General features: G+C 33.9%; 2 protein-coding genes across 8 annotated transcripts; both read right to left on the reverse strand.

Annotated features, from left to right (window-relative positions):
- Positions 1–11,568: 11,568 nt before the first annotated feature.
- On the reverse strand, positions 11,569–18,532 carry LOC122277605 (secretory carrier-associated membrane protein-like). Its single transcript, XM_043087676.1, has 13 exons — positions 18,167–18,532; positions 17,218–17,280; positions 16,002–16,121; positions 15,843–15,905; positions 14,862–14,895; positions 14,444–14,566; positions 13,631–13,693; positions 13,430–13,523; positions 12,981–13,026; positions 12,820–12,887; positions 12,218–12,266; positions 12,013–12,078; positions 11,569–11,897 (listed from the first exon to the last, which is right to left on the reverse strand). Exons 1-13 carry the CDS (start codon positions 18,227–18,229, stop codon positions 11,811–11,813), a joined length of 939 nt encoding a protein of 312 aa, XP_042943610.1. The 5' UTR covers positions 18,230–18,532; the 3' UTR covers positions 11,569–11,810.
- A 7,122-nt stretch (positions 18,533–25,654) lies between these two features.
- LOC122277603 lies at positions 25,655–40,990 on the reverse strand. 7 transcript variants are annotated; one of them, XM_043087669.1, is made up of 16 exons: positions 40,836–40,990; positions 39,799–39,907; positions 39,560–39,667; positions 39,061–39,096; positions 38,706–38,816; positions 38,418–38,501; positions 38,214–38,332; positions 37,510–37,611; positions 36,761–36,877; positions 36,614–36,679; positions 35,561–35,627; positions 31,794–31,847; positions 30,517–30,612; positions 26,438–26,464; positions 26,192–26,310; positions 25,655–25,925 (listed from the first exon to the last, which is right to left on the reverse strand). In XM_043087669.1, exons 2-16 carry the CDS (start codon positions 39,856–39,858, stop codon positions 25,811–25,813), a joined length of 1,281 nt encoding a protein of 426 aa, XP_042943603.1. In that variant the 5' UTR covers positions 39,859–39,907; positions 40,836–40,990; the 3' UTR covers positions 25,655–25,810. The 7 variants fall into 7 exon arrangements, with proteins under 7 accessions (XP_042943603.1, XP_042943607.1, XP_042943605.1 ...); XM_043087673.1 differs by having other exon boundaries at positions 26,275–26,310; positions 40,836–40,989; XM_043087671.1 differs by lacking the exon at positions 40,836–40,990 and adding an exon at positions 40,766–40,788.
- Positions 40,991–72,089: the final 31,099 nt, after the last annotated feature.

The following is a 72,089-nucleotide window of genomic DNA, read 5'->3' on the forward strand; positions in this document are numbered from 1 at the left end:
TTAAAGACATGTCGAATGGATAATGAACTTGTTTAACTATTAATGTTATGAAAGTTATCTTTGGATTTAGTTATTATGGTACAACTTATGACTTAACAAAGAAATAATTCCGTTGCGATTATTACATATTACTAGAGGCATGCTAAGTGCATTGCATACTATCTATCATGAATGTGGGTATGCAACCTTGTATGGCATGTCCTGACACTTCAATCTCTATCAAATCCCAAGTGGAGGTTGGGGGTGTCATAAGGTGATATTAGAGCAATATGTCTCTAGGTAAACCCACAAGTCCTTAGGAACTAGTACCAAAATATAAGATTAGAATAGTAGAGTTTTTGCATAGGCTTGAATTATAGAAGTGCTGAGTTGGATTCCCAATATAATACACATTAGCCCGTGTATCTCAAGAAGGAACACGTGGATGGAGGAAACACCATGGCAAAGGCTATCTGTCTACTGAAGGAAGTGATGAGATATCAACAACAGCATCAAGTCCAAGGGCATTGATGGAACAACCATGAGCGAAACCCAGAGGTTGGCCCTACAAGACGTTTCTCATATATCAACACCCAAATTTCATGGGCATAAAAGGGCCTATGAGAGAGTAGATAATTGGCTTGTTGATCTAGATCAAACATTTAAAATCTATGAATGCATGGAAGACCAAAAGGTATTATACACCAAGTATCTACTACAAGGAGAAGCTAGTATTTGGTAGGACACCCGAAGACAATTACTGGCAAGAGAACTGAGGAATTTAGTTGCTTTAACTTGGGTAAGGTTTAGGGAGGAGTTCGATAACCGATTCTTTTCAGAATCGGTTAAGTAGCAGAAGGTACAAGAATTTGGATTATTGGTGCAAGGAAACATGACAATCAAGCTAGTTATCCAATTTATGGAATTAGGAATGTTTGCACCCAATATGATTTCTACAGAGAAGCTACATGCTCAGAAGTTCCAAGGGGCTTGCAGCCAAGGATCCAAACCAAGTTGCCTACTTCCAAATCAACAAATACCAGGAGCTGGTCAATGTGGAAGCAATTGCAGAGGCTGAACAAAAGTGCTTAACTACCCAAATCAACCCAGAGAGGAAGAAAAATTTTTTATATATTGTGGGCAGAAGTTCAAAGAAGAAGATGGTGTTTGCCTGAGTGGATAAGGGAAAAGGCATCATGATCAAAAAATATATGTCGAACATACTCCCATTCTGTGGAAAGTGCGACAAGAACCATGGGGGCGAGTGCAGATACGCCATAGGGGTCTGTTTCAAGCCATATGATCAAAGGCTACCCCAATGCTACTCAGGGAACTGGAGCTGCTCTCAACATAGACAAAAAACCCAGGCCGCAGTCCCAAGTACTAGCTCGAGTGTACACAGTCACTCCTGGAGATATGGATGTTGACGATCTAGAAACTGAAGAAGCTGGAGTTATCAACGGTATTTCTTTTCTAAGACCCCTATATTGTTAAGCTTAGCTTCGATTCATAGAATTGTGGTTAATAGTAGTGTTGCCCTATTGTAGATGGTAGGTAATATCAAGATGTTGAAATTCACAGCTTGTGCACTATTTGATTCTAGCATTTCACAGTCTTTTTTCTCTGTAGCATCTGCACAAATATGTAGTTTGCAAATCAAGGCACTACCCCATAACGTAGTAGTGATGATTCTTGATGAAAGTACTGTTGCCTGTACTCAAGTAGTTAAGGAATGCCCTGTAGAGGTGGAAGGAAAAATACTGAATGCTGATTTGATGGTATTTTGTCTGATGGGATTTGACTTAATATTGGGGATGGATTGGTTGTTCAATCACTACGCTAAGATAGATTGTCAGAAGAGGGAAGGGTGCTTAACCATCTAATGATGATAGGGTTAGTTATGCAGGAAGGTTGGCCAGAGCCAACCCTCCTATAATATCAGCTTTGCAAGCTAGGAAATGCATTGTGGAGGGTACATATCGGCATTGTTTAGCGATGGTAGTTGGAAAGTCTATGGGAAATGAAAAAGTTCAAGGAATAGTCATGGTAGAAGACTTTCTTGAAGATTTTGCATTACCGCTTTATAGAGAGATTGAATTTGGAATAGAGTTAGAGCTTGCAACTGCTCTGAACCACATGGCACCATATCGCACGGCTCTTGTGGAATTGAAGGAAGAAAAGGCATAGATAGAATAACTATTAGAGAAGGGGTTTATCCGTTCGAGTTCTTTGCCCTAGGGTGCATCTATATTATTCACCAAGAAACAGGATGGCTCGATGAGGATATGTATTGACTATATGGAATTGAACAAGGTGACAAAAAAGAACAAGTATATGTTATCTTAAATCAACAACCTATTAGATCAACTACAAGGAGCATCATTATTTTCTTAGATGGATCTACGATCAAGATATCATCAATTGAAGGTCAAAGAGTAGGATGTACCAAAGACTACTTTCAAGACAAGGTACGGCCACTACAAGCGTCTAGTTATGCCCTTTGGGTTAACCAATACTCCTATGACATTTACGAATATGATGAATAGAGCATTCAAACTATACGTGGATAGCTTTGTTGTTGTATTCATAGATGATATTCTAACCTATTCAAAGAGCGACGAAGAACATCGAATGCACATTGATTTGGCATTGACAAAACTTAAAGATCAAGAGTCGTACACCAAACTCAGTAAATGCAAGTTCTGGCTCAGAGAAGTGAAATTATCAGGACACGTGATATCCAATGAACGAGTAGTTGTCAATCCAATAAGATAGAGGAGGTGATGAGTTGGCAGAGACCGATCAATGTACACAAGATTCAAAGTTTCTTAGGACTAGCCAATTACTACAGGAGGTTTGTTGAAGGCTTGTCCAAACTATCTACACCACTTACTGCCCTAACCAAGAGGTTCATTGAGGGCTTCTCCAGGCTTCCCCATAGTCAATACCTTATTCTTGGGAAAAATGCTTGGCAACAAGGCAAGTCTTGTATTGTTACATTGAATCTACACGTGTCTTAATTTTGTATATCCACTTGCATCCAATAGCAAATTTTCCAGGAGGCAAATCCATTAGGTCCCAAGTATGAGTGCAAAAGAGAATCTAAACTAGTTTCACGATAAGTGCAAGGTTCATGAAGAGCAGCAAGAGCATAAAAACAATGATAATCCTAGAGATGTTCAAGAGGTGCTCTTACCAAATAGAATGATGAGGTTCAAATGCCTAGGAGGGCTTTGGGACATGTGGTGCAATTAGAGGATCATAAATCTCATCAGGCATATCAAGAAGAGTCATAGAGAAACTATCTAAGGAGCTAGACGACTTTGTAATGAAACTAGGGACTAAATCTATGAAAATATTAGTGAAAATGGGAGAATAAAGCAAAGGTGAAGAAGAGAAACAAGAAAGATTAGTAAAGATTCTATGTTTCAATAATGTCACATGATAAGAAACACAAAGACATCTAGTAATGAGATCATAACAGCGATAAGCCTTTTGGTGCATTCATGTGGAGGCAAGGTGACAAAACAAGCACGCCCAAAAACATAGAATAAAGAGTCATCAGGGATTTTACCATAAAGAAGCTCAAAATGTGTTTTATTGTGAATAGTTTGTGAGGGAACTCAGTTGATACTGTATACAATAGTGAGAGCAACTTCACCCCCACAATCGTCCAAGAACAAAGGCAAATACACGATGAGTACATATAGTGTCTAAGGTGTGTCTATATTTCCTTTCGACATGTCTATTCTGCTGAGAAGTATAAGGACAGGAGTGCTGGGAGATGGTCCAATGTTGAGATAAATAGGCAAGAAAATATTTTTCATTATAATCCACAGCATTGTTTGAACGTAAAATTTTTATGAAATAAGATAACTTAGTTTGGATCATTTTGTGAAATGTTTGATAAATATTTGCAAGTTTAGATTGATGCTACAAGAGATATATCCAAAAATAACAAGAATAATTATCTACAAAAATAACGAAATAATGAGAACCCCCTTATTCAAGATAGGGGCAAGTCCCCAAATATCAAAATGAATTAGATCAAAATGTCATGAACCAAGGAAGCAAAAGAAGTTGAGTCACTATTATTAAATGTCAAATTTGTTTGTTTGCCAAGATGATAAGAGACATAATCAAAATACTTAATATCAACAAATCCTAAATGACCTTGAAAAGATAAAAGTTGAACACGTAGTAAGGAGGCATGAACCAAGGGGGAGTGCCATAAGCTAGAGGAAGTAGCGGAAGCAAAAGAGAAGTTTGTATGCAAGTTGGATTTGCAAAGATGTAATCTCAAAAAGACGTTCAACTTTACATCCTGTCCCAAGAGGCCAACCCTTGATGATCCTGCACAACAATACCATCATTGTCTAAAAATAGTCTAAGGCCTAGTTCACAAAGTTAACCAATGGAAAGAAGATTTAGGGATAGTTTTGAAACTAAGTATGCATCATCAACAGATAAGAAATAAAGAAGAGGATGAGATAGATCCAATGTGAGTGACAGACATGTAAGAACCATTAGTAGCACAATTGACAGGATTAGGAGAAATGGCAATTTTGTAGGAAAACAAGATAGGGTCTGATGTCATATGGTTACAACCTGCAAAGTTGATGAACCACAAAGACTAACCTGATGCGACAGACAGTGCAGTAGAGGGTCGAGAGAAAACCTGATGAATTAGTGCCTCAACATCAGTTACAATGAGAGCATGAGGGTGAGATGGAGTCTCAAGAGTAGACTTAGATGTAGACACAACAGATGGAGCAACCAAGGCATCCTATTGAGTGGAAGCCCATTGCTTTTGGTATTGTAACTTGTGGTGTTCATTGATGGAATGACCAGTCCTTTTACAGTACTTGCAGACAACTGACTTGGAGGGAACTTGTGCAGGATAGGAAATAGAAAAAGTCTTGGGAGAACCTGTAGAAGCACTTGCCATAACCATACTTGAATAGTGCATTTTCATGGTGGAATGACGGTTTTTTTCAAATATGGACTTAGAACAGCAGCCTTTAGAGTTGGAATAGGTGTGCGATGCAAAAGGGAAGCCCGAGTTAGCTCATAATCCTTATGAAGTGTCATCATAAAATGCATAAATTATCAACGATCACATTATGCTACAAGAAAGCATAATTCTTGGTGCATTTCATGAAGTTTAGTCTCAAGTTAGAACTCCAAGGAGAAGCATCATAAGTGTAGTTGTATCGACGTGCTGGGAGATCCCAAGCAACTTTTGCAATACTAAGCTTTGGAAGCAGACTATGAATAGAAGGAACTAAAGTGATGATAAACCAAGAGAGTATCTTATAGTGCATACTATTAAAATCTTTAAGGCGTGAAGCAAAATGATCTTTTGTCTCACCATCTTTAGGCTTAGATGGAGATATTTTGCCAGACACATATCCCCACAATCAACATCCTCATAGAAAAACCCACATATGGCCAGACACATATCCCCACAATCAACATCCTCATAGAAAAACCTACATATGTTTGGCCCAGATATTGTAGTTTGGCCCAGATATTGTAGTTTGGCCCATTCAAAACAAGATCAATCGAAGGAAACATATTGTTCAAATTAGAAGAACTTTGAGCCATTGAGATTAGTCCAATGCAAAAATAGATCAAAAATATGAATCAATGCAAAAAATTGAGTAGGGGCACCTGGTCAATGGTCAATGGCTGACGCATCTTTGGTGACGTGGCACTAGGGCTGACATGGTGGCACATGTCGTGTTTATGTCTATCATGTGTGGTGCAATGTGTCGATGTGTGGATGTCATCCAAAAACTTTGTTTGACACATGCGAAATCCTCTGGAGTTGGTTTTGGCCTCATTGAACTAGTTGGCAGCTGTTCTATCAGAATATGTTGTTAAAAATTGGAAAAAGTAAATATCGGTGGCTAACCGTGGTGTTGAGGGCCAAATGTTTTGGTGGGTCGTGGCGGCGAGTGTAGTTTCATATTGGGTCAGTTCTTTCGCATATCAGATGATTTGTACCTTGTAAACTTGATTCTAAAATTTGATTTCAAAACGAGTAGTGATGAAGGTTGAAAAGCACCGAGTGGCAACAGTAAAAAGCCAAAAAAATTACTCAAAGAGTCAACAAGGAATCTGGGGCTCTGATGCCATAAAGAAAATAAGTAAAATAGAATTTGAAATAAATTTCTATTATTTTTTTAATCAGTATTATGTATAGTGAGAGGGCATATCTATAGAGAAGAAGGCCAAGTGAAATAAGGAAGTATTCTAATCAAAGTAATGTACATCAATATAATATAGGTAGTATTCTACTCAAAATAATATACATCAACATGTAGTATGCCCACCATCGAGAATGACATAGTTAGAGAAACAATGTTCATACCCTCATTCCTCTCCTTCTCTCCTCCTCTTTTTTCTTTTTTTCTCCTCTTCTACACATAATGCCCATACCCATGACCATTTCTAGCTATGGGTCTATAAAAAGAGACTAATGGCTAGTCCATGGGTCAAATGATTTCTTTCTTATATTTTGCTTCCAATTTTTTTAGATCTTTGTATTGTTTTAGTTGGATTTGTGTATATTGTTTTGGATCAATAAACTTGAGATTTGGATTTGAAGGTTTGGGTTATTGATATTTTGATTTGGGATTTGGAAATATGAAGGGTGAAGGCCTGACGGTCGGCTAGGAAATCCATCTGCCTGTATGGCAAAGTTAGATGGTCTAGAGCTTAAAGTAGGGTTGGGACCAAGGTGGAAAATGGCCACCCCACCTAGGTGAGGCGAGGGTCCTAAAGCGCACTGTCTCCCGTATAAAGTAGGTAGCATCCTTAATCTTCATGCTTCATTTTTATGATTTTATTTTACTATGTTGAGAAAGATGTTGCTTTTCTTACGTTGCATCTCATCGTTTTAATATCAAGAAATTTGTTTCTAGAGGTCTTGCTTGCATGGGCTCCCAGTTGGCCTTCTACTAAGTCTTCTCATTTCTGCTTCGAGCTAACAAAGGCTCTTAGTGAGCCTTCTAATTAGACTCAACTAAGGTATTGAGCTCAGACACATTTCCTCTAAAAAGCTAAAATGTCGCTCTTGATTTGTAATCATAGAGCGCTTTTGCCTCTGTATGTGTAACACCTAGGCCCAGGCCTACAGAAAAAATCCATCCCATTCGTGAGTTTTCATTGCTAATAACTCCATCCTGGTTCCACACTGCTGACGTTGGTGAGTTTTATTGGCTGCATCAGTTTATATTTGACTTTTCTCTTAGTGAATTACTCTCGAACACGCATTGCCCTCTCTCTAACCCTCAAGTTCTCACTCACGCAAACACACTCTCTCTTTTTATTTTGAATTGTGATGCACCAGAGACATCCTCTCACTGCCAAGGTATGTTTCAGTTGATTCACCATGTTCGATAGTTTCCCTTTCTGTCGTGTATTAGCCACTGTTAATAATTAGTGTTAACCTCACTGTTTTGAATCACATGGCATTGAAATTAGTCATAGATAGCCTCCTGATTATCGAATTCATCATATCAACCATACAAAATTTGAGTAAGGTAATCCAAGCATTCGTATCGTATTTGTACTATTAATTAAGTGATTTGAACATTGGTACCTATTGGAAGTTTGCACTATCTCTATTTGCATGGTGAAAATAATACAATTGTGATTTCTTGGTTGGGTCGAAGTGAGGACAGTCTTTGATTTGTGGCGTTGGGGCGGAGGAGACTTGACATGTGTGGTTATGTGGGTTGAGTCATGTTGTTGTTTAGGTTGATGTGTGGTTGTGTGGGGTTGACATGTTGCTGTTTGATTGTTGGACATGTCAGGCAAATGTAGATTGGCTATTAAAAGTAAAGGGTAGGTGTTTTTGAACGTGTGATTTTTTGGCCGATGTACATAATGAATGTTGAAGTGAATCTGAGGAGGATGGGCTAAAGTACTGGTATATGGTTTGTTGGAAGTTATGTTCTACCATGATTAGGAACTGAAACATTATGATGGAATTGTGTGTGCTGAAATATAGTTTGGAAATTATGGGATTTTGTAAGTTGGATTGAATTTGTACTTGAGTAGATTATTAACATGATAGTGAATCTTTCTTTCTTGGTTAGATTGTGATATTACTAGAACTCGAGTACAAGACTTAGGTAATTCTCTACAAGAGTCAAGTAAGCTGTGTTCCTATGTTAGACTTGCCTAAATGGATTGAGATTGATTTTATGAAAAAACTTGCATATTTTGTTATGGAACATTGGAAACAACCTCAACCATTTTTTCTACATAACTCACTATTTTTTAATAAGAAAAGAAAAAAGAAATTGTCATGACTAGTGTAGACATGAGTATTTTTAGCACTCTATTTATCAACTGTATAAAAAAAACGAATGTGAAAATTGAAAATTTTTATACATGATTATATGAATATGATATGTATTTTTTCAATGTTCTGTTATGAAATGTTGAATTTGAAAACCTCTGGCATGACATTATATTTCTTCTTTTGTCTTGACCTTATCACAGGTGTAAAATTGTGGCCTTTCTTTGTATTGGTACCAACATCTCTATTTCTGGTGTACCCACTTTGAAAATAAAATAGTTTTCTGAGTAGTCTTTTCTGTGTGCACACTCGGGGCTTCAAGAATAATAAGGAGAAGATTTCACATTCTATTTCTACTCGGTTGGCCATTAGGGTTTGCATAACCCTATCACAAAGGTTAAACATAGAATAAATTCTGTTATGATGTTCAATTATGTTTATTCCAAAGGATTTTGCATATTTTATTACTGTAAATAAATATTTTTGAGGTTCACTCTAATAATTTGATGATCTTTTTTGTTCTGCATTCTGTACTGGTTCATGTTTATATACTAGTATATATTCACTACTTAATAAATTATTGATAACTCACCCAATCAGTTTTAATATTTTTAGATGATTTTGATGATTCAGCTGGGGATCAATAATAGAATGTGTGGGCGAGACTAGTTGTGTATCGTGGGATACGTACAATAGGAGTATTGGAGAGTCTTATTTTGAGAACTTTATCATTTTTCTTAAGTTGGTGTTGTTAGAACTTGCTGATTTTATTAGACTTTGAGGAGCCTATATTATTATAAAATGTGTTTTGAGGATTACATAGATGCTATTTTTGTGGAAGTATGTACAATTTTAAAGGAGTTTTACAAGTTAGGCAGTTGTTTTCCTTGAGATTTTTGGTCTATAAATGTACTATTTAGCTGTGATTTTTTAACTGACAAAAATAACTCCTTAACCCTCCAAATACGGAATGTGACAGTATGGCTAGACCCCTGCTTGCAAATATACAGTAGAGGTAGGGCTGTTCATCCGGGTTCCGACCCGGGAACCCGGGTATACCCAAACCGGAACCCGGATTTGAAATCCGGGCCTGAACCCCGGACCGGGTTAATCCGGGTCAGATTTGGGCCGGAACCCGGATGAACCCGGGTTTGGTAAAACCCGGATTCCGGGTTCCGGATTGAACCCATTTTTTTTTTAGGCTTTAAAAGCATAATTTTTTGGTGGTAGTGATTGTAACCAAGCCCTGCAAACATCAAACAGAAGATAATAAATCCTAATACTGCAATTGTAAACATGGGTGTTCTATTCATCTTTGCATTTTTGTAAAGTATTCTGTCAATGACTTCATAAATTAAAAATCCTAGAGATCAGCCATATGAGCTACGCTAGCTGATAGTAGTGCACCAAAAATCTCGAGATGAATATTGCACTGTGATGTTGCCACCAAACTTGAAGTCCATACAGTAAAAAGAGAACCCTCCAACATCAGAGAGCAAGTGGGCTACATCTGTGATAACTGCAAGGCTGTTGGATTTCACACCACCAAAAACCTCTACTACCATCGCTAGGATATAGAAAATTATGAGTCCACCCTGTTTTATCACTGACTTTGGTCCTTGTTCTGAATGAAAGATGTCGAGGACTCGAGGGTTCCTGCAGATCAGCTCCTCTCAAATTCTTGTTCAAACAATCATGTTTTTGTAAATACGGTAGTTGGGGATGGTGCATGTTATTGTTTGAGACTATTGTGCAGTGTTGTAAAGGTCAATCAGAACAAAATTCACTAAACCATATATAACACCAGAAATCAATTCGAGACAAAACCAATTTCAAGCAAACATTTTCTCCTTATCAAAATATGGCACCAAAATCTACACAAAAAAGAGACCCAGTTCACCAGATCTACACAAAACAGAACAAAATTAGCACACCCATAAAAACCCCATCTGACAGGTTCTAAACCAAAACAAAACGGAGAACAAAACAAACAAATCCCAAAAGCTCCATTTAAAGGTAGAGATTGAACAACACTTGAAGTAAACAAAAAAAAGATTAAAAAAAAAAAAATCAAGCATAGGTTCGGTAACCCCCTTTTGCACTTGTGGTGGCTGAGGTGTTCAAAATATGAGACGAAACCCATCATCAACTGAGACGAAACCCTCGCGCTTAAGCCATCATCAACTGAGACGAAACCCACAAACTCGGAAACAATCAAACTGCAGAGGAACCGAGGGACCTGGGTTTCGGTGTGAGATAGAGAGAGATAGAACACTTCGCACAGATGAACGAGAGAGAGAGGGGTGGGTTTCGGTGTGAGATAGAGAGAGACAGACCTGGGTTGAGAGAGAGAGAGAGAGAGAGAGAGAGAGAGAGAGAGAGAGCGGCGAAGAAGACGGGTTAGGTTTTTTTTCTTTCCAATTTATACAAACCCGGTTACACCGAGTTACTAATACGGAACCCTGGTTTGAAACCCGGGTCCGGACCGGATAAATCCGGTCTGTCCAATGCGGGTTCCAGCCCGGATAAAATCCGGGCCGAAACCCATAACCGGAACCCCGGTTATCCGGGTTCCGGGCCAATCCAGCCCGTATGAACAGTCCTACCGTAGAGGTGTCGTCCATTTATAGGATGATGGTTAGGACTTCAAATGGTCAAACCTCTACTGTTGAATGGGGCCTTGAGAAGATGTTATCCAGCCCACGCAAAATAGCTCTAAACACAGATAATAGATGTATGAATTTCTTGTTCATTTTTATGGGCAGATAGATAGATATGAATTTCAACTTAAATTACATATGTGAGAGAAAAAAATGGAAAGGGTAATCATAAAGCAAGAAAAGCAACTCACTGCTGTGCAAAATTAATTGTTCTTAAAAGTTAAACCTATCAACATGGCATGCGCATGCATCCCTTTGGCCACAGTTGGGGAATTGTTGGCAATGGCTTCCCAAAATGTTATTTAGAGAGAGTTCTTTCAAGGTCCTTATCAAAGTGGTTTCAATTATCAAATTGAATTTCCATCTCATACCAATATCATGCTGAACTAGTGAACTGTCCAAGAAAATAGACAAAAAAAAATTAGAAGTAAGGAAGAAAAAAAAAAAAAAGAGCAACAAAGAAATGGTAGGGTCAAGGCATGGGGAGGGGATCGCCCTGTTTAACCAGGTTGACAATCATTGCTACTCCAGTTTAAACACCCACTTAGGACTGATCTCATTTCTGCATGCCGATTTATAAACTGAATTGAGAATGACAGGTGGGGTAGAAGTACATAGGATCAACTTAAATACAGAAGTGATTGTAGCTCGTTTTTTATCATAGTCCTCTCAACGAAACTCCAGTAAACCACATGAACAAATGGTAGCACTCAGATCAATGCTATTAAAAAAAAAGAGTGAAAAGGTGTAGGAAACAGCAAACTCGAGCGATTTGTCTCTCTATCTACATTTTATGTGACTAAGTCCATATACAATCTAGGTTCATACGTGCAGTCGCCGTCTCGACTTTAGCCACTTCATAGTGCTGCCCTCGCAGCTCCCCTTGCAGCCTCTCGCTTCATCTCAGCAGCTTTTCCACTACCTCGGAAATACATGTAAACTTGCTGAAAACAAAATAAGAGAATAAGAATACGTCAGATCAAAACAAAGAACAGAAGTAAGGGCTGCAAGGTAAGTGTGCATTTGTTTTTCTGATTTTAGGACAGGAGAAACTTTGACCTGAAGAACCCAGATGCTGACTAATGTTTCAAGACAGAATAATCCAGATCCAATGAAGTACATGATCTACAATTAAAAAAGACAGCATGATCAAGGTTCAGAATTATGAATATAATAAATAGATGACCACAATTTAATAACCAATGCGATACTTTCGAATTAACTTTTATTCCATAATAATAAAGTTCGGTACAAGCATCCTTACCCCAGCGAAAGCATGCTTGTCCACAACATCAATCGCAGACAGAATGCCCCTGTTCCAATGCACCCAACAACCAACCATTAGCAGTACAAGAGGGCAACTATTCATTGTTTTAGATAAATAATCTTTCACTGCATACGCAAGTCTCCATCACCATTAACTTGTTGATGATGAGGAACCCTGGAGACCGTACAACTACAACATGCCTTTTACCCGGTTAAACCTTGGAACCGTGTAACGCACCCACATGATACAGATCAAGTAAATCATCAGCTTTCACTAATGGAACATGGGCCCTATAAATTGTTGGCACCCAAGGGCTTGAACCCTAGAACTGGGGGGAGCATACCCCAAAAGACCAAGGCCCTAGCCAACCCCAAGGACTTTTCACTGCATGTCTCCATCGACATTAACTAAGGCAACAACCAACCATTTTTTTTAACTTTTCTAATTCGAAAGATGATATAGGGAAATAAATAAATAAATAAGTGAAAAGGCCCATTGGAAATGTGATTAAACACCAGATATCTTGTAGTATTCCCACTTCAAACAAAAGAAGCCTAGCAACGTTCTAAAGAGAACTTCGAATTTTGAAAAGAACATACGTGAAAGATTTTCCTTTGAAAAATATAGGAGGACCAATTGCAGCTACGATGCAGAAGCCAATGTGGACCTGTGAGCAGATGAAAACAGAACAAGTCAAATTCGGTATCTTTCAATCCTCAAATTGGATAGAAAAACTAAGGAAGAAATGTAAGAATTTTACTGCGTAAAAAATGAAAAACCATCCATAGCTGATGGCCCTTTCGGTCCTGCAAGAGAAATAAAAGAGAGACTTCAAGCATACTCAGAAAACCAACAGTTATACAGCTTGAAATTACATGTGTATTTTCACTCCAATTATTCGTTCTGGTTAGCATTGGTAAATGGGCAAATGCACAGCATAACATTCTCTGTCAGAACAACACGTCCAAGTTGATCCAAGAGAAGATGTACACCTTACAGTCACATATATACACTTCTGTTGATTATTCCAAACGTCCATAAGAATCTCAAATTTCTACCTATCTAATCAGAAGAGTTGTTTATGAAGATAATCACAGACTATTGTTAAGGCTCCTTTGTTGAAGTCTCACATGTCCAGGCTTCATGGAAAGATTTCTCATCCTTATAAACATATGGAGACAAGATTAGGGCATCATGTGTAATAAGTACCTAAAAGCACGGTAAAGAGGCCGATACCACAACACATAGGCTCCTGGTACCCCAGCTAGGAAGTAGATAATGGCTAGGAACCAAATTTTCACACCTACAACCAAAAACAATGTAAGATGAAGATTTGCCACATTTAAGGACTTAAATCAATATGAAGTGTCCCCCATATCCAGGACACGGAGCATATTTCTGGTCTCTCACCTTCTCCCTGAATCCACGCTGCACTAACAGCAATGACATTCCAAGTAAGGCATAGAACCAATCCTGCATGGTATAACCATCCATCACTAGCATCAATCACCTTCAGTGGCTTAGATCAAAATGCATTGTTTATCATAGCACGCACTAAAAATTACTTCATCTCACATAGAAACCAGAACTGGATTCTGTCATAAAAGCACAATTTTAGATCAAAACTGTGGAATCAAAGCCCCTTGGAATCATTATAAAGAGCAGGAACATCTCCCTTGCAAACAATGTGGAATCACATTCACTACCTTCCTATACTCAATTCAGGAGGTTCCCAAGGGACTATTTTATTTTATCTCAAATATTCTTCACCCCTTCCAATATTATACCAACAGATACAATTGGCATAAAAATCCCCAACTATATGATTCAAATTACCTCGGGATGGGAAAAAAAAAAAAAAAAAAGGAGCAATCCCAAATAAAACAAAACATACCAGTGGGACCAGTTGAATTAACAAAACAAAACATACCAGTGGTACCCGTTGAATTAATAAAACAAAACATCCCCCCCCCCCCCCCCCAAAAAAAAAAAAAAACAAAGCTTCCCACCCTTCATATTTTCTTCCTAAAACGAGAAGTTTCCCCCATCCTTTTTTCTTTTTTTTTTTTTTTATGAGGAAAAAATTTTCCCTCATCTATCATAAAAGGGTTGATGTAAACAGTGATTAATACATAAGACCACTGATCATAGACGGTAGCATCCTGAGTGACATCCTATTAGTGTCAAAGATATAAACATAAAACCAGGAAAATTCTGACATACCTAAGAATGTTGAAAATGCAGTATACTGCAGTTTTTGCAGATGGATTGGAATTTCATTTGCAACATCATGATGGATAATTGGAAAAAAAGAAGGCCAATTCTTCTCTTCAAGAACAATTCCAGCTGCAGTCAAAAAGGGAAAAATGAAACTATGAATTTTATGAGACAACTTCGCAATTAAAAGAACTGGCGCAAAGTATATTGGACAATTAAACAGCCAACTTGATAATATAGATATATCAATAAAGTGAGATGGTACACTCAATATGGCATATTGCATTAAAATGCAAACTGGCTTTGATAGTGGATATTCCATCTTAAACGAGAGAAAACTAATAAATAGGTAAATCAGAAAGCAAGGGCCCACTGCCAGGGCCAAAAGTACAAAATTTAAATATAAACAGGCAGAGTAAATTACCTCGTGCAGCAGCATCTTCTTTCCGTTTTACCTCCTGCATTGAAAAGCTGATTGGTGAAATTCATGAATCATGGAGATGACTCAAATTAACTTAAAAAACATTGAATCAATAAGCAAAATGGCCATAATTGTGCAATGAAATTAACAGAAAAACAATACCTTCAGACCTTTACAGAAGATGTAAGAGGAAAAAATTAGACCAACAGAGGCAATCTTATTTTTGGTTGGTTTGAAAAATCTTCAAGCTCTAATATCCATGTTAAGTTATAATTTTTTAGGAAGTAATCATGTTAGAGATGGACACCAAACAATTTCCACGTGTTAGTCACATAAATTTAGTCATTATATATTATTTAAAGGAGAAAACTCACTTTGCACTTTTCAACTACCAAGCATTTTACACTTTGCACAACAAACTACCAAGCAACACTTGCATCTTATAACTACCAAAAGCTTACAAAAAGCACCGTTGTCCAATATTAGCAGTCAAGTTGGACAAGAAATAGATGAGGTGGTACAATCTTGACAGTTGAAGTTTAATGGAGGGTGCACGTTGCAGCTTTTCGGTAGTTCAATAGTGCAATGTATCAATTTTAGTAGTTTGGAGTGCAAAGTATAAAACATCTAGCAGTGGAGGGTGCAAAGCATATTTTGCTGTCATTTAAATAAGAGCTAACACTTTGAGAGAAAATATCTGTTGATCCATATAAAACAGCCAACCATGGTTTTTAATCCTATCAATGTGTAACTGGATTGCCTTCAATGACTCGTGAATGCTAGTGTATTCCTGCTTAGTTGACTTAATCTCAATATGGTGTCATAAATTGTAATTCCAAATGAGCAAAGCATAAGTGCATCAAATTAAAAATAAACAGACAAGCCTTGCCAGCTACAATGTTAAAAATTAAGAATGACACTAGTTAGGTCTACAGTTCTTCAGTAATAGGAGAATTCAGAATTTGGATTCCATCAAATCTAGACCTGCTCACGCCTTCTCAATTCAGCCTCCTTAGCTTGGAGTTCCTTCTCTTTCTTTTGCAAATCCTAAATTTGAAACAGATTATATAAAGAAAAGTCAATATCAGTTCTTTAACCCTAAAAAGTAAAACAGAAAAAACATGGACTCAGGTATTCAATGACCTTAAAATTCCGTCCCCCTGTAGCTGTGTCAATGGGTATATCAATTGTCGCATCATAGCCATAGTTGAAACCGGCAGGTTCAGGCGGCAGAGGTGAAAGTCTAGAGTTTGTTGCAGGATTCTGAAAATGTAGCAAGTACAATGATATGTAGTAAGAGTTCAAGGAGGAAGAAAGTATTTTTTTGGGTCCTTTTTATCCTTTTAATTGATTCCAAAATCACCACATAATATAAACAAAATATGATCCTTTACACAGCAGTGCCTTTGGATATCTCCTCCTATAAATTGTACCCAGCCCTTGTCTCCCCCTCCAATTAAAGAGGGTTCAAACTCAGGCCTAGTGTTTACAAACAAATAAGCTAACCATCTACACTAGGCAGCACCACCATTTTGAAAAGATAATACCTTTGAAAGAGAATAACAAATACATAAAGAAAGGAAAAAATAAAGCAGCACTCGGATGAAGTTTCTCCACAGTTCATGACGTATAATGATCTAATATAGAAAACAATACAACAATGCTCATTCCAGTCACTATAAAAGTTCTGGAGAAACTGTTACATAACAAAGAAGTGGTTGGGGCTAAACTCCTCACTTAAACTTGCAAAAATGACACAGTAGTGTAAAACCATCAGTAATCCTCTTGCTAATTTTCATTCTAAGGATGCTGCCACCTGAAACCTATGGAAAATGATGCTCATGCTGAAGGAAAAGGATGCTATTGTAGAACAATATCACCTATGGCCATGGCTTTGAATCACTAGAAGTGGAGATACGTGTATTCAAGTACCATGCCTGTGATTATTAGAATTGTGGAAACGCAAGTTACAAGAATCCATTTGTGTAGACTTACCGCAGCATTAATGCTTTGATATTTCAATCTTATTAGTTTTTATTGATATTCAAACAAAAACTTTCAGCAAACAGAGCAAAAGATTGTGCTAACAAAAGAATGACAAACGGTAAAAGAGAAAACTTCATCCAGAGTCTAATCTTCAATTAAGCATCACACTAATATTAGTACAAAATGAAAAAGTCCAAATTCCATATGCTAAATCAATTATCTAGACACACACACACACCCCCACACAGAGACACACACACACACACACACACATATGTATGTGTGTGTGTGTACAACAATGTCAATAAATTGTCAACTTGAAAGAGGGAGAAAAAAGCTTTCGTGAAAGTTAAAAATAAGAAAAACCGCTTACTGTGGTGTAAAATGCACCTCCACCATAGTTTGGCTGTCCAGCCTTTCCCCTAACTGCTGGATCCTGTTGTAAAAATTGTAGTGATAAGAAGTTGCAATAAGAGAATGTTGAAAACATATATCAACAATATTTTCCAAAAGCAGAGAATTTATGCCATTAAAATTCCATGGAGGCAGGATGTAAACATTCATGACAATTAAAAACATTTTTCTCTTTAAATTAATAAGGACAATATAAACCATTACTTCAGACACTACATAACATGTCCAAATCATCTAATCAGGATACTTAGGACATTTCAGAGAATGAAAGCAGAATAAACATTCAAATTTTATAGTTATTCACCTTAAGGAAAATTAAAATTGAATAATACTACAAATCATGTTTTAGATGAAACATATATCAATTAAAATTGAATATTCCAACTGATGACTTAACATTGTGTTTCAGACGAAAAGGGATCGTTCATCTTAGAATCAAACCAAGAAACCAATTATTAATACATCTGATATAAAATACTCCAGATTGAGTATATAGGGGTGGTGAATGGGATCCCGCATAGATTGAGTATATTGCTTGTTTTCAACGAAACAATACCAAAACATCACGACTTAAGGTCAAACAACCAAAGGTAGCTAAGGGAGGAGAATATAAAGCAATTCAGGAAAAAATTCAATCTAACAATATGAACCAGAAACAATAAAAATTAACCAAAATTAACTTCACTTCCTACATCAACCATAAAGTCAACCAAATTAACAACTAACCAAAGCTCCCATGAAAAACTATTAAGTTCAGAAATTCTCCTACTACAAAGTGTTCATAATCACTTTCTACGTTCAACACCGCGAAAACAAGGCAAAATCACTCAAAAGGAAAATCAAAGTTGAATTTTCGAAGAAAACAAGGAAGACTACAGAGATAACATATTAAGCAGATAAATACTCACAGAAAAGGGATTGACTTCTTCTTCTTCTTCGTCGAAAGGGTTTTTATCGTAACGGCCGGCCATGGAAATAGCAGGAGCAGAGAGCAGTCTTCACAGAGAAAAAGCTCACAAAGACGTGTCTTCGGAAACTGTATAGGGAATGAACAAAAATCCTACAGAGAAGGGAAAGCGAAAGCAAAGGAGAAGAAGAATGAAGACACTGAGGAGGAAGAGGAGGAGGAGAAGAAGAAGAAGAACTTCTGCAGAGGAGAAAAGTAGAGGGTGGAGGCCTGGAGGGACTTGTCTTCTTCGGTCAGCTGATAGCCTGTTCACAATGTTTGGTAAGGAAATTAGAGGAAATAAAAATGGAAAATGACAGACATATGCATGTAAAAATATGGTAATGGCATGGACTTTTTAAGTCTGCGTTTAGGGATGATTTTAAATAATTTAAATTAATTTATAAATAGTAATATTTTATAATTCTCATTAAAATTTATTTAAATGTACGATAAAGATTAAGAGATGTGTAATTTTTTATAAAAAAAATTAAAAAAATAATAAATCTCATAAATTATTAATTTAAGATAAATTAAAATAAATTAGATACCCAAATATAGCTTAAGAAAAAATGATATTTGGACCATGATTTCACAAGAAGTGCATGAAACCGTGTCTGATATGGACACCTCATAATACCTCAGTAGTTTGACCGTTTGGGGGTTTTTAAAGAATATTTTTTAGAAGTTTCTAAAAAGTCATAGCACTCCTTTTGAATTATCGACAGTTCAGTTTCTTTGCATTTCTACAGGAAAGGATGTCATTTTAATGAAAGTAATGTTAATGTCATTTTATTCAAAGTATATTTGAATGTTAATTAATTTAATGTTTCTTAAAGGGAAATGGTTGTTGTCCCGGGTCCCCATATTTTTTAGTAATTATAGAAGTATTTTTTAATAATATTATAATTTTTAAATATTTAATAGTATAAAATATGAATAAAAGAAATTTTAAAAACCAAATGACGTTATCGGTACCCATCTTCGAGCTAGGCCTTCACAAGATGTAGCACCACTCTTTCTTAAATGAAGAGTTATGCTACATACAGTTGTAGAATTGTAAACGTCGTATAAGCTTTAAAAAAAAGTGGAGTCCAGGATTAAAAAGTTAATTTTTTTTTATGATTAAAAAGAATGGGGTCTACGATTAATTTATTTTTTTCAAAATAACTGCACGTCGCTTGCACAACCACGACTGCAAATATCATTTCTCTTAAATGAATAGCTATTAAAAAGTCAAAATATCACATCACCACCTTTGGTGTAAAAATGATAATAAAATTCAAGATAAAAGAACAATAATTATCTTTTTCTCAAAATTTAAGGGAACGCTTGAATAATGAAATAATACAAAAATTTTGTATATAGTAATAAAATAATTTGTAAATAGTAATAAATTATTTATTAAATTTTGAAAAAAGAGATAAAAAATAAATAAATAATATTTTAAAATTAAAGTATTGTTAAAATATTATTTTTTAAATATTATTTTTATTTTAAAATTTAAAACCATTGAATTATTTTTTATTATTTATTTCGTATTTTGAAAATTTTATAATAATTAGTTTGAAAGTGTATGTATTTAAATGATATTTAAAAAGAAATTGAGTTAAGATGAGACGTGATGTATTAAAAAAAGAAAATACATTAGCTACCAGGGGATTACCTAAAAATAAACCTAAAAACTAATGTGACTTGATGTGGTAAATCAGATTGTAAAGTTATTTTTATTACAAAGCAAATCTAATAAATTCCATGAAATCATATTAATTTATAAATTTATTTTATATAATTTCTTTTTATCTATACAAATTCTCATTAAAAAAAGCTAATATTAAGAAAATGTTAATATTGTAATGAAAAATAATTATATGAAAATCGAAGTAGAGAGAGAATAAAATGGTTTTGGACCAATAATACGAAAGAAAAGTTGTTAGGTTTTTTTTTTTTTTTTCCTATTCCAAGGAAGAAGCGTACGGAGAATTCTAGGGATGGATGGCGTACTTGATTGAATACCACGTTGGATTTGAATTTTCGATGCATTGGACCAACAAACAGTAATTGGCTTCCAGAAGTTGTCAACAAATGAAAACAGATTTTCTTGTCCCAAAACCTCGGTGTCTTCATCAGTCGGCTGCTTTTTCAACTCCCATGAACATCTTGTGTCTCTTGCCTTTGCCCACTTACCATTAGGACTGTTCATACGGGCCGGATTAAATCCGGCCCGGCCCGAAACCCGGATAACCGGGATTCCGGTTATGGGTTTCGGCCCGGATAAAATCCGGGCTGGAACCCGCATTGGACAGACCGGATTTATCCGGTCCGGACCCGGGTTCTGTATTAGTAACCCGGTGTAACCGGGTTTGTATAAATTGGAAAGAAAAAAAACCTAACCCGTCTTCTCCGCCGCTCTCTCTCTCTCTCTCTCTCGAAACCCAGGTCTCTCTCTCTCTCTCTATCTCACACCGAAACCCACCCCTCTCTCTCTCTCGTTCATCTGTGCGAAGTGTTCTATCTCTCTCTATCTCACACCGAAACCCAGGTCCCTCGATTCCTCTGCAGTTTGATTGTTTCCGAGTTTGTGGGTTTCGTCTCAGTTGATGATGGCTTAAGCGCAAGGGTTTCGTCTCAGTTGATGATGGGTTTCGTCTCATATTTTGAACACCTCAGCCACCACAAGTGCAAAAGGGGGTTACCGAACCTATGCTTGATTTTTTTTTTTTTAATCTTTTTTTTGTTTACTTCAAGTGTTGTTCAATCTCTACCTCTAAATGGAGCTTTTGGGATTTGTTTGTTTTGTTCTCCGTTTTGTTTTGGTTTAGAACCTGTCAGATGGGGTTTTTATGGGTGTGCTAATTTTGTTCTGTTTTGTGTAGATCTAGTGAACTGGGTCTCTTTTTTGTGTAGATTTTGGTGCCATATTTTGATAAGGAGAAAATGTTTGCTTGAAATTGGTTTTGTCTCGAATTGATTTCTAGTATTATATATGGTTTAGTGAATTTTGTTCTGATTAACCTTTACAACACTGCACAGTAGTCTCAAACAATAACATGCACCATCCCCAACTACCGTATTTACAAAAACATGATTGTTTGAACAAGAATTTAAGAGGAGCTGATCTGCAGGAACCCTCGAGTCCTCGACATCTTTCATTCAGAACAATGACCAAAGTCAGTGATAAAACAGGGTGGACTCATAATTTTCTATATCCTAGCGATGGTAGTAGAGGTTTTTGGTGGTGTGAAATCCAACAGCCTTGCAGTTATCACAGATGCAGCCCACTTGCTCTCTGATGTTGGAGGGTTCTCTTTTTACTGTATGGACTTCAAGTTTGGTGGCAACATCACAGTGCAATATTCATCTCGAGATTTTTGGTGCACTACTATCAGCTAGCGTAGCTCATATGGCTGATCTCTAGGATTTTTAATTTATGAAGTCATTGACAGAATACTTTACAAAAATGCAAAGATGAATAGAACACCCATGTTTACAATTGCAGTATTAGGATTTATTATCTTCTGTCTGATGTTTGCAGGGCTTGGTTACAATCACTACCACCAAAAAATTATGCTTTTAAAGCTTCAAAAAAAATATGGGTTCAATCCGGGTTTTACCAAACCCGGGTTCATCCGGGTTCCGGCCCAAATCTGACCCGGATTAACCCGGTCCAGGTTCCGGCCCGGATTTCAAATCCGGGTTCCGATTTGGGTATACCCGGGTTCCCGGGTCGGAACCCGGATGAACAGCCCTACTTACCATAACTAGTTGGGAGGCGTGTTGGTTGCAGGGTTTTTAATGTAATTTTAAATGAAAAAAATATTAGAATAATGCTACCATATGAAATCACAATATGTGTCACGTGACTTATTAAAAAAATTTAAAAATATATATTTAAAAAAAAAAAAACACCGAAAAACATAAAAAGATGAAAATTAAAATCCTAGATTCCCTATAGTATTTTATGTTTGTGTTTTAAATTTTTATATTAAGGCATGTGGCGCTACATTGTAATATCACGCCAATGAGACAAAGAATCGTTATTCCAAAAATAATATTTTTTATTTTAAAATTATTAATAATTTTCATTTTAATTATAAAAGATTGACACTTTACATTTAGTGTTAAAATTGCGATGAATGAAAAATAGATTGATCGCGTGACATGATGACCTTGATCATCCTTTTTAATGGAAGATGAGAAATTTGATTTCTTTTTTTTTTTTTCTATAATTTCAAGGACAGCGTATTAGTGTTGATAATTTGAGAATTCAATGTATATCTCTTCCAGTTGTGAAAATATATATGTTAAGATTAAAAATAGAGAAGCCGACAGAAAATCTGTCATATGTTGTATAGGGATTTCCAAGGCTTTTTATATTCAGTTTTAGGTCAAACTTCTGATATAATTAGGTTGGTAATTCATGTTTATGAGTAGGGGTGAGGAAAAAAAATAAAAATAAAACCGGTAAACCAAACTAGACCAAACCAAATCAGTGGGTTTGGTCCGATATCGAGTTTGGTTCGAGTCGATACTGGTTTTATTTTTTTCAAAACTAGTCAAAATCGATCTTATTTCAATTTCTTTTTTTTTTTTAACGCCGGATCAAACCGGTTTATATACATATGTATATATTTTTTAATTTTTTATATCGTATAAAATATTTTTAATAGTTTTTAAATTATATATAATATAGATTTTAAATCTTAATATTATATTAATTAGTAATTTATCATATAATACAAAATTATTTTATATATACAATTATATATAAAATAATTATGTATTATATGATAAATTACTAATTAATATAATATTAAATTTTAAAATCCTATATCACTATAGTCTATTATATTAATAGTTATACTAATACTATATCAATATATATTATATTATACTATAATATATCACTATATTATACTATAATATATCACTATACTCTATAATACAATTATAATATATATTATAATACATTATTACTATATTATTATATACTATAATGTATTATGTTATATATACTATCTAATATATTGAAAAAATGGAAAAAATCGGACTAGAACAGTAAAATCGAAAGTACCAGTTTAGGAGGTGTAATCGGTGCGATTTTGATTCTTCAAATCTCAAAATTGGTATACACCGATTCGGTTCTAAAGTATACTCGTTACACCCCTGTTTACGAGTCATATTTATGTTAGGTCATGTAATGAGTATTAAACTACATGACTCATATATATAACTAGTGAATGTGACGACTCGCTTAATTCATTTAATAATTAGTTTTTATTTGGTTAACTGGACACGACATATTTATCTCGTTTCAAGTACTTTAACTTGTTTTATATAAATGGTTGAATTGACCCATATATTTATTTTTTTAATTTGATTAATATAATTTTATATATAATACAATGATAATTATATAAACCATTCACAAATAAAACTGGATTTAAAACAAAATATTTTATTATCAATACTCAAACCAGTAATTAGGGGTGAGCAGTGGGTGCCCGCCACTCTCTACACCACCCTATTCACCCCCTACCTGGGTGGGGCGGGGGATCAGCTCTGCACAGATGAGGGGCGCCCCCTACCCATATGAAAGGTGCATCGCGGAGGCGGGACTAGGGCGGATTACAAGGAAAAATTCCCCACCCCTGCCCATGCGGGGGCAAAGAGCGGGGAAGGGGTGGCCTCGCCCCCGTAGCGGGTAGCACCCTTACTGGTAATATATGAGAAAAATTAATATTTTCTCAGAATAAAATTACATGTTAACAAAAAAAAGTTTAGTTTGAGATATTAAGTAATCAAATACTAATATGAATACTATATCCCAACAATAAAAAAGACATATAAAACTAAGTATTTATAAACTTAAAAATAGAATTTATTCATGTTATATGGGTTGATTGCATGTAACCTATAATTTACATGTTTATTAATCGCGTTCTATCGTGGCAATCCATTTTGATCCAAAATCATTTATATCAGATTCAAATTTGTATCGGGTTCATGGGTCGTGTCATATAATGTCATTCCTAATTATAATAATTATATTTTTTCATAATATATATTATATTAATAATCAAAAACCTTATAAATATAATTTAAGATACAAACAATATTACTTATAAGGTCATGTATAAATATATATATATTATATATATAGTAATGATACATACAATTGTGGATTGCATAAATGTTGTGAAATCATTTTGAAAAAGAGTAAGGTTTACTGTTCAAAAATTAATTTATTTCCATGTGACTCCCATAGTTATTTACTTCTTTCAAAGTGATTACAAGGCGCTTACATACTCACGACTGTAAATATCATTTCTTATATATATATATATATTTTATGTATGTATGTATATAAGAATAAGAAAAACTTCAAAATTCCCTTGAAAGAAAAAGAAGAAAGGCTACACAGTATAAATGTATAATAATTGGAGCCCTGGCATCCACCCCAAAGCCGGGGGGGGGGGGGGGGGGACTAATTAATGCATGTTTGGAATTATGGTGAAAAATATAATTTATAACTTTAAGATTTATAACTTGTAACTTGAGGAATAAATTCTATTATTAAAAAATTATTTATTATTTAGTATATGTTTAAAAAACTTCTAAACACATTACATTACGTTTGTTTAGAAACAAATTAAAGAAATATTTTTTAATATAGATATGACGATTATTTAAATTTTTAAAAATTATGATCATATCATTAAAAATATAAAAGGTATAATTATCTTAGAGTTGTACAAGTATTTTCATCGATTAACAATCTTTTTAAAACTCAAATTAAGTTCTGTATTATTTGAAAAAACACGTTTGTTTGAGATTAAAATTATTTTAATATGTACCACAGGCAACCAAATTTTTCTATGAAATATTTTTTGAAGCTATTTAAACACTTTTTAAAATTCATACTGCAACAACCTCAAACAGATCCTTAGATTATCACTCATAAGTTTGGAACATAGTTTTTTTTTCAAAAATAAGAAAAGAAAAATAAACTAAATCAATGGGTTTTTGTAACAAGTACTGCAGTTAATAATACAGTCATGATTGTGTAGCAAACGCCATAAACTCCTATAAAAAATAATAATAAAATTAAATCCACTATTAGATCCACAATTAAATTTTTTTTTTAAAGGACAAAAATAGCTCCAAACGGCCTGCCCTATACGTACTTGAGTAGGAAAAGTTAACAAATGCGCCAACGTCGGTCCGGTTCGGGTCGAATTTTATTATACATATTGGATGGAGGACACCGGGCCGTACAAAAATCAAACAGTTATAACATATTGGAGCCACCATCTCCAAAATGACTCATTGTCCATCCATGAGGAGGGGAATGGTATGTCTTCTATTACACCGAAAAGGTTAAGTCCCATTAAAATGAGGAAACAAAAAAAGTATACAAAGGCCAAAATCTGGATTCTAAGAACAAATATTGTGGTCAATCAAATAATGAAAAAAATAACATCTACATCAACTAAATTATGAAGTATATATAGAAGGAGAGTTGGTGTCTGTAGGTGAGGTTAAACTACCATATCCAAACATCTTGGTAAAATTACAAGCTAGACAAATCGGTTTTGTTGTTTTCTTATTCTGTATGTTTTCCCTCTTTTAAATGGATCAACCCAGTTCTTGTCCTTCTCAACCGCTTGATTCCAACGCTCTTTGAATGTCTGAAGCTCCCATGTCGATTGCCTCCTAATCTGTTTAATCCATCGTGATTGTAAAAACCATCAAGTTCATCGAAATATCGTGGAAAAAGAAACGCTGCTTGATGCCATATAGTCAACAAAATCTATATGCCATCCCTATGCTTTCTGAACAATAAGAGACTTTCCAGGCTTCAGGCTTGTACAGAATTAGATATCTCATTGAAAACATAATAAGAAAACTAGTTACATAAAAAGTTTAAGACAATCTTTGCATAATTCTAGTCATGTCTAGGGCAAATATTACTCGGTCGTAATACCTTCTAAAGTTCGAGTTCATTATATTGAAACCATGTCTCGCATTCTTTGTTCTAGCTACATTTTTTTTTCTTAAAACTCTCACCTCGGTTCGCACATCAAATGCTGAAGCACCATGTTTCTGAAAATCGAGAAGAAAAATTAACAAACAAATGGTAAATTTAAGCCTAAGGTCAGGCCAACAAAAAATGCCTAATCTATGCATGAAGGGAACCATAATCTAGTGTTTGAAAGGAAATGAAGCTTACCTTAGCCAAGTCTTCAGGGTTCGAGAGCTGCAACAAAAATTTAGTGAGCATAACAATTTACAGAGGGAAATAAAACATATTCTCAACCATTAAACCTACTCAATTATTGGAAATAGATTGATATGAAAAATTAATTGAAAGATCATACCACCTTGATACTTTCATTTACTGTTAAACCTTCAAGTAATAAGCAGTGGACCTAACAGATTAATCTACCACTTATCAAGCATAGAAAAACCGCTTCTACAAGACAGTTTTTGAGGGATCACATCGCCATAGTTTTGATACGAGCAAACCTCAGAAGTTGCCAAAATCTTTGCTCTTTGTACTTACCTGGAAGAGTGCTTATCACCAGCCAACAAGGCTATTGAGCCTAGCCAAGTGATCTGACTCAACATAGATGCTGTCTCTTCTTCCTTTATTTTTTTGTTTGGATAATGAACATACATGCTGTCTTATTAACGTCATAATGAGAAAGGAGGTTAGCTAACACCTGTGCGCTATGGTTTTCATAATCTCAGTAAATACATTATTATCCTCGTAATGTTTTTTTTCTTTACAAGTAATAATATTATATATATATATATCAATATGAGTAACCAAGTACACTAGACGTATGCAAGAAAAACACCTAGCCCATACAAGAGAGCCCCTAATGACCCATAAGGGCGATGAAAACCTATCCAAAATACACCAAGCCCGAATTGGAAAACTATCGTTACACCTCCCCGACCCCATCCCTTAGACTCCATAAAACTAATCCTCTACCCGAACATCCCACTACGAGAATGTCTTCACAAATCCCTCCCTTTAGCCTTCCCTCGACTTGAGCTACCTCCCTTAGCACTGTAGTTGATTGCCCATGAAAGATTCTCTAACTCCCTGCTTTTCTTAAACTTAGATTTGGTTTCAAGCGAGTGGCTCACCTCGATTGCAATGAGTAGTGCTTTAAATTGGTCTTCATATTCTCCCTGTTTTCCATATGAAAGTCCCAGGGTTTGAAGAAACCCGTTATCTTTATTCAGAATCCAATCCGATGTTGAACCTACTATATCGTTAATCAGAGGAAGAGAAACTAGGGGAACGACATTATCCCCAACCTTAGTACCAGACTGCACTCTCGACTCTAAACCTTCCCCCACATGAGGCCCCAATGACAAATCGATAATTTCCTTCCCGCCAAATGGTTGCTCGACAACTATATGATTGTTGTCCCCTCCATCTGTTACCATTACAGGTTCCTCCCCTCCATCAACATTGCATGTATTTGCTCCACCCCTCTACGATCCTTGTCGTGCCAATTTGTCTGACCCTACTACTTCCTCAAGAAGGGAAGAACTACCTTTGGTTACCCCATTTGCATCTTTTAAAAGAGACTTGACTGTTTCTTCCAAAATAATCAAGACTTGGAGGGACCCCCGTCATCAACTACAAAACCCTAGACAGAAGGACCAACTTCATCTGCAACTGGTGCCTGAGACCCTACACCTCCCTCAAAAGAGAAAAATAGTGACACTGGCATGAACAAAGATGCCAGCGTCCAATGACCCTATCATTGACACACCCTTTGCTTGCACACTTGTACCCACGACTAGGTCCAGCCTCTTATCTACTTTAGTCATTAGATCTCTTACATAATCCATAACTCCCTTTAATTGAGATTTGACATCCCACAAGAGCCCCTCCAACTCTCCCAATGTCACCTATGGTCTTTCGTCTCCTACAAGTGCCTTGCCCTTTCTTTCTACCGCTGAGCTGATCTCGGCCTGACTACCTCCTAGTGACCTCAACACCATTGCGTACAAAGCACCTTTGATTGAGGAAGGTCTTCCCACTGATTTTCCATCAACAAACTCCCTACTTTGAGTAGTAGTTTTGGATTCCGTGACACTTAGAATGAACTGCAGAAAGTCTTTCCATCCAATGCCATTTGCACCCTCCAGAATCACCAACAAACCTTTCCTCCTTCCATTTTGGAATCCTCATAATGTCTGGCGAACACAAATTTAGAGCAATCAAATTCAATTAGATTCTACAAAAAACAGTTAAAGAATGGGGCACAAGTAAGGAATAACCCTATTGGCACTCCACTTTAAGCTTCTCACTCCCCTTTGTATTTATAAAATATATCATTTAAAATCTTTCTTAAGAAGCTAGAAGTGGAGCATCAATAGCACCACCTAGCTAATAAATAGTACATATCTCTATTTGGATTAACACATTATACTTACATGCAAGTCTACAAAGATAGAAAGGGAAGAGCTAAAAACTTAAGTTTATGGAGGCCACACGTAAACTAGTATGGATCATATATTTACACCATATACGTGTGTGTGTGTGTGTGTAGGCACATGCCTAACATATTCAAATCTCCGATTAAATGTAACTTTAATTATTTTCTTTGTAGAAATCAAATTGTTCTGCATGAGATGAAGATAAACCAGTTGACACTCCAAATCCACATCCCATGCATTTATAATGGTCCACATAATCTCAATATGAAGTGAAAGAAGTTGCATTGTACGTAGTGTATATAGTACCACCCTACAAAATTTAAGTTTTTTTTTAATAAGTAAAAATAATGGCAAGCAAAGATACTCTTTTTACAAGAGAGATGTACATCTATGAATTCATAAGAGAGATGTACATCATGTGTATGTTTAATATGTTTATATCCATGAATATATGAGTAGATGCATACCTACAGGCACCTGATTACCTGCACATGTCCCTATACATATGTAAATATTTCCATTCCAGCTGCAGGTAGTATTTTTTAGTCTATTTATTTTGTTTAAAAAATTTAAGTGGAATGGTATTATAAATCTGTTTGATTTTGCACCCCAGAGATTACTCAGGACTTTGTTACAAACACCCAGTGCCAATAAAAAAATAAAGAAAAAAGACCTGTTTGATTCTCTCACAGTTTTTTTACAAGTGATTTTGACACATTTTGGATGATTCTTACAAGTGAAGCAAATAAAGTTAGTTCTCACGGCAAGGACAAGGTATTCTTGGTCATCAACTATCACACGCCACTAACTTATTTAGCAGCAATAGCCAATCACAAGATCAAGCCCTTCAAGATATGGAAACGGTGCTTGCATGGAAGCTAATTAACCAATGCAGTCCCATGTTGAGCTGATTGTAGACAATGCATAGTATTTCAATCTTTTATCAAGAAAATCAACAGCATTTTTTAAGTCAATTGCAAAAGGAAAGCCTCTTGAACAGAAAAGTCCTTTGAGAACACTTTCCATTTCTGGAGACCTCACTTACTCGGGCAAACTAAAGAAAGGAATGAACCTCAAGAATTATGTTCCATGCAGAGTCTGGACAATTGACCCTTCATCACAAGGTCCATATGAGTTCCAGACTTTGTGAGACTAAATTACAAATGGTTAGCCAGATTTTGACCAGGTGCCATTTTAGAGCAGTACTGAGATCGAAGAGTATGATTTTGGATTGGATAAACTGGCTAAAAAAGAAACCATGTAGTCTATCCCCATTACTTGACAAGGATACATAAAGCTGGTGCCAATTCAATAGGTATAAGGCCAAGTTGAGTTCAGTTGAATGCTTTCATTTGGACATCTATATGGATATTTTAAAGCCTAATTGACAACATAAATGAAAGCAACGAAAAGTTGGTATTCAAGAGAAAAAGATAGGAAATCCAGAGAAAATGGAGAAGCCAAATCAAACAATTAATCTTGGTTACCAAGTTTAGGCAATAAGAACAACAAACAAGATAAGTTTGACTTCATGCCAAGCAAATTGTCTGGACAAAAGCTAGGCAAACAAGTACCATATTGAATAGATAACCCACAGAACATATAAAAAAGGTAGGCATAAATGTAATTAATTACATTTCCTAAATGTTAAATCCTCTCAATAGAACCTGGTATTGGCTACATAACATACTAATGATTTCTTTTTTTTTTTTTATGAGTGACATAACATACTAATGATTAAAATCCACAAAACTTTGTCGATTCAGTGGTCCAACGAAAAAAAGTAGGTAAAGTATTAAATCCAACCTCAGTTTAAACAACGAGAGAAAAGACAAAGCAAATAACCTTTTTTGCCGGCAGTCCACTCCCACCTAAAGTTTGTATGCCCTTATGAACAATGTATTCACTATCAATGATTCCCACATTCCTAGTGCGGTCCCCCTGTAAAATGCCATATTTATCCATCAAGTATTTCTAATGTTACATGTGTAGTGAGAATTATTTTGATGTACTAGAAAGGGAGAGGGAAGAAGAAAAAAGGAAGTCATTAAGCGTTTACACATAAGTAAAATAGGCCTCACACCAATTGTTTGTTACATCTCATAAAATGGTAAGATAATAAATAACCACTTGAAATAGCCTCCGGCAACCAGTCTTACATGCCCAAAAGAAAGGCATAAAAGGTTTTGATAAGTAGGTAGGAAGATTAAAAAAATGACAACTCTTTTTTATCCAAATCCCGGTACTACATTGATTTAATGAGGTAAATAAGCAAATGTATTCAGATTTATAGTCTAGATGGCATCAAAAAAGTAAATCCCTTCACATTTATCATTTACATGACATCAGAAAACAGCAATATAACTATCAACCCAAACATGTAAGAGAAAAGAAGGGGTGAGACTGGTACCTCTAAAGCAAGAAAATTAACTACATGCTCACTTTAAATTGTCAACACAAATTAATAGTGAAGAAGCAAGCTCACTACCAAGCAAAACTAGTACTTTAGAAACCTAACAGGATAGCCCACACAAGTATGCTGTTGATCACGCTAAGCAATAATTGACAATAATACTACTGCTATTGGGTACACGGTAAAGTTGCGTTGGTAGGCATGCTTGTTCAATAACTTTAAAAAAAAGGTACACTTGTCCATTATATATTGAATAAACAAAAAGCTCGCTTCCATTCAAACCATCTCTTTAAACTAGTTTCTTTTCTTCTATTTCTTTTTTACTCCAACTTTCAGCATTGACCACAATTTTATTGCCATTAGTTGGGTCACATGCTTCGAAAAAGCAAGACCGTACTTACAACAATCAACTATATAATTATCATTATCAGACTTCACAGCAGATTAATACAAGAGATTTAGGCAGATTAATGCAAGAGATTTAGGAAGGGCTGATGGAGATTTTTGAGAAGTGGCAGGAAAGGTGAATTTGTTCCTTGCTAGCAATGAAACACAATGACACCAAAATAAGCTCCACTGACAGGTCGAGCTTTAATATTTGGTTGCATAATACAAGTAATTGAATATAATTAGAAATCAAGGAAATAGGTTGAGAAAATCTCTTAACATCAGAGGTCTTAAACTATGCCCAGAAAATATCTTATCTCACCTGTGCACAATACCCAAGTTTCATATCCATTCCCCATCCATGGACAAGATCATTCTGAACAAAAGGAAAGAAACTTCGTAAATTAATTAAACTATAATTAAAAACTGGCACTTACTGTAATTGTTCCACTCACGGATTATAGAAAGATAACTACTACAAAAACAGAAAATAAATGCAAAAAATTGGGAAAAAACAACAAAGATTAATCTAATCTAATATTAGCTGAAACCTAAATTCAAACAAAACTAAAAACCAACAAAACAAAACAAACCAAACCATGGAAGCACAAAATGTCAGACAATTTAGGATCAACCAAAACCACCAATTATATAAAAGACCATCTTCTCTCGAGTGGATGAAGGCAATGGGATCATTCACAATCTCCTCAGCTCAAAGTCAATGCACTGTGCTGTAGACATTGACAAATTCAATGGTGAATAAAAGCATTACAGAAATTGACAAATAGACACAAAACAGGTATGACACACTATCACTAAAATTCCCAAACCCAGGCGGCAGACAAATTTCCAATGGAGTGCAAACAAATAGTTCCTCATGAACTGATTCCTCACCACTCCAACATTGCCCAGCTCCACTGCCCAATCCCTTATCAGTTCCCAAAGGAATACATTTCCCCTCTCTAGTGACCCGTGACCACTCCGAGAGCTGAGACTTGCCCAAGACAGCTACTGACTTTTGCTTAGGGCCTTCATTTTTTTATATTACGTTTATCAGTGAATAATAATTGTATTGATAATAGAAAATAGGCATAGTCAAGTAGAGGGGGTGTATACAAGAGCAACACCTATACTTGGTAGGCTGGCCTTCATTTTTGGATACAAGTAATGAAGAATTTTATTGAATTAAACATTAGGCATAGCCTAAATAGCTTAGGGGCTTCATTAACAGATAACATTCCCCAATTGGTATATGAGGTCAGAGACCGGTCCCCTTCAATACCACCTACGGAAGATACTATCATATCCCCATGAGTTTCACCCAAAATAAAATCCAAGACTGCCATATCCCCCAATAAATCCTGGCGCCATCAAAATGTTCCTCATATCCATATGAATTATGTACCACCAGCCCTCTGAGTTCAAGATCAATTGCAGAGAAGCAAAAATAGGCTTCAGTTACCTATCAAAAAATAGGCTTCACCAGTTGATTATGAAGATTTTTTTCGAAATGTGGATCAGAAAGACATTGCAACCAGTCGTTCCCTGATATTAAGAGTCACTAGGAAGACCAATCCTCTTGCTCCAGCAATCATCTTCATTATCAATGCTCCAAGAATATCAAACTTGCTTCGGCAACAAACATATAGGAGCTAGATGCCCTGACACTTGAAGTAACCCATTTAGCAACATATCCCTTAACAGGCTGGCTCAAGCCATTTGAAATAATGGCCTGCTTGCTCTTTCCTTTTTCTCTCTTTATCGCCGGTCAAAAACAGCTTACTGGGCTTCATTCAATCTAAAATAAGGGACTGCTTGCCTTTGTCTTTTGTTCATGGACCGGACCTAAATTCCATGAGTCAGGCCATTATATTGGCTCCTTCCCCTTTTTATTGTTGCAGACCAGATCCACTTCCAATAGGCCAATCCTTTTAACTGACAAATGGTTTTGATTTTCGCACACGAAAATAAGCCTTTGATGAGAGAAGAAGCCATTGTGAATTGGCCAGAACCTGCCCTGCTTGCTAAGCTTAGAAGCTTGTCCACTAAAGCCAAGCCCATGTCCACCTGTCCTAATAAATCATAACTTTTCACTAATTTTAGTCATCTGTTCCCTAAGGCTATAAAGATAACTGCTTATCTTCCTTTGGTCTCCATCACCATTTGAGATGGCATAATCACTAATTTCGGCAAAAAAAAAAAAGCATCAGTTATGTCTGCTGCCTTGGGTTCTGTTTGCATGCTTTATTCTTATGCTTTAAAGCAGTTTGGGGGGTTGAAGGTTAATCTCACTAAATCTAAGACTCTGAGTTGTTCCCAGTGGGTCAAGTACTAATATAGACAGTCTTGCTAGTATTCTAGGGCGTATGATGTCTTCTTTACCCATGAAGTACTTGGGTCTTCCTTTGGGAGACACTTTCAAGACCAAGGCGATTTGGGATGGGATTATCAAGAAGGTCGAGCATCAGTTGGCTGGTTGGAAGATGATGTACTTATTTAAATGTGGCAGGATTACCTTGACTAAGAGCACTCTTTGTAATCTACTCACATAGTACATCTCCTTGTCCGCTTCCTTGTAGTGTGGCTAACTGTCTAGAGAAGCAACAAAACGGAACTTCGCCTGAGGTGAGTTAGAATAAGTAATTGATTCCACCTCATATGTAGGTCCAACTAGGTTTTCCAATCTCTGGAGGAGGGATTGGGAGTACAGAACTCTCTCTTGTTTAATCGAGCACTCTTAGGTTCCGTTTGGTAAGTGAAATGAAAATTTTGAATTTTAAGATGAAATGTTAAAATATTATATTTTAATATTATTATTGTTTTGGGATTTGAAAAAGTTAAGAAAAATTTAAATTATTTATTATATTTTGTATTGGGATTTGAGAAAGTTGTAATGATGAGATGAGAATTTTGAGTTTGAGATGAAAATTTTATGTTGCCAAACTGAACCTTAAAGAGGTGGATTTGGTGCCATTAGAATGACAAAGAGGCATTGCGGAGGGATGTAGTATATTCTAAATATGGATACCAATCGGTGGATAGTGTTCTAATGAGATTCCAGGATCCCGTGGAGTAGATTTATGGAAAAACATAAAAACAAAGTGGTTTTTTTTTTTTTTTGTGTGTGTTGGGCGGGGGCCGCGGGGGGGGGGGGGGGGGGGGGGGGGGGGGGGGTGCGCATTTTTCAAATATATTATTAGATTTTGAGGTGAGATATTACTCTAGGATTAGAAACTGGCATGATTTGTGTGAAGACAGGGCTCTCAAGGAAGCTTTCCCAAATGTTTAGAGGGTTGGTCTTTAAGGATGCTTATGTGGCAGATCATTTGGAGATATCTAGTGGCTTCCCTTACTGGAATGCAAGTTATGTCAGAGGAGCTCAACATTTTCTTTTTAAATACTGCCTTCCTTTGGGGAACTGCTATAAAATTTAATAGGCTTAACTTGAATCTTTTTTCTACTTCTAGTTGGGTGTTTCTCTTCTATACATCTTGCGTGCTGGGGTTGCACCTTTCTGGTGCTTTTCAATGGAATTTATTACTCATCAAATAAAAGATATATTATAACAAGTATCCAGATTCATGGACTTGTGATACAAGTATACGGCATACAACAGTAAGAAAAAGCAACTTCATATAGCACATGGCACAAAAAACTTGCAATTTAATCCGAAGCTTTGAATCTCTAACATCTTGGATCCACCAAGTAACATGCACAAAATGTTGGCATTTAAATATTGCGGCAAAATCTTTATGAATAGCAAAATGATATATCCCCCAAATAAGAATTCCAATCCCCAAATAAATTTTGTTATCATGTCATTATCAGACTAAACAGCTTACACGTACTTTTCCTTTATACAAGTAAAACTGCTTGTACATACTGAAAGATGCTAGCTGGTTTTGCTGGTAAAAGCTATTGGTGGAGTTTTAACTCAGGACTAAGGTTTTAGTTTAAATGAAAATGAAAAGGGTCATTATCAGTACATGACAACAATGCAGAAACATGAGCCTTATTTGCTTGAATAATTTTTCTAAGATGGTAGCATAAGTTATAGTCTTTCCAGATACATCACATGTATATCCTTACCTGTATAAGATGCCATGTGCAATGCCAAGCAGATCTTGAAAACACCGGAGCCATGCCTTCAACAAATCTACAAGTAAATACAGACAATCAAAATAAAATCTTACTTATAAAAAAGTCAAAATAAAATTACTCCCCTATTAAATTGAACAGAAGATAACCATCAGTTGGATCAATATTATCAAAAAAGACTTGTACCCAAAAATAGGTTAGCTCAAAAGATTAAAACTGCTCTCTCTTGATATTTTTGGGAGATGAACTTTAACTATTTAAGTTGTTAAAACTTAAAAGACATTACCAAAAATTTATTCATTTTAAAAGACCTGGGAACTACAAAGATGAGATTGACATGGCAGAAGACTTCTGTTAAACAACATTAAAGAAATGAGGTTTCAGGGGGTGTCATTTGGCACTCTATATTCTCCTAACTTTAAGGGATCTGGAAAAGCGAATAGCAGAGCACTGTATCTCTCAACTCAAAACACGAACAACATCCCTGTATATATTCTTCTTAGTCAAAGTCAGAGAAGCCAAAAACAAAAGTTCCCCCCCCCCCCCCCCCCCCCCCTCTTCAAAACAACCAACCCCCTTACACGCGCCTGTCATCCCCTCTATCTTTCTTTTCTTATATGGAAAGTACATTGAGAGCAACATATTGACAACAATGACACTGGTCTCAGTCATCATGCAGATGTTGGGTGTGTTTGTCAACACTGAGAACCTTACATGTAGGAACTGCCAGTCTGCTGCAAAAGCCTTGATACTGTCTTCATAGCCTCTAATTTTTCATGTAATAGAGCGCAATCATAAATTAGGTTTTATGAGTTAAGGAGTTCAGATCTGAACAGGTCCTATTTGTTTGACAAGTAGTCAAATCAATCAATAATTCCATTTCTTTTACAGCCCAATTTTATGGAACTTTATAGATATACTCATGTAACTGTTCATTCTTCTTTGGTTACGGAAAGGAAAAGTGAAGGAAAACTCAAAGGTTCCAGAAAAGTAAATCAAAGAAAAGATAATGTCCATTTCCAAGTGCACGGTATGATAACTTACCCAGTGCATGGGGGCCCCTCACTGGAATCTGAACACTTCACGCTACCTCTGCGGTCATAGACTCTCCTGTACAGAGAAGAATTCTATATATAAGCAATACAAGTTTATCCCCACAGATGGTTCTCATAAGACCACATCATTATTCACCTATGAAACTTCTTCGTTCTAGCACGAATAGTAATTCTATGATGTATATCAGTTGAATTTGGGTCCAAAGCTGGTTGAGATATCTCAAGTCCTTCCGTTTTCACAATATCCAGGTACCTGGAAAAACAAAATCTGAAATCAACTTGTTCTCTGTGGAGAGAATATGAGCCTCCCAATAAGTAAAAGATAAAGCCCCAAGACCACAATACGAAACCATGATTGCACAAATAACCCCCCCCCCCCCCCCCCGCCACTATCCAAATACTGACCAACATCCTGAAATAAATAAACTGTCTCAATATACTGTTCAAGGTTGGATGGTTTCAGGAGTAACTACACCGAGCAAGACAGTAGATTTCCTTCCTAGGAGTCTAGGGAGAAATGAGCTGGACAGCAATTGAAACAGGATTTAAAAGATATATATCACGGGTAACAAAAATATGACAAGAAATTGGAAGTTAATAGATCCAAATATAGTCAAGACAATACCGAGCAATTACTTCAACTATATAAATCATCTGATCAACTACTGTTGAAAATAGTCAAGACCCAGGAACAATGTAATCCAGATTTCCCAAAATCTTCTAATTTTCTTGGAAAGAACTAGAAAGCTCTACACCCCCAAGATCTTTACTTCAGTCTTGAAGCATTTGTATTAATGTCCAGAACTGACATGACTATAACCTTTACACTCAACAGAATTACAAATATCAGAGTCAAAAGATCTCCAAGAAGAATGTCAAGTGTACCTTCCCGGGTTAAAATGCTCAACACCCAAATCTTCATCCCAAATAAATATGTAATCATAAATGGACACCACATCTGGATGTAGAAAGCGCTTTGCAAACCACCTGAGATGAGGAAAAATAAGAAAAACCAACAAATAAAGCATGAATAAGGTTAACATGTATTTTTGCAACAGTGACGGTAGGATTTGCAATTTAAAAACTTCGCCAAGAAGCCAAATTCTTTTCATACCATATGACGATCTAAGTCATAGTCTGACCCCCAGAACTTAGATACCCATTAACTAAGGCATGAAATAAAGAATATAATTGGAAAAAATAAAAATATAAAAACAATTTGGTTTCCTAATGCCTTTTTTCAGGGCTGACCCCAGATTTGGAGACTGAGGGTGGCATTATGTAGAAAGCCAACAGTACAAAACCTTTTGTTAAACTCCTGCATTACTCCCATAACCTAAGAGGCTCGTTGTTTCAAGTCCCAGGTATTATAATTTAAATAAAAAAAAATTAACCTCATCAGAAGATATACGATTAAATTCATATGCTACCAAAGCACCTCCAACAAAACATATCAATCCCCAACTATAACCATTAATCTACCCTATACGGCTACACGTTAAAATTCTAAGTACTCATATATATATATATATATATATAATAAATAAATAAATAAATAAAACTCCAATTACTGGTGGTTAAATCTTTACCACTTTGTTTGGTTTTGAGCAACTATGTGTATGGCCTTGTTACTCCAGTCGAGATCCCACCACCCATCCATATTGCCATCATAATGGAATAGAATAATTGTAAAATTCTCTGGAAGAAACTGAATTCAATGAAATTAGATAAATGTATTACCAATAAGAAAAAATGTATTCAAAAGAAATAAGAAAAAAGAAAAAATGTATTACCTTTTGCACAATAGCATCCACATTATGCTTTTGTTTAATACCAACTGGCATTGCCAGCAAGTTATGATTGCTAAAACCATTGACCTGTAATTCAGTAGCCACCATATGTCACAAGAAATAATGATACAATTCTTTTACATAACAAAAATCCTGCAACAGAAAGTTTCGAAAGGCCAAGTCTACCAATACTTTTAAAAATCATCTAACAGTTTTTCCACAGCCAGAAAAAGTAAGCGCAAATTTTAAAGGTAGGTTTAGAAACCAAATACTATAGGATCTGAATCTAACCTTTGACCGGGAACTACTTCTTGACCATAAAGGCCTTAGCTCCAAATCTGACCTGCCTTGTATTATACCATGAGGCAAACCATGCAAAAATCTAGATTCCAAATGATACTCCTATTAAGAGAATATAGAATCCTTAGACTGATAATGAAGATATAGAACATACATATTCCACATGAATCATCCAAGCCATGTGACTGAATCAGCCGGAGTTTCAAAAATTTATAAGCCATATACTAAATGGAGTTAACAACAACTACCACTCTACCAAGAAGCTATTTACAACATTTATGAGCAAATAAAGCGAAGCGATGACGTGCTAAATTGACAAGATACATGAAGAGACTACAGTACTTACCTTTACGGTGTTGAAGCGATGCAATTCTCCATCCATCTGGTAATGGGAAAAATTACCACGACGATAATAAAAGGTTAGCTAAAGAAACGTCAAGAGTAAAAAGAGCTGGACACAAATCAAATATAAGTATGAAGCAGTATATAAAGCCTTGAGGTGATTCACTGAGGAGAAGATATTACAGATGGCAAACTAGCCACTGAAGATAACTAACACTACCATGAATTGAAAACGGGAGACTCTGGACCCGCTAATCGTGAACCCAAATGAATAACTATATAAGTTTGATTTATTTCTGTTCCTCAGAACCATTAAGCATTCTTCTAATCAACCAACACATTGCAGGAATGTCATTATGGAAATTCCTGAGGTGGAAAAGTATCAAACAAGTTGAATTTGAATTTTGACCAGAAGAAGGATGGCAAAAAGACATTCTGTTTACCATATTGGTCCTCTTAAAAGATGACAAACAAGATTTAAAGAATTGATAGGGTGATTGTACCTCCGTCTGCCGATGCTGATAATTTGTGATCCTATACACAAAGAATAAGGCAACTGTACACACGACTCCCAAAAACGGAAGCTGTCTCATCTTTAATCCACATTTTCCCTACACCAGCATCATATACTTTAAGCTCTAAAAATATCAATTTTAGAATATGATACAGGTTAGTGTTAATATATCCCAAACCATTATCAACTATAATTATAAGTGTGAACAGAGAAACAGAGAGACCATACCCCATCAGAGAAGGCATTCCGTTTCCTCATCAGCCATCTCCATGATTTTAATGGCTTCATAGACTACAAAGGCCTCTATTTAGTTCTCATGACAGACCGTAATCAAAACCTATTGAGCAGAGACTAATATCAGAAGTGATCATAATAAACAATAATTACCCAAGTAAATTCCATATTTCACATTTATCAAAAAGTATTTCTGGTTAATAACAAAAAACAAGAAGCTTATGTTCAAAATATTACGTCTCTAGCTTAGGTTATCTCAGAAGCCACACGTGTCCCTGCAAACTCTACCGCAACAGGAAAACAAAAACTTGTCGAATTATTCTTCACATGTTAACCTCTTAATATACTTGCTTGAAATGAATGTGTATGTGTGCGCGGGAGCGCACGTGTGAATGTAGATGAGAGCTTCTCTGTTAATCTGACATCTGAAAAATGCATAACCTACGCAGAACCCTCTAAAGGATAACAGAGATACGCTTGAGACATCGAACCCGCAACCCAAGTCAAAGGTTCAAAATTGCATCGACTATCCAACGAAACCAAAAGAAGGTAACTACAAATAATCTACTTCAAAACATTCCCAATACAAATATCATCCAAGAAAACAAATCCGGCATACAAAATGACGTATAGCCCCCCTGGATCAGGATTTTTCAGCAATTTCTTCACCGGAAAAATGCAAAATACATCAAAAATAGAGAAAATCACCCCGGAAAAGGGGTTCTGCCTTACAACCAGACAGTAGAAAAAGGAGTTTTTGACCATTTCCATTAGATCTAATGAGTGACACTTTTCTTGATCCTGATTTATTACACAGAAAAATCAAGCTCATAAAACAAGTTTAATATAGAAACCAACCCTCGAAATAATGGTATGCTAATAAGAATGCTTAGCATTTTAACCCCTCTAAATATCACACACTTTTTGACCAAAAAAGGAAAATTTAATCTCATAACTAGACCTTTGCTCTGGTTCTCGTTCTTTTACAAAAATACAGATTGAAAATGACTGGGACATTAATGATCACAGACCTTGAATTCCAGACGAGCGATCACGAGCTGAACCACCAACACCCCGAGTGAGAGAGAGAGAGAGAGAGAGAGAGAGAGTCGACAGACGAAGGTAACGGGGAGTAAAACGCCGCGTTTTAAGGTGGGGGGGTAAAGGGGAGGGAATTCTTCTGCATGTGACGATTGTCGTTTTTAGCTACGACTCAGGCGGTCGAGTGTAACAGTGCAACGTCATCTGTTTCACACAAAACCACACGCGCGGAGTGCCGTGCGTGTTTGTAGCTGTTCAGTGTCGATAAACAAAAGAAAAAGGGGTCAAAATGTTCGGGCGCGTGTCTCCGTTGATAATGTGACATCTGTCCTACACAGTAGTGCGCACACGTCTTCGTTATGGAGATTCGATCTGGAGTCTTCGGACACATCACTTTGTGCGCGTCGCTTGTTGTTTTTGTTTTTGTTTGATGGCCAGCTTTTTTTTTTCGATATCTGTACGAGGATGCGAATTACGATAGAAGTTTAGAATTTTTTAAATTAGAATCATTGCTTGTTATTGTTAAGACGTTAAAGTATAAATATATTTTTTAAAACTTTTTAATCCTTAAATAACATGCACACTCAATATTGATATTTTTATTCAAAAAGAAGGTACTTGAAGACATTACTACATAGGATTGTTAAGTTTTTTTAAAAATGGTAAGTTATTTTTGGATTTATTATTAAAAAAAATTTATGCTATATATAATCATTCTTATATATTATTTACATATTTTATTAATATGATTAATTATATTAATTAATATTTTAACCAAAAACTTATAAATCAATTGATTCAGAATTTAAAAAATATATATATAATTGCTTATAACGTCACATGACTCTCAATATAATAAAAAAATAAAAATAAAAATGGTTGAAGGAAATGTTGACATTAACATTTCATTTTTTTTATTCATGACAAAAGAAGATTAAAAATAATTATAACAGGTGATACCCAATAATGGTTATCTGGCACGATCTAACTTAAATCGATGAAACGAGGCGAAGGAATAAAATAGTAGAGCAATCTACAAGGCAAGATCCTTTGATTCATTTCTCACTCACGTTTGATTATTAATAAAGGTCCCCTAACTTGATCGTGGAACAATAAATAATGGAGGTGAAGAGCAGTTGTACGAACAATAACCACTATTCACCCACCATTCTTTTTTTTTTAAATATTTACACACGTATTAGTGTGCCAATATTATATATATATATAGATATGAAAACGTCTATATATATAAAGTGATTATATAAAATAAATTTATAAGTTGAAGTGTTTCTATAGAATTCGTTAGATTTATTTTATAATAAAAGTAACTTTATAATCTAATTTATCATATCAATTCGCATTAATTTATAAGTTTATTTTTGTGTAATTCAGTTGTGCCTAAAATGTTTTTTTATATATATAGAGATATAGAGTAATGTTAAATATAATTAGAATATTATTAATAAATTATGTACATGTAAAAATGAAATAACTTTTAACTATTAGAAATGAAAAGAGGCTTGTAATGAATTAGCTAAATTCAAATTATTTAGCTTTAAGCTATAGTATTGATAAAAATGTAAAATGTAATAAAAATAAATAAATTAATAATTGAAAAAACTAAATATTTTTTTATTTATTAATTACTCATTACTATATAATGAATAAATAAATAATTTAATAGAGAAATTTGATGTGAATAGTCAAAGTCAAATTTATCTTATATTATTTTATTGTTATATAATGAAAAAATAACTATTCCAATATAAAGACTTATGTGAATGGAATAGTCAAAAATTAAATTCATATATATTCATCAAAATTTTCATTTAATTTTACATAATCTATTGATGATGCTCTTATAAATTATGTAAATACCGCACACTCTTTTTAAAAAAGAGTATTGTCTATTATTAAAAGATAAAAATGATACTCTTATCACTGATTTTTTTTTATTTACTTAATGATTAAGTAAGTGTTTTTTATAATGTTGTAATTTTAAAAAAATTAAAAGTGCTAAAAAAGTACATGCGAAAAAAAAAATTTAAAAACACACAAAATCAACTAGCAGAAACTCCCAATCGAGATTATAGAGCCACTTTTAAAAAATTAATTTTTATATAAATTTTATATTTTTTTTATTTTTTTTAAATAATTATACGATATTTATAGATTTTATGACTATAAATATATATATATATATATATAAAAGATTGTTATTCTTGTACTAATATTACCATGAACTCTGGAAAGCATCACCTGCGACTTTAACTGTTAACATGCGTACTGACTTGACCATCGAAAGACAGAAATTCAACCAAAGTTACCCGTTCTTGGTCTTTTTATTTTGCAAAGCAGCCACGCAATGGCAAACTTCAAGTTGTCGTGGAATTGGTTCTAGTTCGATCGAAATTAATAATTGATATGTGAAAAAATAAATTTTTTTAATTTTTTAAAAAGAAATTTATCATTTTTCAAAAATAAAACATGGGCGGATCCTTTAGAAATTGAGTTTATCAAAGCTACTGGCTGTAAAAAAAAATTCGAATTTATTTTTATATAATACGTAGCTTTATTTCTATTTTATCTTTTTATAAAGATGTGGTCCCAAGCATAACGACTACTTCACAAGTCACAATTGACATGTAAAGTTGCATGACACGTGTAGAAAAAAAAATCAACTTTGTCAGGTTTGCAAGGATCTTAATTTCCACTTCCGAATTTGGTAAGATTTTTGTGTCAGAGATGATCGATCACAACGCATATCATGTGAAAATGTTAGATTGCTTTTATGAGACGAGAAGCATGCGTGCAAGGATCAGGGCATCACGTTCACGTGAAATATTGAAACGACCCTTTTGTGAAGGATCTTTACAAAATCTTGGATTGGAAAAATCATAAAATCATAATTATTTTATAATTTTAATACAATTTTTAAATTAAATGTTTTATTAATTTAAATTTTCAAAACCAACCAAGAGTTAAACATATTTAGAAATAATAATGTTTTATTAAAATATTATATCAAAGATATAAGTAATTATGCCTGTATCATTTTTTAAATTACATACTTATTCTGAAATATTGTAATACAAAACTACATTAAAATCAAAGACAAAATAAAAATCAAGATGGTATTTCAAACCAAATAACGCTAATTTGACTAATTATAATGTCTAGATTTGTCCCATTGACTAGATACAAGTCGTCTAATGTTACACGAAAATATCAAATAAAATCATATTACAACGAATTAATAGAAAAAAAATGCAATGCTAGGATGAGTCCTATATGTGCACCCCAAATATTCCCCCTAATGCAATTGCATTTTCATTTTTTCTTTTATCTTTTTCTTTTAAAAATTTTTTAAACATTCTTAATTATTAAGAAAAAAAGAAAAATTCACAAATTTACTAATAATTACTTCATTAACTATTAAAAAAAGTTTAAATACATGAGTAGGCACATTTGGAGTGCACATTTAGGAGTCACCCAATCATTCTCCAAAAAATAAAATGAGACTAATTAATTACACTTTTGTTTTTATACCTTCAAATATAAAGGAAAATTATTAGGTATTTATGGAATATAGATGATGTGATATTTCTATTCTTTTATTAGATATCATGTTATTAAAATTATTTATGCAAGTATTAATTTTACCTAATATAACATGTTATTATAAAACGAAATTACTACGAATTTGTACTCTAAAAAGTATAAAATGAATATGTGCATCGTAAACTATTCAAGTGGTGCAATAAAAAGAAGATTTAGCATTAAGAAAAGTTATATTCATCATTCGTATACAATATACTAAACATGATTTTTTTTTATCTTTTTTATTTTTTCTCCTTAGTAAGTATGTTGTGTAGTGATAATGAGCAGAAGAAGTCAATTAGTTTAAGAGGAATAAAACATAAAATAAAAATAAAAATAAACGTGGTGTGTGTGATGATGAGTAGTAAATCTCTTAGCATTAAATCTAGAAAACTTTTATTTATCATTCTTACACCATATACCAACATATAATTTGTCATAATTTTTATCTTTCTATTTAAATATACACATTCAAATAATGTGTGTTTAAATAAAATGATAAAAATGACAAATCACATGTTGGCAAATAGTGTGTAAATCATAAATTCGCATTATTTATATATCTTAAACCTAACATACAAATTGAAATCGAATTTAAACTAATCACATTCAAATATTAAATAAAAGTATTTTCTTAAACTGTTTGTAGCTGATACTGATACGTCATCAATCAAATACTTAAAAAAATAATAATAGGCTTACTATCTCTTACCACCAATTTACTATTACATAGTGTATTTGAACTTTTGTTATTATTATTATTTTATTTTTAATATTTTTTTAACATCCTTAATTATTAAGAAAAATTAAAAACAATATATAACTTTATTAATAGTCACTTATTTAATCATTAAATAAAAATAATAATATAAAAAATTTTAAAACATAAATAAAATAGTAAATGAGTGGTAAAGAGTAATAAGCTCATTATTTTTCCACTTAAAAATGTTTTGTACATCGACAAAATGTACTGAAAAATGTACTAAACATTATTAATATAAATATAAATACCTTTCGATACAATCATACAATACCCGGTTTCCTAGCACCGTCCAAAAAAAAGGACAACTACCCTAGGAAGCACGCAGCCGGGAATCTAGTACCTGGTCTCACCAACCTGCTAAGTATTACACAACACGTGGCATCAATAATGTTACAAAATTACTCTTAATTACACAAAATTAAAAATATAATATAATAAAAATTTAATTTTTTCAAATTTTAATATAAAATTAATATTATAATAATATTTTATTTATTATTATTTAAAATATTCATCTCATATTATCTGTATAACTAAACGAATTTTCTCATAATAAAAAATCATAAGCCTAAAACTCTTTTTTATAATTTTTATATAATCATGCATTGAATAAGAGATATTTTATAAAAATAATATTAAATTACCTAAATACTTTCAATTTAACTCATAATTATATAAAAATTATAAACCTATCATTACTCTTCTCACAGTTACGCCGTCACGGTCAACATTTCTTAGCAAGTGCTCGGGAATACGGGTTACTTTTTTGAAATCTCATGAAGATAAGCCTAGGGGCGGCTTTTAATTAGCATTTGTTTTTGGGTATTGGACATTAAGAGTGAAGGTGGTTGGGGTTAGGTCGGGGCAGCTTTGAAGTTGTTGCGCTTATAGGTCTCACCTGTCTCACACGTAGAAATATATATTATATAAAAATAAATTTATAAATTGATTTAATTTGATGTGATTTATTAAATTTATTTTATAATAAAAATAATTTTATAATTTAATATGTTACATTAAATTATATCAATTTACGAATTTATTTTTATAAAATTTTTTTAAAACTAATTATAAAAAATAATGGTAAATAACTGCTGGCTAGACAGTCAAATGCCAACAACAATGGCATATTTAAAAGACTTTTATTTAGTTTTGAATATGCAGACTTTCAAGATCAGGTTACAATACAAATAAACGAAGCACAAAAAGGCTCACCCGTGGCTGGTTTTTCATGAGACTTTTTAATTGACCTTTTCTTCCCTTGAATTTTATTTACTTAACATAGCTTAGAGGATTGGAGTAATGTTGACAGGTCTGTTATTTCTTTGACGATGGTTGTATCCATTAAATATAAAATTATAACGTAAAAATTGTTCTATTTATAAGTCGTGTAGAGGACGTATGCAGCATCTACATTGGTGACTGGAGTAGACAAGACTTAATTTGCAAGATTTAAAATTTAAAATTATTACGACAAAGTCAAATCATGTCATAACCTTCTTTCGCACTAACTTACAAATAAAATTTTTCTATACGTAATATCGTTCCGGCCTGCGGTTTTAAACTTAAAACCGCTTAATTAGACTTTCAAAAGGACAATCAAGAACAGTTATACAGATAAGAGGACTGCCATTTGATCTCCTTGTCGAGATGTAAAATGCTACGAGCTTAATTAGGATGGGTTTATCTGGTCATGTCTACTTGTTTCCTTCGGTTTTGATAATTAATGTAGAAGTCTAGCTTGGAATCAGCTTGAAAAGGGTCTTGGAGCCTTTGTCGAGGCAGTCTTTTTTCTAGACCTTTTGGTTATAAGTCTTTGAATTCATATCAAAATACACTAATTGGCAACATCTTTTTTGGGTCTGTTTTTGTGTTAGCATAGTTTGTTATTTGAATAGATTGGTTTGTATTTACATTTGAGTGATTTTTAGACATTAAAAAATCTTAGGAGAGACTTGTTTTTTAAAACAACTGTTTGTAGGAGTTTTTAGATTCCTCTAGTAACCTAGTTTGTCTAAACATTATAGTTACAAGATTTATCATCTTGACTTTAACATAAAACATAGGACATAAGTTTCCTCCAACCCATCTATAAATATGACAGATGTCTATTAAGCATGTGATAAGCACATATTTAAAAAAAAAAAAAAGCTTTAACTTAAAAAATTGTCTCATGTCCTTTTATTAAAAAACATGTGGTTTTCACATGCTGAAGGGATACATGTCGATATTTTAAATGGATTAGAAGAAGTTTCCTCCAAACAAATTTAGAGAGAAAACTCTATCCTAAAACATGTCAAATCAATTATCTTCTACCATTCATAATCAAAGATTCAAAAGTCGATGTAAAAGCAGCTATCTGCCTTTTGTATAAATTCAAATTTCACCCAAGAGGACAATATATATATATATATATGTCTCTCTTTGTATACAAAACATGATCGAAATCGAGAGATCTAAGTGGTAAGTAGTTTAGGAAACATAAAGAAAAGTTTATAATTAGCTTACAAGATAAGTTGTTAAAAGTCATTGTTTTATACAGCGAAAAGGGCAATTGGGAGTTGTTTGAAGATAAGGATAATGTCTTGTTTAGTTAAATAAATGAGATGAGATGAAAGTTGAATAAAATATTATTAAAATATAATTTTTTAGTATCATTTTTATTTTGAGAGTTGAAAAAATTGAATTATATTTTTATTTTATTTAAAAATTTAAAAAAATTATAATAATTAGATAAAATAAATTGAGATGATAAAAAAAATCAGGACTTAGAATTATTCAATGCGTATGGAAGAAACATTCGCATCTAAAAAGCTTTGATTCGTTCCATTCAATGTTTTTGTCTGCTTCTGAATATTAGGCCAACCTAAGCATATATTAATATATAGCCATATAGCTGTAGTTTGACCAATTCATATCAAGCTGTGCAATAAAAGAGACTTAGCAGTTGTATTCATTCTATTTAGTCTTTGTTAGGTAAATTTTCCTTTCAGCTGCTGTGTCATAATTATATCTTAATAATCTAAATGAGAACCGTACGTTTATGAACTACTTGAACCGACTCATATATACTTGATTCGAATGATATATATATATATATATGAGCATTAACATGGTTCGATTATGGAATAGGCAAACTCATATGAGCACGGCTGGACTTGATTTGGGTTCGTTAAAAAAATTTGTATAAGCTTAATTCGGTTTGTTTGAGCTAATTCTAGAGCTTATAGTATTTGTATTATATATGTAAGTATTATATGAATTAGAATTACATGTTAGATGTATATTATATAGTTCATAATATATGAGTTTTATATTTTTTAATTGCCATTTATGTTTTATATATATATATATATATAATTTATAATCGTTTTATATCTACTGAAGGAGAATAATCTAATTTTTAAAAATATAAACTCTCAAGCTTGAGCTCAAGCTTGAAATTCGACTCGGCTCAATTTATTTACAACCATATCCACAAAATGCCAATAACTAAGTTAGCATCGTTTTCATATAGAAGTGCATTCATTATCCCATCCAGGTGTTATAAGAAGTCTTGAGGTATATGAGTGTGTTATAAGAAGTCTTGAGGTATATGAGTGTGTTATAAGAAGTCTTTGAAATATATGAGTGTGTATATATATATATATGTGTGTGTGTGTTGTCACAACAAATAATATATATAGGTTGGATGAGATACTTAAATTTCATTTAGGTCATGCTACTGTGCTTACCAGTTCTTACCATTGGGCATGACTGCTAGTTTATTTTGTTTTGTTACATTTAAATATTTTATTTATTCTTTTAAAAAATACACAAATTCATTAACAGTAACTTTTAAAAATAATTTTGAAATGAAATACAATAAAATGCAATAAACTAACATTTTCCATCTCGTTTTGTTTGAAGATTTTCGCACCGCTGCAAGAAAATATTCCAACATTTCAACTTGTGAATTGGATTTACGTGGGCTTTCCAAGCCAACATAATTCAGCTTTATACCCAATCCCAGTTTCTTAAATGCACTAAAGAATTGGCCCAAACGTGAAAACGGCCCATTATCACTCTCATACAGGTGAGAACAAAAGACTACCAAAATAAAAGTCGCTCAACCTCTACCATTTGGGATTTGATATGATAATGCATAATAATCAGAAACAATATCCCTGCTCCTATAATTTCAAAACACTACTTATATTTGAGGAGGACTCTAACTCACTCAAAAATAAATAGCATAAAGGCTATTCCAAATACAGAAGGATGTCGTGTAATAATTAGGAATAAAAATCCTAGATCGTCTACTCAAGAAAAGTTGTTTAAATCTAAACTCGTATAAAATGGTGAAAAAGTTTCACAAATAGAAATGATGGCATGTACAATGAATGAAAGGGTGTAGCGAAAATAAAAAGAGCACTAGTCATAAATTAGATTCATATTTTTGTATTTTTTTTAGTGTCAAAATGGAACGTAAAAGACTAACAAATTGAAATTAATAATTAAAGATTTAACTACGTTAAACAATTTTAATTAATTTGAAAATTAAATAATAAACTGAAATTGATCTAAAATGTAATTGTAATGAATATTTAATAGAAGTTTAAAGAAATAAGAAAAATAACTGATATAAAATAAAATAAATAGCAAATAAAATGCTTAAACTTTTAATCCAAAAATATCAAGAATACATCATAAACTTCAAATTGAGATTAAATAAAAAGTAGAGAATAAAAATATCAAGCCAATTTAACGGAGAAGGAGATTGAAAGTAGTGGAGGAGGCTGGACTGTAGTAACAATTGGATCCCTCAAGGAGTTCTTCAATGACAGTGCAACTCCTCTGTAAAAATAGTGTGCGGCACTCTTCAATCTAGAAAATATATGGGCGCTTCCGATCCTAGCAAAATAATATGTTTTGTTTGGCGCCCCAAAATAAAAAATATGCCGTGTGGCTCAAAATTGCTCCCAAGATAATCCTCATTGCGGCCTGAACATGAATTAGCTAAAGAGAGAAAACCCTTAGGTCACGTGGCATTGTGGTCAAAGTTTCAACCCCTATTAATTGAGCCTTTGGTCAAACAGTCAAATAATGCCCAATAAAAAAAAATCCCCTCCGTGAAAATTGAATCTCCAAAAGGCAATATATGTGTTGTGGGGACCCTTTGAATAAATACATACATATATATATATATATATGTTGGCATGCCCTTTTTAAGTCCCTTTTCATTTCTTAGCCTATATAAAAAAATAAAAATAAAAATTAGAAATAAAATAAAATAAAAATAAAGAATAGAATATTAAAAATATGTCATGCATGTAAAGAAACATTGTCCAATTAAATCACAAGTTATAAAATTAAGCATAAGTTCATGCTATTAATCAATTTAAATCAAAACTCGGATTTATGCATCTTAATCGTTTTTTTATCTAAAACCAATAATAATGTAATGAAATAAATAAAATATATTGATTCTAAATGTATAAAATATGCAATAACTCAGCTCAATCACACCCCCAACTAATATTTTGCTAATCTTTTAGCAAAATAATGAAAATTAATTAAAATGAATATTGCATAAAGATTGAAATTCAAACAAAAGCAATAAAACACAATTCTGAATTCTCACAAAAGGTGATCCTTGACTACTCAACCCCCAGGAGCTATACCCACCAAGACTATCTCAACAATCTTTTACATAAAATTGAAACAAATGTCTTAGAATTCAAATGTGTGTGTTGAGCTAAATTGGATGTGTGTTCCTCATTACTAGCTATGATTTGTCACAAGATTTTTCAACTGTTGAACTCAAGGTTTCAAGTTTCATGTGATTATAAATCTACACATAGATTTTGATGATAACAAATGAATTCAAAGAATAAAGAAGTCTCAAGCTCAAGTTGTCTACACAATGGAGTCAAGCACATCAAGGAAACAAGCATGAGCAACAAGGGAACAAGTTCACATTAAAATTATAGAGTAATGTTGTAAATCTCTTCAAAATTCGAAATTAGGATTAATGCTCAAAATTAATATTTTATCATAAAGCATTAAAATACATTTTCCACATGTGCATGAATATTTTTGAAAATTAAATTTGAAAATTTTGAAAGATGATTGATTGTCATCTTTTGCATGTGCATGCCTTGATTAAAGGGTTGAATTTTGAAAATATTAAAGATGATTGATTGTCATCTTTCACATGTGCATGTTTTATTTGAATATTTTCAAAAGTGATTGATGCTTTTTTAGACTTATACAAAAAGTAAAAGATTAGGTTTGAATTTTTTGAAAATGAAAGTGTGCTCATTTTGTCATATGCCAAAAGTAAAAGATTAGGTTTGATTTTTTTGAAAAAGTGAATGATGTTGTCTTTGACAATTGAGAAAGAAGAACCTTTTATTTGAATTCTTTGAAAAAGTGAATGATGTTGTCTTTGACAATTGAAAAAGAAGAACATTTTATTTGAATTTTTTGAAAAAGTGAATGATGTTGTCTTTGACATGTGAATCTTTTTAAATTTGAATATGAAGTCTCATATGCCTATAAATAGATCATTTGAGAGCTTCACATTTACAACACCAAGAGCATACAACATTCATTCAAAGCTTTCATTCTCTCTTCTCTAAACATTGAGCCTTAATCCTTGTTCATTTTGAGAGATATAGCTTGCGCTGTATTGTTCTTATTTCACTCGTTGAGGAGTATTTTCTGATAACCTACCCACTATCAGCTTTTGTATCAGAAAAAGGGTGTGTATAACCCTTGTATGTGTAGAAAGTATTCTACACGGGGAATAGTTGAATCACCACGTGTAAGGTGATTGCAAGTGTAGAGGGTGTTCTACACGGATCCTTTGTAGCGGTGTTGTTCAAAGGTGTAATAGGTTTCTATCTCCACCTGAAGGAGGTTGAATAGTGAATTTGGGAATCCTCAAGGGGTAGCTTGAGGCGAGGACGTAGGCAGTGGGGCCGAACCTCGTTAACATACTGAGTTTGCTTCTCTCTTACCCTTACTATTTATATTTATTGTTATTTCATATTTTGTTTATATTTTATATTATATATTTGATTTATAATTGTTATTTTTTTTAATACAACTCAATTCACCCCCCCTCTTGTGTTAGTCATCTGGGCAACATCAACCTTAAGATTAATCCTTGCTGATTCTAACTACCTCAAAACCCAAGAGACTGACAGTTTTCACACCATCTCTGTTTTTAAAGGTTGAACACTCAATCCCCAAAATCTTGGATAACTATTTCTAACCCTTTTACTTAGGAAAGTTCACTAAGCCATCTTTATTCTTTTTTATTTTATAATCTTTTCAAATCTTTTTTTTTTTCTTTTCATTTTTTTTAAAGTATGGCTCGGTAGTCCTGCAGGTTACTTCTCCTGTGTTAAATTAGTGAATAGTAACTAAGGAACACTACAAACATAAGCATGTGCAAAATGTCCTTCAAAATTTGCCATTCGTTCTACAAAAATCTTATCAAGTCTCATCTCAATAAGTATAGCATCCCGGTGTTTCAAGCCACACATCAATAAAATATGATGCATCAAATATCATGCTCTATGTTTAAGCTTAAAAATAAATCTTCACAAAATGATTCCACTCAACTGCTCCACCAAGAAGCTCAGATTTTACAGAATATCAGAAAAGGAGTGTGTGTCAATCATATATGTATCAATGCACATCATATTAATTTTTAATTAATTTATTTTTTTAAATCTGTGCACACACGCTACCCCCAACTAGTGAGAGACATGGTGCTTAATGAATCGAATAAAAGAAAACAAAGTGCACAGAAATAAACAAGCAAAAAAAAAGTCAACATGAAATATAAAATCAAAGCAAAATAACAAATAATAATAATAAAAAAATGCATGTAAAGAAAACTGTAAAGAGGGAAAAAATAAAACACTTCCCTGAAATCTTGCACAAGCAAGATCTTTTCGTGTGAATCAAAGACTTTCAGAAATGAATTTAGACTTTGTCCGTTGACAGCGAAGCAATTACCATTCTTCAGATTGACAATGCTTACCACGCCGTGATGATGAACCTTCTTTACAATATACGGCCCACTCCATCGGGATTTCAATTTACCAGAAAAAATATGTAAGCGAGAGTTGTAAAGAAAAACTTCATGGCCAAGTGTAAAATGCTTTGGATGAATTTTTTAATCATGTAGAATTTTCATACATTCCTTCGCCAGCCAAGCGTTGGCATAAGCATTCCGACGAGTTTCATTCAATTCATCGATCTACAATTTTCTCAACCATGAAGCTTCATCAAGTGACATGTTAACATGTTTTATAGCCCCAAGAGCTCGATGCTGAATATCAACAGTTATATGACAAGTTTTACCATAAACTAATCGATAAGGGGATATCCCTAAATTTATTTTAAAAGCTATCCTATAAGCCTACAAAGCATCAAGAAGCTTAACTGACCAATTTTTCTTATTAGGATTGATAGTTTTCTTTAAAATGATTTTTATGTCTCTGTTTGTCAATTCTACTTGCGCATTTGTTTGAGGGTGATAAGGGGTAGAAACTCGATGTGTGATACCATATTTCTTCATGAGTGTAGAAAATGGTTTGTTGCAAAAATGAGAACCTCTATCACTTATGATAACTTTGAGCATGCCAAAACGAGTAAATAGAGATTACAAAAATTTTAGGACAACACGATAATCATTTGTTTTGCAAGCGACGGCCTCCACCCATTTTGAAATATAATCCACAGCTAATAAAATATATGTGTTTCCAAAAGAAACTGAAAAAGGTCCCTGAAATCTATTCCCTAACAATAAAAAATTTCTAAGATAAGAATAGGGGAAAGATGCACAATGTCTCTTTTGCTAATGGATTCCAATTTTTGACAGGGCTCATAAAGCCTTACAAAAATTATAAACATCTTTAAACGTGGAAAGCTAGTAAAAACCGTTTTGCAAAATTTTTTGCAACTATTTTCTTTGCTGAAAAATGACCACCGCATGCACCCATATGACAAAATCTCAACACCGAAGAAAAATCATCATTAGGAATGCATCTTTGAATCAATTAGTCCGAACAATATTTGAAAAGGTATGGATCATCAAAATAAAAGTGTCGTACCTCAGAGAGAAATCGACGCTTATCTTGGGTGGACCATGTAGAAGGCATTCGCTCAGTCACCATATAATTGACTATATCAGCATACTAGGGAGCTCTATTAATCACAAACAGCAGCTCATCCGGGAAACTATAATCAAAAGGAAGACTGACATTTGAAGAGAATGATGATGACAATCTAGAGAGGTGGTCAGCTACCATGTTTTCAACTTCAAGTTTGTTCTTAATGTTGATGTTGAATTCTTGAAGTAGTAGAATCTAGCGAATCAAGCATGGTTTTGCATCTTTCTTAGCCAACAAATACTTAAGAGCAGAGTGGTCAGTGAAAATAGTAACAGGAGAATCAAGAATATAAGTCTGAAATTTATCAAGTGCAAAAATCACTGCAAACAATTCTTTTTCAGTAGTGGTATAATTTTTTTGAGCATCATTCAAGGTTCTACTGGCATAATAAATCACAAAAAGGTCTATTATCTACATGTTGCCCCAAAACAGCTCCTAAGGCATAATCACTTGCATTTGTCATGATTTCAAAGGAAGTGTCCCATTGCGGGGGTTGCATAATAGGGGCAGTGGTAAGTGATTTTTTAAGGGTATCAAAAACTTTTTAGCACTCATCAGTCCAAAAATATTTAATATCATTTTGTAAAAGAGTGCACAAAGGTTTTGCAATAGAACTGAATTCTTGAATAAACCGCCTATAAAAGCCAGCATGACTAACAAAAGAACGAATATCCTTAACCGTCCTAGGGATAGGAAGTTTAGATATTAATTCAATTTTTGCCTTGTTGACCTTTATACCTTCAGAAGAAACAATATGTCCCAAGACAATACCCTAAGTAACCATAAATTGACATTTCTCCCAATTAAGTAAAAGATTTTTTTCCTCACATCTCTGGAGAATACGTGCCAAATTATGCAAGCAACTATCAAAAGATTTCCCAAAAACAGAGAAGTCATCTATGAATATTTCACAAATATCATCAATCATGTCAAAAAAATACTCATTATGCATCTCTGAAAAGTAGCTGGAGCATCACACAAACCAAAACACATTCTAGTAAAATCAAAAGTGGCAAAAGGATAGGTAAAAGTGGTTTTCTCCTGGTCCTAAGGCGCTATAGCAATTTGATAATAACCAGAATATCCATCCAAGAAGCAATAAAATGTATTACCAGCCACTCTTTCTAAAATTTGATCCAAGAATGGTAAAAGAAAATGATCATTCCTACTGGCTGAATTAAGTTTTCTATAATCAATGTACATTCTCCAACCAGTAACCATTCTAGTTAGAATCAACTCATTTTTATCTTTTTTATAACAGTTAAATTAGATTGTTTTGGTACTATTTGAGTTGGACTTACCCATTTACTGTCTGAGATGGGGTAAATGATACCCACTGCGAGTAGATTAAATACTTCCTCTTTAACAACTTCCTTTATGGTAGGATTGAGTTTACGTTGAGCATCATGAACCGGTCTAACATCATCTTCAAGATGGATTCTATGGGTACAAACAACAATATCTTTGATGTCAGCTATTGTCTAACCAATTGCGCCTCGATACTTTTTTAAGACTTCAATCAACTGAGTTTTATCCTTCTGATTTAACTTCAAGGAAATCACCATAGGAAAAGTGCATTCTTCAGGACCAAGAAACACATACTTTAAATTTTGAGGAAGTGGTTTTAGTTCCAAGTGGGGAACTTCTTCCTCTGAAGATTTAAGTATGTCTGGTGGTGGTAGAGTTTCAAACTGGGATTTCCATCTTGTGCCTGCAAATTGTATTTCAAGTGGTAAAGAAGAATATGCAAAATAGTCCAAAAATTCAAAGACATCTTCATCAGCATGGTCAATTTTTTCATCAAATAAAAATTCAGGTATCTGAAAAATAGAATCATTATCAGAAAAAGAAAAAGTTGAGCAAATAAATTATGTTGGTGTCAAACTCTCCACAGCATTCAAATCACTTGTGTCATCAAAATGTGCTGGCATCTTGCAAGCCTTGGAAACGTTCAACTCAAATGCCATGTTCCCAAAAGTAAGCTTCAAAACTCCACTTCTGCAATTAATCAAAGTATTTGATGTAGTTAGAAATGATCTTTTTACGATGACAGGAGCTTGGTAAATAGTGGAGTTTGGCTGCTGCATATCAAGAACTACAAAATTCACTGGGTAGTAAAATTTGTCCACCTGGACCAGCACATCCTCTACAATATCCTTTGGCTCTCTAACTGATCTATCAGTGATTCACTCAAAAATGAGTAGCACAAAGGCTATCCCAAGTACAAGAGGATGTCGTATAATAATTAGGAATAAAATTCTTACATCGTCTCCTCAGGAAAAGTTGTTTAAATCTAAACTTGTATAAAATGGTAAAAAAGTTCACAAATAAAAGTGATGATATGTACAATGAACGGAAGGGTGCAATGGAAATAAAAAATACACTAGTCATAGACTAGATTCATATTTTTAGATTTTTTTGAGTGTCGAAATGGAATGTAAAAGATTAACAAATTAAAATTAACAATTAAAGATTTAACTATGCTAAATAATTTTAATTAATCTGAAAATTAAATAATAAACTGAAATTAATTTAAAATATAATTGTAATGCATATTTAATAAAAGTTTAAAGAAACAAGAAAAATAACTGACATAAAATAAAATAAATATCAAATAAAATGCCAAAACTTTTAATCCAAAAATATCAAGAATAGACCATAAATTTCAAATTGAAATTAAATAAAAAAGTAGGGAATAAAAACATTAAGCCAAATGAATGGAGATAGAGATTAAAAGTAGTGGAGGAAGCTAGGCTATAGCAACAATTGGACCCTTTAAGGAGTTCTTCAATGGTGTTGCAGTGTAGATCCAAAACGAATTGATTGAAAATAATGTGTGCCACTTGAATTGAATGCACAAAGAAATAATAGTGTGTAGCGTATTGAATTGCCTAAAAATGTTATTTTCATGTGGCGCTAGGTGAATGATATGATCTCTCCAAAGAAATAAAAGTATCTATTTTATTTGTGTGGCCTGTGTTGAAGACTCCCGAGAGAAATAAAAATGTGTCTTCCGTCTTACGAGCCAAAACTTTATTTTTTTCCGATTCCGTGCGGCATGCGTCCAACCCATAAAAGAATCCAACCCATAAAAGAATCAATTCTTTCTTTAGCATTGTGTGCTTCAAAACTAATAAGGCCCCACCTCTCATGTGTTTTTCGTCCAAAGCCCTAAAAAGACAATGGGCTAGTGCGTGAGTTTCCTGTATAGCCTAAAAGCTATATTGGGTACTTGGTTTTCTTTTTTATTTGTTTTTTTTTTATACTTTTCATTTCTTAGCCTATAAAAAAAATAAAAATTAGAAATGAAATAAAATAAACAAGAATAATAGAATATAAAAGATATGTTGTGCATATAAAGAAAATTTCTCAATTAAATCACAAGTTCTAAAATTAAGCATAAACTATGCTATAAAGTAATTTAAATCACAACTCGGATTTATTCATCTTAACTATTGTTCTATGCTATAAAGTAATGAAATAAATAAAATATATTGGTTCTAAATGTATAAAATATGCAATAACTTAGTTAAATCAGTCAATCAACTGTGGCATGATGAAGGTCTTTTTCAGCTCACCCAATCCCAACTGCTCATATATTGATAATGGTAGCAAGTTCATACTACTCCCTAAATCAAGTAAAGCTCTCCCAATGCGTGACTCGCCGATCATAATGGAAATGTTGGGAGAGTCGGGATCTCCGAACTTTTGAAGAGTCTCGTGCAATATCAATGCACTAACTTGTTCCGTTAGGAAAGTTTTCTTCTTACATTCAGCTTCCTCTTCATTGTGCACAAGTCCTTCAAAAATTTTGCATATGAAGACACTTGTTGTATGACATCCAAGAGTGGAATATTAATCTTTACTTGCTTGAAAATCTCCTGAATCTCAATGTGGTATTTGTTTTTTTGGCCAGCTGCCAATCTTTGAGGATAGGGAACCACAGGTTGGTACTCCCTACTAGTTTCAGCATCTGCACTCACAAGCTTCTTCAACTCTGGTCTCACTACCTCTAGTTCTTTTTTAGCTTTACCAGTCTCTGCTGCATCTTCTGGTGTAGGAGCAATTACCTGTGTGTCTATAGTCATCTCTGGTTGGGGAACTTCCTTTCCACTTCTCAAAGTAAGAATGACCTTCACTGTCTCAAAAACGTCCCCTGAGACATTATGCACTTGCTGTTATTTTTGCCTGTATACTTGAAGATTAGGCTGAGGCTGTGCTGGAAATTTTCCGTTCTCTAGGGTGCTCAAGGTCGTGCTCATCTTATTAATAGTGCCTCACAACTCATTTATGGCTTGAGTGTTCTGATTATTTATGGTGGCCTGAATCTGCATGAATTACTGAAGTGTATTGGTCATTTGTGCCATACTATCGTCTAGAGACTTCTTTGTAGATGACGGGGGTTGAGAACTTTGTGCAGCTACATGAGGCTGAAATCTAGGATGAGCTACAAAAGGATAGCTCTGAGAACTCTGATATGGCTGATACTGGTGTTGATGAACACCCTAATGAAATGGCTGCTGCGAAGATGGTGGAGACCGGCTAGGCTAATTATTTCTCCATGAGAAATTTGGGTGATTCCTCCACCCCAGATTATGTGTTGGAAAAAAGGATAATTTTGTGCTCTATTAACTCAGTTAGCTTATTACATCTGCTCAGACCCACTCCTAATGAGTCCTCCCATTGGGCTAGGCCTAAGAAATATCACAGGCTTGTTATATTTTATCCCTTTCACTAACTATTATTATTTTCTTATTCAAACCCATGAAAGAAACAAAATTCAAATAAATCCAAAAATTAATAATATTTTATTAAAGATTCATGTCTATGATAAGTGAAATCACTATTTATATGAATAGTAACCTTACTATTCATCATTTGTTTGTCTGTTTGTTGAACTATTTAGGTTGGGTTTGAGTGTTGGGAAGTGTTGAGATATGTTGTGAATAGTAGTGAAAAAGTATATAAAAAGTAATAATAGAATATTGAATAGTAGTAAAAAGAATGTAAAAAGTAATAATAAAGTAATAAATAATAGTGAAGTATATTAAGAAGCGCTAATGTACTTTTAGTTTCAATGTGAGAGAGAGAGAGGGGGGGGGGGGACTTGTATTGAAGCCACCAGCTAATTGACCTTTACGCTTCCATTCTCTGGATGTAGGTTTGAAATTGCTTTGTCCATCTCTTAGCTGACTCATATACGATGTTGAAAACTAGTGGAATAGGAACTATCAAATTCAGGATATTTGATGGGGGGTTTGAACACAAGGCCAGGTATGGATATAGAATTCAAGTGGGAGGCTTTCATAGATTTCGTACGGCCCAAGACTCTCAGTATATCCAAATGGGCATTTGAACTGAACTCATTCGTGTTTCTCATTATTAGGGGTGAAAAAAAAATTGATAAATCGGTAAATCGGATCGGATCAAACAGAACCGGTGGGTTTGGTTTGGTACCAAGTATGGTTTAGTCTGGTACCCTTTTTTTTTTTTTTTTTGAAATTGATCAAAATTGGTCCGGTTCCAGTTTTTCTTTTTCTTAAACCGGATCAAACTAGTTCATATATATATAATTTATATATATAATATATAAAACAATTATGTATTATATGATAAATTGCTAATTAATATAATATTAAAATTCTAAATCTTATATTATTATAGTTTATTGTATTAATAGTTATACTAATATTATATAGTGCATATTAATAGTTATACTAATACTATATCACTATTTATTATAAATACAATAATATATCATTATATTATATATTATAATAGATCACTATAGTCTATATTATAATATATCACTATAGTCTATGATATAATTATAATATATATTATAATATACTACATTATATTGCTATTAGTTAATATAAATATATTTATAAATAATACTCAATCATTATAAATACTATGCAAAAATTGGTAGGATCCACAACTATCAAATATTCAAATCTCTTCAAAAATTAAAACCATCTCATCTCACTTCTAAATCCAAACACATAAACTTTTAAAAACTAACTCATCTCATCTAAACTCAACAGTCTCACTACAATTGACAAACTATCTCAACTCATCTCATCTCAACTCACTATCCAAATGAGGCCTAATACAAGACAAGTTCTAGACTTAAGTAAAAATTGTTTGCTAAGACTCAATTGTTAATACTAGATCTCATTGCCTATTTTTTCTTAGGAGATGTTTGGAAATTATTTTCATCCCATCCAATCTCATCTCATTTCCAAGCATAACTCTAACTCAAATACAAACACTTTCAAACTAATTATTAAAATTTTTTCAAACTTCCAAACAAAAAAAAAATTGAACTTTTTCAAATCTTAAAACAAAAATAATATTAAAAAACTATATTATAACAATATTTTAACTTTATAATATTTTTTATTCAACTTTTTTTTCTCTTTTTCCAAAATTCAAAAAATACTTATTTCAAATTATCTCATTTCTATTCACAAATCATCTTACTATTATTCATAAAATTTTCAGCTCATCTCATTCCCCAAATATCCCCTTAATCTTAATAAATAAATCTTAAGATCGAATGCATTGCAACTTTTATTTTGTATTTGGGTGTCAAATTACAGCTTTTGTAGTTTGGAGATTATGTAGCAAAATAAGTGGTAGATAGGGATAGAGTATTATTTACTCATAATAAATTTATTAGAAGAAGAAGAAGAAGAAGAAGAGAAATACCCTTTGCAGTCTCAACTTAATAAGGCTTTCGCATTTTGTACTTGACACATTGTATCATCAAATTATCAAATATTGATTCTTTGCACACATCATTTAGATCAAACTGTCAAGAATGTGTAATGCCATCTATTTTCATCATTCTTAACAGTTAAAAATGAATCGGGTCTAATTCGTTGGTTTTTGGTGGTTGAAGGCTAGCTAGCATATTGTGTCATTAGTTTGAAAGGGTGCAATATATACATTTTTCATAAACAATTATGCATTCCTCTTGGTTTACAGAAGTTGCAAATTGAAAGTGACTCTCTTTTAATGGTCAAAGAAATCTAAGATTCAGTTAGATCAAGTTCCTTGTTGGGAGACTTTTAGGGGAAAAACAAAAAAAACAGCTAGAGAGAAGCCAAAGCTTTTCTTACTAGGAGGTGCTTTTATTTTCTACTGCACTCATTGCTGCTTTTCACTTGAGCTTGCATGTTGCTAATGATCTGTAAGAGGCAGCTTATCTCTTGCATAAGCTTGCCTCAGTTAAAAAGGTTACGATGGATATGGAATCGCTCATCTCTCAAACGGAAGCTTTATCATGGCAGGACCTTCATCTGTGAACAACTCCAGAAGCAGCAAAATCAAAATCAGATAAAGTCCTAATTGGAGGGTTAGTAGCTGATAGACCTCTAACTAAATTTGCCATCCATTCATGCATAAAAGCTTCCTGGAAATTTGTTTAAAACTTCTTGATCGACGATATGGATATCAACAAATTCATCTTTACATTTAGAACTCCACTTAGAATTCTAAACCAAGGCCCTTGGAGTTTTAAAGGCCATTTTATGATTTTAAAACAATGGTCTCCTGGTGCTACTATAGATGAAATTAGTTTAAATGAAGCAACTTTCAATGTGCAATTGTATGGATTACCTCTTGATCATTTTAACATGGAAAACGCAGTGGATATTGGAAAAGCGATAGGTAATCTTATTAAAGTTGAAGTGGACCCAATTTATGGATTGGCTTTCTGAAAATTCATCTGCATCAAGGTGGAAATAGATGTTACAAAGCCATTGAAAAAAGGCTTTCCACTACCAAGGTTGGAGAACAAAGTAGTGTGGGTTGCTTTCAAATATGAAAAATTGGCAGGCTTCTATTACACTTGTGGTAGACTTGGACACTCCCAAATATTTTGTGGATTTCCCCTTTCATCTCCAACAAAAATCAGATTTGGTCCATCTCTAAGAGTAAAAGAAAACCCCCCTCAAGGCATTTCTTAGTCACTTCAACAAGCAGAAGAAGAAATTGGAAGAGAATTTGGACAAGTGGTAGTGGAAGAACCTCTGTTTTCTAATTGCAACATGCCAACTGAGGATATGGAAATAGAAGCTTGGAAAAATGCTGAGGAGATAAACGGCCAAGTAAGGAAAAGTCAACAAAGTTCATCATAAAAAAAGAGCCTTCAATCTTATAGTTGTGAGGAAGACGATTTTTTCCTGTCCAAAAAAAGCCTGGAACTAAGGAATTATTTTCCATCCTCTTCTTTGCACAGGAAAAACGACGCCATCAACATGCGCTCCATCGCTTCTTCTCCGAATGCACAGTCCAGCAACAGCAACCAGCCATCATTCATTACTCCACCTACCAGAGTAATTTCGTTCACTGTTATCTTAACCACTAATTCAAAAAGTCCATGTACCTACCGTAGCAACATCCCTCTTCTGACTCAAGAAGTAAAGTCGAAGCCTCCAATTGAATCTCAGTTAATGCACTATGTCAAACCTCTCCCATCCGAGTCTTTGTTAACTAGAAAAAATGCTCCCTGGAGAGCACAATGGAAGCAAATTTATCCGAAAATGCAAGGGTATAAAGAATAACAACTCAAGCAAATTTCTAAGACTTCTTCGACCCAAGTCGCGGCTTCCTCTCAGGCCCAATCAAAACACTTAGCAGCCCACCAACTCTTCATGCATAGCCCAGAGATGCAGTCCAAAAATAAAGTCTGCATAGCTCCACTTCAATCCTACTACAGTAATAGCAACCAACTAGAGCTGACTCTGAAACAAATGAAGATCGGTCCATTCCTCCCCAAAGCTACTGATCTTCTTAGCCCAAACAAGCTACAGGGCTTCTCTAATTTACATCAAAGCCAACATGTTCAAGCACAGACAAATGTAATAATTTTACAAGAATCTACTGAAAAGGATCTAGTCTTGGAACAACCATGTGACATCCCTTTGCCTGTAGTAGAGGAAGAAAACAATGCTAACAAGGTGCTTCATCTCTCTAAACCGGCCGCTTCTATGGTAGATAACACACCAACTCTGGAAACAAATCTTACTCCTCCAAGAATCACAGAAGTGACAATCCCAAGAAATCGTTACATTAAGCACTGAGGAGGTAATCATCATTGAGCCCAATCCATCACAAGCAATTTCATCCCATGATCAGTTTAATAGTAATCTCCATGTGAAAAGGCAACAAAATCTGGACGATCAAGAGTCCCAAAACGCAAGTCTCAACGCTTGATTAAATTGGAGAAATAGAGTCAAATAAAATGGAATTCCATGCAACTCAGTCTGAAGAAGCAAAAATGGCACTCACTTTGTTAGCTATGCAGTCAAGTTCAGGGGGGAAAGAAAAAAGGTCAAAAGGCAAGGAAAAAATGAACCCCTACTCTAGGACAATAATTCAATCCTAGAAAAAATCCAAGACAGCTCTTGAGGCAAACTTAAACATGCCTCCAAAAGATCCGTGAGGATATTGGCATGGAATTGCCGAGGGCTCGCCCACCCCAAGGCGATTAGATACTTAAGGGCTAACATAAGGTTATATAACCCCAACGTCGTCTTTCTTTCGGAAACCTTAATGTCGGATGAACTCACCTCTTTTGTTGTAAATAGTCTAGGTTTCCAACATTTTGTGCATCTTCTTGTTGTTTGTAAAAAAGGGGGCTTTTTGCTACTTTGGTGTCCGAGTGTAGATGTGGAACCTGTAAATATTAATATAAATGCCATTTCAATTCTTGTTTACTTTGATCCTTCACATCATCCTTGGTTAATTACATATGTGTATAGTCCGGCTTAGAGGAATCAAAAAGAAAAATTCTGGTCTCACCTTGAATCTATGCACCAAGCATTTCCAGGTCCTTGGGCTTGCATGGGGCACTTCAATGATTTGTTAGATCAGTCTGAAAAATATGGGGGTCGACCGGTTTATTTAAATCTGAATAGAAGGTTAAAAGCACTAATGGATCGCAATGGGCTCATTGATATTGGCTATTTAGGACCTAAATTCACATGGACTAATAGAAGACAAGTGGCTGCTCTTATTAGAGAAAGGTTAGACAGAGTCATAGCAAATAAAAAATGGAGACTCCTTTTCCCAGATGCATCTCTGCAACATCTAGCTTTTTCAGCGTCTAATCATCATCCCATTCTTCTAAACACCACGGCCAATATTCGCAATGCTCCGTTGTTTAAGTTTGAAGAATTCTGGACTCGAGAGCCTTTAAGTCACCTAATCATACAAGAAGCGTGGAGTAAAAATTTCCAAAGAAACCCGACTTTCATTCTCTATAAGAAAATTAGCTCAACAAAAGAACCACTCAAAGTTTGGAACAAAAATCACTTCGGGCGCATTCAAAATAATATCTAGCAAACAGGATATTATTTGCTCTTTCAACAGGAGGAAAAAAGAAAATTATGCTGATTTGCTTAATAAAATGGGGAAAAAATTAGAATGATGGAAGACGAAACTTTTCACACAAGCAGGGCACACAATGTTGATTAAATTAGTGGCAAGCACCATTCCTTTCTATTACATGAACACTTTTCAACTTCCAAAATCAGTGTGCAAGGCTCTCAACAAAAGCTTTAAAAATTTTTTGTGGGACTTTTTGAAAGATAAAATGCACAATCTCACTCTGAAATCATGGAAGTTGATTTGTTTGCCAAAAAGAATCGGTGGGCTAGGCATCAAACTGATGGAGAATATGAATAAAGTCCTCTTAGCTAAGACGGGCTGGGAATTAAGTGGACCAAGAAGTGGATTATGGCACTCCATACTATCTTCCAAATATTTCAACAATACCACTTTCTGGGCAGCAACACCTAAATCTTCAGATTCTCCTATGTGGAAAGGCATTCTTAAGACCAAAGATCCTCTACTCAAAGGTAGGTGTTTCCCGATTTTTAATGGTTAATCGGTTAATATTTGGTTTGACCCATGGATCCAACCTCTTAAAGACTTCAAGCCAAAGCCAATTCAAAACATGGACTCCATTCACCCATCCATAAATGTATTAAATCTGTTGCCCAGATGACTAACACAAGAGGGGGGGTGAATTGAGTTGTATTAAAAAAAATAACAATTATAAATCAAATATATAATATAAAATATAAACAAAATATGAAATAACAATAAATATAAAGAGTAAGGGTAAGAGAGAAGCAAACTCAGTATGTTAACGAGGTTCGGCCCCACTGCCTACGTCCTCGCCTCAAGCTACCCCTTGAGGATTCCCAAATTCACTATTCAACCTCCTTCAGGTGGAGATAGAAACCTATTACACCTTTCAACAACACCGCTACAAATGATCCGTGTAGAACACCCTCTACACTTGCAATCACCTTACACGTGGTGATTCAACTATTCCCCGTGTAGAATACTTTCTATACACAAGGGTTATACACACCATTTTTCTGATACAATAGCTGATAGTGGGTAGGTTATCAGAAAACACTCCTCAACGAGTGAAATAAGAACAATACAGCGCAAACTATATCTCTCAAAATGAACAAGGATTAAGGCTCAATGTTTAGAGAAGAGAGAATGAAAGCTTTGAATGAATGTTGTATGCTCTTGGTGTTGTGAATGTGAAGCTCTCAATTGATCTATTTATAGGCATATGAGACTTCATATTCAAATTTAAAAAGATTCACATGTCAAAGACAACATCATTCACTTTTTCAAAAAATTCAAATAAAAGGTTATTCTTTTTCAATTATCAAAGACAACATCATTCACTTTTTCAAAAAATTCAAATAAAAGGTTCTTCTTTTTCAATTGTCAAAGACAACATCATTCACTTTTTCAAAAAAATCAAACCTAATCTTTTACTTTTGGCATATGACAAAATGGGCACACTTTCATTTTCAAAAAATTCAAACCTAATCTTTTACTTTTTGTATAAGTCTAAAAAAGCATCAATCACTTTTGAAAAAATTCAAATAAAACATGCACATGTGAAAGATGATAATCAATCATCTTTAATATTTTCAAAGTTCAACCCTTTAATCAAGGCATGCACATGCAAAAGATGACAATCAATCATCTTTAATATTTTCAAAATTCAACCCTTTAATCAAGGCATGCACATGTAAAAGATGACAATCAATCATCTTTCAAAATTTTCAAATTTAATTTTCAAAAATATTCATGTACATGTGGAAAATGTATTTTAATGCTTTATGATAAAATATTAATTTTGAGCATTAATCCTAATTTTGAATTTTGAAGAGATTTACAACATTACTCTATAATTTTAATGTGAACTTGTTCCCTTCTTGCTCATGCTTGTTTCTTTGATGTGCTTGACTCCATTGTGTAGACAACTTGAGCTTGAGACTTCTTTATTCTTTGAATTCATTTGTTATCATCAAAATCCATGTGTAAATATATAATTACACAAAACTTGAAATCTTGGGTTCAACAATCTCCCCCTTTTTGATGATGACAAATACTTGATAGAACCTGAAACCTGAATTAATACTTAAGCTCCCCCTGAGAATGTGCGTTAGTTTTTCAAGTAAAAGTATAAATATAATTCCAAATATATATAATAAGTTTAGCAATTCAAACGGTGTTAATGTTCTAGTCTAACACTTCTCCCCCTTTTGGCATCATTAAAAAGGATTCGCAACAAGTAAATGGACCTGAAGAAAACGATGCGTTTAATAGTCACTGTAGATAGTTGAAAAATGGAGCCGTCCGTGACCCGACAAGTGCTGCAAAGCCTCGAGGCCTAACTCTATGAATTTAATACGGCTGAAGATTTAAACAATCGCCTGATGTTGTTGACAAACGGGATTGAAGGCTCCGAGTTTCTATCCTGAGGCCGTCAATACCATGATAGGGGCAGTGAACCGTTTTTCTAGTAAGGCTGATTCTGAGATTATTGCAGAATAAAAAATGCTCAGTAATCAATATGCTGCCTCTGTTACGATCATGTCTCGAAGGTTAATGGCGAGGGTGAGTGAGATTGATCATCTTAACATGCAAATATCTGAGTTACGACAGAAGCTTGCTAATAAGGATAGTGAGAATAAAAGGCTAAAGCAAGAAAACCAAGAGTTGAAAAAATTTGCAGATTGGTATGCTCATGATCTGCAACCACGAATAGAGGAGCTGGAACGAGAAAGGGTTCAGATACAAGGTCAACATCGGCAGATAACAGCAGAGGTTCATCGTTTACTAGAAAAATAGGGACAATCTACTGTTAATCTCGCTGGCTTAGTAAGAAAACTTTTGACAATGTGTGTCCAGCATATCTTGTATTTCTTTTGACTAAATAAGATTTGAAGAGAAAATAGTTTGTCTTATTCTTTATGCTATCTCTATAAAATCAGTCCTGAAGTTCATCCAATCCGCATCAAGTTTTCATCTCATCTCTATAACTCATCTGCATTCCTTCAGCATTCTCGTTTTAAGCCTTCTATTCTTTTCTCAATGGCTCATTCTTCTAACATTTCTCTAGATCCATCTATGAGGCATTCTGCATCTCAACCTCCTGTTCTTTCTGCAGCTACCATTGGTGCCATGTTGCAGCAAGAAAATAATAATCTGACTAATAAGTCAGATTCTGATGCTATTTATGACTTGGTGAGTCTTGGGACTCGCTACTCTTCCTCTATTGTGGCTTTTTCTCAGCGGCTACAAGCCAAAAATCACGAAGTTGAAAAGCTCAAAGAACAAATTGTTGTACTTCAACAAATTGTTCAAGAGTCTCACACAAGGGAATGAATCATTCGGCAGAAAAATAAACAGTTGAAATCTTTATTAGATTCTTCATTCCGCTTGCCGGTTCCCATGAATAAGAATGACATGATATTGTATGAAGAGAATGAGCGTCTCAAACATGAGGCTAAGAATCTCAAGTTTATGTAAAAGTATTTAAAAAATCTATCTTTATTTTTATTGACTCTGGTCTATCTTTTAAGAGATATTCATAACATGCATCATACCTATTTCTCTTCTGATCATACATAATCTATCTTCTGGTAAAGGTTTTGTGAAAATATCTGCTAACTGATCATGTGTGTTTGTGAACTCTAATATTATATCGCCTTTTTGCACATGATCTCGAAGAAAATGATACCTTATTTCAATATGCTTAGTTCTAGAATGTTGTATTGGGTTCTTTGAAAGATTTATAGCACTTGTATTATCACATTTGATTGGAATGTGATTATACTTGAGTTTAAAATCTTCAAGTTGTTGCTTCATGTAGAGAACTTGAGCACAACAACTACCTGCAACAACATATTCTACCTCAGCAGTAGATAGTGCAACAGAATTTTGTTTTTTACTAAACCAGGAAACTAATGCATGACCTAAGAAATGGCATGCTCCACTAGTGCTTTTTCGATCTATTTTACAGCCAGCATAATCTGCATCTGTGTAGCTGATTAGATCGAAAGATGTGTGCTTAGGGTACCATAACCCTAGGTTAATTGTACCACTAAGATATCTAAGAATGCGCTTAATTGCAATTAAATGTGATTCTTTTGGAGATGATTGAAAACGTGCACATAAGCACACACTAAACATAATATCTGGTCTACTGGCTGTTAAATATAATAAGCTACCAATCATACCTCGATATATCTTCGAGTCAACTGGCTTACCGGATTCATCTTTATCAAGTTTAGTTGATGGGCTCATTGGTGTTTCAATTTCCTTAACATTTTCCATCCCAAACTTCTTCAGTAATTCCTTAATATATTTTGATTAATTGATGAATGTCCCACTTTTTGCTTGCTTAATTTGCAATCCGAGAAAGAATGTAAGTTCACCCATCATGCTCATCTCAAATTCTTCCTGCATAATCTTAGCAAAAACTTGACACATATTTTCATTAGTAGCACCGAATATTATATCATCAACATAAATCTGAACCAAAAGAATATCATCATTTTCATATTTAATGAAAAGAGTTGTGTCAATTTTTTCTCTTGAAAAACCTTTTTCAATCAAGAAACCACTGAGTCTCTCGTACCAAGCTCTAGGAGCTTGTTTAAGTCCATATAGAGCTTTTGTGAGTTTGAAAACATGATTTGGGGAAATATGATTTTCAAAACCTGGAGGTTGCTCAACATATACCTCTTCATTTATAAAACCATTTAAGAAAGCACTTTTAACATCCATTTGAAAAAGTTTGAAATCTTTATAACAAGCATATGCAAGTAGCATTCGAATAGCTTCTAATCTTGCGACAGGTGCATATGTCTCATCATAATCGATTCCTTCTTCTTGATTAAAACCTTGGGCTACAAGTCGAGCCTTATTTCTAGTAATGACTCCAGACTCATCTTTCTTGTTTCTAAAAACCCATTTTGTTCCAATAATAGTATGATTTTTGGGTCTAGGAACAAGTGTCCAAACATTATTTCTTTCAAATTGATTCAACTCTTCTTGCATAGCTAGAATCCAAGATTCATCAAGAAGTGCGTCATCAATATTTTTGGGTTCAATTTGAGATAGAAAAGCAGTATGATTACAAATATTTCTAAGAGATGATCGAGTACTTACACCTTGTGAAGGTTCTCCCAAAATTTGTTCCACTGGATGATCTTTCACAAATTTTCACTGTTTGGTTGCATCTTGTATTAAATTTTGATGATCTTTCCTGATGGCTCCATGTTGAACTTCCTCTATTGCTTTCTCTTTGTTGAGATTGAGACTTTCTGTGTTATTTATACCTTCTGTTTCTTCATCAATAGATTTCTTGGAGAGTGGAGAGTTAGATTCATCAAATACTACATGCATAGATTTTTGTACAGTCAAAGTCTTTTTGTTGAATACTCTATAAGCTTTACTATTAGTAGAATACCCGAGAAAGATACCTTCATCAGATTTTGCATCAAACTTGCCTAAATTATCTCTGTCATTCAAAATAAAACATTTGCATCCAAATACATGAAAGTAACCAATGTTGGGCTTTTTCTCATTCCAAAGCTCATAGGGGGTTTTATCTAACTTAGACCTTAACATAACTCTATTTATAACATAACATGCAGTACTTACCGCTTCGGCCCAAAAATAACTAGGCAAGTTATTCTCATTGAGCATTGTTCTTGCCATTTCTTGAAGAGATCTATTTTTCCTCTCTACTACCCCATTTTGTTGAGGAGTTCGAGGAGCAGAAAAATTATGTACAAAACTGTTTTCATCACAAAATGTTTCAATATTTTTATTAACAAACTCTTTTCCCCTATCACTTCGGATACTTGAAATAGTATAGCCCTTTTCATTTTGAATTCTCTTGCATAACTTGGTAAAGGCATTATGTGCCTCATCTTTATGAGCAAGAAAGATGACCCAAGTATATCTAGAGAAATCATCAACAATAACAAATGCATAATATTTTCCTCCTAAACTTGCAACTCTATTTGGTCCAAAAAGATTCATGTGTATCAGTTGCAATGGTCTAGTAGTGGAAATATGTTTCTTAGTTTTAAAAGAAGTTTTTGTTTGTTTACCAAATTGACATGCATCACAAATTTTGTCTTTAAGAAAATATGTTTTTGGTAAACCTCTCACAAGATCATTTTTTGAAAGTTTAGAAATAAGTTCCATGTTGGCATGACCTAATCTTCTATGCCATAACCAACTAGTTTCATTTTGAGCTGACAAGCAAATAGCATCTTGTGAGGTAATTTCTTCAAAATCAATTGTATAAACATTATTGTTTCTAAAAGCAATAAAACAAATATTACAATCATGATCATTCAAAATAATGCATTTATCCATTTTAAAAGTAACTGTAAATCCTTTATCACATAATTGACTTATGCTCAAAAGATTATGTTTTAAACCTTCAACAAGTAGAACATCTTCAATTATGAGAGAAGATTCATTACCAATTTTACCTATTCCCACGATCTTCCCTTTCGAGTTGTCTCCAAATGTCATGTGTCCTTCTTTTTTAGATCTAAGATCAAAGAACTTAGTCTTGTCTCCCGTCATGTGTCTTGAACATCCACTATCTAAAAACCACTTATTTTTGCTTGTGGATGACTTCATGCATATCTATAAAAACAATTAAAATGATTTTTGTTGGTACCCAAGTTCTTTGGGTCCTTTATTTATTAGTATTAGAAGAAACAAGATTTTTAGGTACCCATATGGCCCTAATAGTCATTGTATGATTTCTTCTAATAGGACAAGTATGATAATTATGACCATTTCTATTACAAAAATTACAAATAGCATGTGACATATATGAAAAACTTGAATGATTATAATAATATCCTTTTTTGACAAAATTATTTTTATGAAAAGAATTTTGAATATTAGTCTTTGAGGTAGAATGATTATCAAAGAAATTTTTATAAGGTTTGTATTTTTGTTTTGGCATATATCCCAAACCTGCCTTGTAAAAAACACATCTTTGACTACCAAGAAGTTTTTCAAAATTTCTTTTTCCATTCGTAAAGTTTTCAACAATATTTTCTAAATCGGTTTTCTTCTTATTCAATTCAAGATTTTCATCTTTCAAAATGATACTTTCTTTTCTTAAAATTTCAATTTCGTTTGTTAAAGAAGAATTTTTCTTTTTCAAAGCAGTATACTTGATACCCAATTTTTCAAATTCCTCATAAATCTCTTCTAAAACATTTTGCAATTCTTCATATGAAGGATTTTCAATATTATCAAGATTTGTTACCTCAATGTCATCTTTAACCATAAGACAAAGATTTGCTGATTCTTCATTGCTTGCTTCACTATCT

Source organism: Carya illinoinensis, chromosome 9, assembly GCF_018687715.1.
Source record: "Carya illinoinensis cultivar Pawnee chromosome 9, C.illinoinensisPawnee_v1, whole genome shotgun sequence".
NCBI lineage: Eukaryota > Viridiplantae > Streptophyta > Magnoliopsida > Fagales > Juglandaceae > Carya > Carya illinoinensis.

Coding starts and splice junctions, on each gene's coding strand:
- LOC122277605 (XM_043087676.1), bottom strand. CDS start 18,229: ATGGCCGGCCGTTACGATAAAAACCCTTTCGACGAAGAAGAAGAAGAA. Junction 13,694..14,443: donor TGCATTTTCAACATTCTTAG/GTATGTCAGAAT, acceptor TATACCATGCAG/GATTGGTTCTATGCCTTACT. Junction 13,524..13,630: donor AGCGTGGATTCAGGGAGAAG/GTGAGAGACCAG, acceptor TTTTGGTTGTAG/GTGTGAAAATTTGGTTCCTA.
- LOC122277603 (XM_043087669.1), bottom strand. CDS start 39,858: ATGAAGCCATTAAAATCATGGAGATGGCTGATGAGGAAACGGAATGCC. Junction 38,333..38,417: donor TGGATGCTATTGTGCAAAAG/GTAATACATTTT, acceptor CATTGAATTCAG/TTTCTTCCAGAGAATTTTAC. Junction 36,878..37,509: donor GAGCATTTTAACCCGGGAAG/GTACACTTGACA, acceptor TTGTTTTTCCAG/GTACCTGGATATTGTGAAAA.